At 43.9% G+C, this 72,089-nt stretch overlaps 1 protein-coding gene across 1 annotated transcript; it reads left to right on the top strand.

The window, feature by feature from the left end:
- The first annotated feature begins 28,905 nt into the window (after positions 1-28,905).
- LOC150026276 (uncharacterized) lies at positions 28,906-49,289 on the top strand. The gene is made up of 3 exons (XM_090303363.1): positions 28,906-29,960; positions 47,858-48,252; positions 48,808-49,289. Exons 1-3 carry the CDS (start codon positions 28,906-28,908, stop codon positions 49,287-49,289), a joined length of 1,932 nt encoding a protein of 643 aa, XP_090159489.1.
- The last annotated feature ends 22,800 nt before the right edge of the window (positions 49,290-72,089 follow it).

The following is a 72,089-nucleotide window of genomic DNA, read 5'->3' as shown; positions in this document are numbered from 1 at the left end:
AAAGATGTCAAATTTAAATTTAGTTAACTATTTTTAATTATTTCTTTATACATTTAAGATACAAAATACAATAATAATTTTATTAAATATTAATATTATTTTGCAACAAAAAAATATCATCATTTATCCTATTTTTACTTTTAATTAAAGAAGTGTTGAAATGGAACTATATGCTCCTTCTGTAATTATATTATTTTTATTTTAACTAACCTAATGTAAAAACAAGTAATTCTAACAAATCAAATTATGATATATTTAAAATTGATCTATAGTAAAATTGGAGCCTTCAAAATATTTTCCTTGTTTTTTATCACATTTATTGAATATCTGGATTTATTAAGAAACTCAAAACAAGTTGTGGAAAAGGGTGTCTCAAATACCATACCTAACTCCAATGAAAATATGAGAAAATTAGAATTTCCAAAATTCTCAGCATCACTCAGTCATAAGGTTGACCATATGATCACCAACGAAAAGGAGGAATATGGTGATATGAAACGAAATAAGTAGAAAATAAAAATGTAAGTGTGGTTGATAAAGAGAAAATGAGAGATGACAAAAATAAAATGTGAACCTCATCAGTTATTTTTACTCTAGTCTTTTTTTTTTATTTATTTATAGTAAGAACTTATGATTTTGGTGTTTTGTGGAATAATTTACAAATTGTAATTAATATTGATTTGTGTTTAATCTTAAATTTATATAAGAGATATATGTGAGGTAAGGAATGAAGGGGTGGGGCTGAGAATAGAAATTATTGGATAGGTGTGTTGAAATCAGTTTGGGTTTTAAGTTTGGGCTTGGCTGTTGGGCCTTTGGGTTTAAAAGAGGCAACTGCTTCCTGCACCCGATCAATTGTGACCGGCACCCGACAAACTTTTTAAAATCCCATTATGCCCTTGTCTTGCGCAGAACAACAATAACACTACGGAAAAAATTATCCGCAAGTCAAATGTCTCTTGCGGATAAAAATATCCGGAGGCCATTCTTCCACAACTGCAGATAAAAATATCCAGAGACCATTCTTCCACAATTGCGGATAAAAAAATCCGGAAGTCAAGTGCTCACTACGGATAAAAATATCCGGAAGCCATTCTTCCACAACTGCGGATAAAAAAATCCGGAAGTCAAGTGCTCAATTGTGGATAAAAATATCCGGAAATCATTCTTCCACAACTGCGGATAAAAAAATCTGGAAGTCAAGTGCTCAACTGCGGATAAAAATATCCAGAACCCAGTCCTGAACTGCGGATAAAAATATCCAAAATGTAATAGTAAATTACGGATAAAAACGTGCGGAACTCAATAATGAATTACGGATAAAAATATCCGGTAGGCATGACAGAGTACCTTTCTCTGACGATGGTTTCTTCTCCGACTTCAAAAACTGATGGTGGCGGCTGCTGCTCTGCCTGCGATGATGAAGCTCACTGATGGTGAAAGAAACCAAGGGAGACGACGGTGGATGACGGTGACTGAGGGTGGCTGCAGCTGCTGCTTCAAGCACAAATGAACAAGAAGAAGAATAGGGTTGAGTGCATAAGATTGGGTGCCTATCACATTTTAAGATTCATTAAGGGTAAATTGGACTTTTCCTATGATTCATTAAGGGTAGATTGGACTTTTCCTATGTGTGATTGGGTGCTAGTTAAAAATGATATGGTGCAGGGAGAATCTGCCTTTAAAAGATTAGATACTTTTGCTTCTTTTACCCCTTCACTTTCCAACCTGAACCCTCTCAGATTGGGCAAATGACATATATGCTCTCAACGGTTTAAAAATAAAACAATTTTTCTCTCCCTCCTTCCCCTATCTTTATCATTGATGTACTGTGTTGTGTCGTTGGAAGTTGTGCTTCCCATTCTCCCTCACTTGTGCTTTGCTTTCTCTCCTCTGTTTTGTTTCACCTTCCATTATGTTTCGAACAATTTTCGTTGTGCATTTTTGTTAAAGTGCTATAGGTGCGAAAAAAAATTTGCTTTCTAAAAAGGGTGGTTTGAAAGAATATCGGATTTTAAATTCTGGAATAGGAGGAGGTGTCAATGATATGATTACTTTTGGATTAATCATTTTGGAATATATTTCCAGAACAATGCTATTGTTGCATATTAGTTTGAATGAATGTTATTATATTTTTTAAACACGTTAACTTATTTTATAGTGCATTGATTTTGTTTAACATGATGTGTTGTAGGCATGAATCTAAGAGAATTTTCCAACCATACGCTTGAGATATGTGTGTCTTGATTATACTAAGATGAACCCTGATGTATGCAGTATGTTGTTGGGAGATTGCCCACACTTGTAATTGTCCGATTGCAGTTGGATAATATTGTGTTAATCGTGGTCTGATTTATTCCGTACGACAAACATTATGTTGCAATGTTATCATCTTGTTAATGAAATCATAACAAAAACATAAGTGATATGATCCAACTTTACAAGAAGTTAACCACGAATCCAAAGGACCATTCAAGCTAGGTTAAACATCTCAATGGGAGACATAAGACCTCACCATCCATCAGAAGATCCTCAGAAGATGAACAACCGGACATGGGCCATAGTACAATTTCTTTCCTTCTAGTTTTTTTAAGACAAGTTTAATTTGTAATCCATTGGGCTCACATTGACCCAATTAGAAGAAGAATAAGCTAGCTTAAGCCTCTAGAAACTCTAGTTTTAGAATATCACCTATGTTCTCACCTTTGACCTAGATTCTAAAAGACTCCCCCATGTGCTTACATTTGACCTAGTTTCTAGAAGCTTGTAGTCATTTACACCCCTACCATTCCTCTCTTCCTCTCGAAGGCACTCATATCTACAAATAGGGTGTCTCCCCTCTTGTAAATCAAATTGAAATTGAAGTAAAGAAACTCTGTTAGAGTGATTCCTTGTGTGATTTTCAAATTCTCTTTGAGTCTTATCTTGAGCAAAGAATGCTTCAAGTGGAGAGTCCCCCTCATTCATCTTGGAGCTCCCACCCTCAAATGGTGTGATTAACTCCCACTCTCCCCATATCCATAAGGTTCCTTCATCTTAATCTTTCCTTTATTCTTCCTTCCATTTTCGCATATGCCATTCCATTATTTGGTTATGTTTTTTTAAAAAAATTCCCTATGTTATCTTGTCTTTAATTCCTTGCTCATCATCATTATCATCATCATCATATTACTTATGTTTTTCCATTTACTCTTTTGAAGAAAATTTTTACACATACTTAACCACTTGGTTAAGTTTGTGTCTAGTGGCTATCTTCACTAAGTTTCACCAATTATTGTTAATCACAATCTTAATCCAAGTAAAAATACTAAAAACATGTGCAAAACTAAAATTAACTCACATCAATAAGACTCCAATGTGAAGCCTCAACCCTACAAAGGAAAACAAATATTAATGGAGTAGGATTTCCAATGAAACACGACAAAATATGTGGTCCATATGTACATACCTGTTACTTGTTATGTTACCTAAGCGCATCACCCTATCCGTCTAAGTCCTAACAATTTTTTCTTTGTGTGAAATTAACCAAACACCATAGACATATTAAAAAAATACAGGCCATGAAAAAAAAAACAACTTCAAATGTCTGAACATAATGTTGAAATCCTTCTACATGATCACAATCCACCACAAAATCCCCAAAGCTTCCATGACTTGATCCTTACCTCTCTTGGATGCACTAAAACTTTACACTTTTATTTCACATTTGTTATCAATGTGAAGACTATATCACATATTACAAGCTTAAGGAAACACAACATGTATTGTATTCATGAGAGCAATATCTCTACACCAATGAAGATACTTGTCTCACTGAAGTAACATCCACTAGTGCAGAAAGGCAAAACGAATGCACCTATTTTACATTTATAAGGGCGACTATATAGCCGCATTTGATCAGCACGCATTCTTAAATCGGAGATTTACAAGTGCGGCTATTTAGCCGCATTCGTAAATGCGATTTATAAATGCGGCTATGGTAAACAACCACATTCTTATTTAATTATTTAAGAAAAACCCTAAACCCTAAGGCAACAATAGCGGTGGCAGCAGCAACAACGGAGCAAATACAACATAGCAATAACCCAAACAGTAGACAATGAAGCAGTGGTGACCTTCGTCAATACAAGAAAACAAATAGATAAGAGAAACGAAAAAATATAGAAAAACCAATGGTGAAGAAGAAAGAGAACTTGAAACGAACTTACAATGACACAAAGAAGACAATGAAGGCTCGTAGAAAATGAGAGGAAGCACGAGAGCAGAAACAAAAGAGAAAATGAAGTGTCAGAGAACCCTTCGTCAATGCAAGAAAACAAACAAATAAGTGAAATGAAAAAATTTGTATACACCATTGGTGAAGAAGAAAGAGAGTGAATCGAAACGAACTTACAATGGTACGAGAACACAATGAAACTCGCAGAAGAAGAGAGGAACACCAGAGCAGAAACAAAGAGAAAACGCGAAGCGCCAAAAAGAAAGAAAGTATGAAAGCGTAAGCGGCGCGCTTCAAAATTAGGGTAAAAAATGATTTAAGAATGCGGCTAGTAGTAATAGCCACATTCTTAAATCATGTGCTTTGATTTACGAATGCGGCTATTATAAATAGCCGCATAATAGCCACATTCGTAAATCGTGCGCTTTGATTTAAGAATGCGGCTATTTAAATAGCCGCATTCATAAATCATGTGTTTTGATTTAAGAATGCGGCTATTACAAATAGCCGCATTCGTAAATGAAATTAATTTAAAAAATGCCACCGCGTTTTGAATGACAACGGCTAACCCTAAAACCGCATTAAATAAATAGTCGTTGTTTATACATTTTGTGCTAGTAATCATTAATTGTTGCATTTAAGTTCTATGAACTCAGTCCGATCTATGATACACATACCTTGCATTAGAAACTTTTATGGTGGTTACAGTGTTATCATTACGCTCTTTTACTATTAGCATAATATATCTAAGATTTATTGAACTCTGTCATATCTGTTCCTGCCGGTTGACCAGAACGTGCTTCGTGCGTAGTTGCGACTCGCGTACCAAGGACACCTTCGTCTTGGTTCCAGATCTTCACACTACACCGTCGTGAGTACCTGAAACAGAGAGAACAAAGGGCGCCCTCGCGGCCGTTTGCACTTCGACGATCAAGTCAGCAAGCAGAAAACACCAAACACCTCCGTATCGGAGCACCGTAACTGAATGCTCTGAAGGCGCGTAACTGAATTGTAACTAACTTGATGGAGATCAAGCTCAAGTGGACATGGAGGCCAATCATCAAGAGCAAGAAGAGGTTGAGGCTCAAATGGAGGACGCTCATGGAGTTAATAGCCCACCTCAAAGGCTTACAAGGAGCATGTTCAAGGCTTTAGGGGCTAATGGACGTTTGTTTTCCCTCTTTATAATTTCTTTGTGTTAGAGGGTGCTTAGAGGGAAACATGAGAAACCTCTTTTGTAAAAGCATCTTTAGGTCTTTAGTTTAGGAAAATAGTAGGAAGCTTGGGGGGGGGGGTGCGTTTAGTAGAGAGGTGTGGACGTAAATAGGAGTGGTGCGAAACTAGAAATGAAGTCACACCTTCCTCATGCTATAGTTGGCTCCACTTTCATGTCATTTGGGGGGAATTAGCATTTGTTTTAGCTTTACATTTCAGCACCTCTTAGCCTATAAATTAAGGTGCTTCCTTTGTATTTTTCAGATTTGAATTTTGAATTAGAGAAACTCTACTCAATTTGAGAGAGAATTGGAGAGCTTTGTGCCTTCCTCACTTAGTCTTATCTTGAGAGTTCTTGGTTACCTCAAGTGGCGGCATAGCACACTCATCTTGGAGTCTCCATCCTCTAAGTGGTGTGTTCATCCAACCAATCCTTCCATCTTCATGAGCTTTCTCTTCTCCTTCCTTCCTGCTCCTTTTATGTTCATGTCTTAGCTTGTGTTCTATGCTTTTTCAGTTTCGGTATTCTAGTTCCTTTGTGTTTTGCTTCGGTTCCTTTTACTTTTGCTATTCATCTTTGCTTCTTCTTCATTTCTAGTTGTTGTTTTGATTCAATTGACAATACATGGATCTTCCATGTGAGTTTGGGTTTTGGTACTAGTCTTGGTGAGTTCTTGAACATAGAACCTTGATCCAATTCTATCAAAAAGTGCCTATCTCATATCCAACTCAAGTTGATTCCTAAGAATGTCAAGAATCATTCATATTGTGCTATTGGAGTCATATCATGTGGTATCATGAGTTTAGGTGTGTTCTTGTTTAATTTTTGAGTTGTGTTGCACTTTATTTCAAGAGCTCTTTAATTCTTGCAATTTACCTTTCTGTTTTTAGGTTTATTTTGAGTTTTATTGCTGTTTTCTTATTTGTGCCTATCATATGTTTGAGTATTTTCCTTTTTGAATCCATACAAGTTTTGTCCTAGTCATGTTTTTCCATAATTGTCATCACTTTTTGTAGTACTTTTATTGAATTTTTTGTTTCTTGCTTTGGTGTCATAATTTTCTGAGTTTGATATTTGATCCTTTGTGCATTTTCTGTTTTATAATTGAGTTCATACTTGTATTTTAGACCTATACAAGTTCCTATACATCATTTTCCATTATGTCTTTGCTAGTTCTTAATTCTGTTTTCATTCCTGTTAGGATTCCTCTGTTTTTTCTGAAAACGTGCTTACTGTTTTTCCTTATTGCAATTGATTTACTCACTGGAAAATTCTGAAATTCTGGATTTGTGTTCTTCAAAGTGTTAGAAAAGAGTAGAAAAAAGAAGTACTCAAAAATTCAAAGTAAAAAAAATGATAAATAAAATACAAAAAGTGTACAATTCTGCCGAAAAAAATACGGTAATCTGGCAGCGATTTTGAAAAATTTATCTCAATTAATTGGCTTACTGTTTTTGAGTAATTCCAGTGCCATTTTTGAGATAAGATCTTGAAGTTTGTGGTTAAAATTTCATAATCCCGTTCGCTTTATATCGTTCCAGTTAAATCAGTGAACATCAAGCACAATTTGCGTAAAAAAATATTTTCCAGTAGCTTGTTTTTTTGTTTTCTTCATCTACTCTAGTGCTTTTCTTTAAGTATTCTTTTGTGTGCCTACTTTTTCATTGAGTTCCTTATTTTCTTGCTTGTCTTTTATTCATTATTCTTTGAGTTTGTCATACATCTAGTATTCCTTTTGTTATAGCCTTTTATTGCTTATACCTTTTCTTGTTTGTCTTTATTGCTTCATTGGTTTTGTTGTGATTGGCTTTGAGATTGGTGTGCCTTGCTTTGACATCTTTCATTTGAGGATTCCTAAGGCCTCAAGATCATCTTGGTGCAGGGACATTATTTCTTTGAGAGTGACTTTTTCAGGCCAATTTCACTTCGGCATTTTGGTTGCCAAATTAATTTTTGCTAACTTTGTTTCTTGACTTGTTTGCTGTTTTTGTGTTTGCTGTTTTCATTTGCAAATGGATGGCTATTCAAGTGGTGAATCTTACAAGCAGCACTCTCCTTCCAAAGCTTCAGTCCTTGGTGAATTGCATGAAGCTCAACGCACCATTCGGCGTTTGGAAGAAAAATTGCACAAGATGGAGGTGCAACAAGCTAGGCCATCTCACTCTATCCATGATGGGCATCATTCACATAGACCTTCATCAAGAGGTTCTTCAAATGACTTAGGCCGTGCAGAGGACCATAGGAGAAGGCGAACTCCACCCCAATTCCATGGACATATAGATATCACAACCAAGGGGAGAGACATCACCGTGGAGATGGATACTACCAAGATGCAAATGCTAGGCTACCTTCGGTCAAGCTTCCTTGTTTCAATGGCTCTAGTGATCCTAATGTGTATTTAGATTGGGAGGCTAAGTGTGAACAAATATTTGAGATCCATGAGATCCAAGATGAGCACAAGCTTAAGCTAGCCACCTTAGAGTTTAGTGATTATGCCATGAAATGGTGGCATGGTGTTGTAAAGGACATTATCTATCACAAGGGTCCTCCCGTGGACTCTTGGAACTCTTTAAAGGATCAAATGCGCCTTAGGTTTGTGCCACCACACTTTAGGAAAGACCTCATGTTGAGACTCCAACAGTTTCAACAAGGCACGCTAAGTGTGGATGAATATTACAAAGAATTAGAAACGCTTTTGCTTAAAGTTGAATTAGAAGATAGTGAGGAAGCTATGATTGCTAGGTTTGTGAGTGGTCTAAGGAAGGATATTCAAGATGTTGTTGAGTTACAAGAGTATTCATCATTGGGTTCTTTAGTTCATCTTGCAATGAAGGTGGAAGCCCAACTTGCTAAGAAAAATTCTTTCAAAAATACTCCCAATGATGGTTACTACAATACTTCTTGGAGGAACAAAAAGTCTTTTTCAAAATTTCCTTCTAAAGATTCTTCTTTCAAACCCAAGGAACCTAAGCCATCTACTTCTAGGCCTAAATCCCCAATTAAATCGTCTAGTAAGAAATGCTTTAAGTGTATGGGTTATGGTCACATTGCGGCTAATTGTCCTTCTAAAAGGAATATGTTTGTGCATAATGGCATTGTCATGAGTGAGCATGATTCGGATTCACCTAGGCATTCTTCACCTTCTAGGGCGTCTAGTGAGAATGAGAGTGAGAGTCCACTTGAAGGAGATTTGTTAGTTGTGAGAAGACTTCTTGGACAAGTTTCACAACCTTTTGATGAAAGTCAAAGGGAAAATATTTTCCATACAAGATGTCTTATTCAAAACAACATTTGTTCTTCAAAATTGGCCTACACCGAAAACTTTGAATGAAGTCCGAAGTTTCCATGGACTTGCTTCTTTCTATAGAAGATTTGTACCAAACTTTGGTACCATTGCTGCACCTCTCAATGATATAGTGAAAAAGGATGTGGTTTTTCAATGGGGAGAAGCACAACAAAAAGCTTTTGAGATTTTAAAAGAAAAATTGACTAATGCTCCCATCTTAGCCCTTCCTAATTTCACTAAAACATTTGAGATTGAGTGTGATGCTTCAAGTATAGGCATTGGGGCTGTCCTCCTTCAAGAGGGCCACCCCATAGCTTATTTTAGTGAGAAATTGAAGGGAAGTCATCTCAATTATTCCACTTATGATAAAGAATTGTATGCACTTGTTAGGGCTTTGTTTACTTGGCAACACTATCTTTTTCCTAAAGAGTTTGTGATACATAGTGATCATGAATCTCTTAAGTATTTGAAAAGCCAAAACAAGCTTAACAAGAGGCATGCTAAGTGGGTGGTATTCATTGAGCAATTTCCTTATGTGATCAAACATAAGCAAGGCAAAGTAAAGATTGTGGCGGATGCACTTTCTAGAAGATATGCTTTGCTAAATCTTTTGAGTTCTCAATATCTTGGCTTTGATCACATTAAGGAACTTTATCATGATGTCCTTGATTTTTCTCTCATCTATCAAGAGTGTCTTAAGGGAGGACAGAAAGATATTTTTATACATGATGGCTTTCTTTTTAAAGGAAAACGTCTTTGTGTGCCTCAAAGCTCTATTAGATTATCTCTTGTTAGAGAAGCCCATGAGGGGGGTTTAATGGGTCACTTTGGGGTTGCTAAAACTTTGGATGTGTTTCATGAACATTTCTTTTGGCCTCATATGCATAAACATTTTCATAGTTTGTGTGATAAATGCATAGCTTGTCGCAAAGCTAAATCTAAGATGCATCCCCATGGTTTATATACTTCTCTTCCTATCCCTTCAATGCCTTGGGTTGATATATCCATGGATTTCATTTTAGGATTACCCAAGACATCAAAGGGAAAGGACTCCATTTCTGTGGTAGTGGATCGTTTTTCAAAGATGGCTCACTTTATTCCTTGCCACAAAGTGGATGATGCATGTCATATTGCAAACCTCTTCTTTCAAGAAGTGGTTCGCTTGCATGGGATCCCTAGATCTATTGTGTCCGATAGAGATCCCAAGTTCTTAAGTCACTTTTGGAAGACCTTGTGGGGCAAGCTTGGAACTAAACTTTTATTTTCTACCACTTACCACCCACAAACTGATGGTCAAACCGAGGTGGTGAATAGAACTTTTGGACAACTATTGAGATGTTTCATTTCGAGGAATCCTAGAGTGTGGGAGAATTTACTACCCCATGTTGAGTTTGCTTATAATCGTGTAGTAAATTCTACCACCTCTCATTCTCCTTTTGAGGTTGTCTATGGGTTTAATCCCTTAACACCTCTTGATCTTCTTCCTATTCCCATTCTTGATGATGTCTTGTGCAAAGATGGGGATGAAAAGGCTTCTTTTGTGAAAACTTTGCATAAAGACATCAAGAAGAGAATTGAGAATAAGGTTGGCAAGTATGCTGAACTTGCCAATAAAAGGAGAAAAACATTGTTGTTTGAGGAGGGTGATTGGGTTTGGCTTCATTTGAGGAAGGATCGTTTTCCTACTCAAAGGAAGTCCAAACTAATGCCTCGTGGGGATGGACCTTTCCAAGTCCTAGAGAGGATTAAGGACAATGCTTATGAGTTAGATATGCCTGATACATTCTTAGGTAGTCATACTTTTAATATCAGTGATCTAACTCCTTTTTCTGTAGGTCTCCAGAATTCGTGGTCGAATTCTCTCCAACTCGGGGAGTATGATGGAGATCAAGCTCAAGTGGACATGGAGGCCAATCATCAAGAGCAAGAAGAGGTTGAGGCTCAAATGGAGGACGCTCATGGAGTTAATAGCCCACCTCAAAGGCTTACAAGGAGCATGTTCAAGGCTTTAGGGGCTAATGGACGTTTGTTTTCTCTTTTTATAATTTCTTTGTGTTAGAGGGTGCTTAGAGGGAAACATGAGAAACCTCTTTTGTAAAAGCATCTTTAGGTCTTTAGTTTTGGAAAATAGTAGGAAGCTTGGGGGGGTGTGCGTTTAGTAGAGAGGTGTGGACGTAAGTAGGAGTGGTGCCAAACTAGAAAGGAAGTCACACCTTCCTCATGCTATAGTTGGCGCCACTTTCATGTCATTTGGGGGGAAATTAGCATTTGTTTTAGCTTTACATTTCAGCACCTTTTAGCATATAAATTAAGGTGCTTCCTTTGTATTTTTCAGATTTGAATTTTGAATTAGAGAAACTCTACTCAATTTGAGAGAGAATTGGAGAGCTTTGTGCCTTCCTCACTTAGTCTTATCTTGAGAGTTCTTGGTTACCTCAAGTGGCGGCATAGCACACTCATCTTGGAGTCTCCATCCTCTAAGTGGTGTGTTCATCCAACCAATCCTTCCATCTTCATGAGCTTTTTCTTCTCCTTCCTTCCTTCTCCTTTTATGTTCATGTCTTAGCTTGTGTTCTTTGCTTTTTTCAGTTTCGGTATTCTAGTTCCTTTGTGTTTTGCTTCGGTTCCTTTTACTTTTGCTGTTCATCTTTGCTTCTTCTTCTTTTCTAGTTGTTGTTTTGATTCAATTGACAATACATGGATCTTCCATGTGAGTTTGGGTTTTGGTACTAGTCTTGGTGAGTTCTTGAACATAGAACCTTGATCCAATTATATCAAAAAGTGCCTATCTCATATCCAACTCAAGTTGATTCCTAAGAATGTCAAGAATCATTCATATTGTGCTATTGGAATCATATCATAACTTCTCTCCCTCCCTCCAATCACTCATGCGTACAGTGTGTAAGCGAGCAAAATGATTAGAGTGTAAAATGTGTAAAACGTACCTCACTAAGCTTTCAGAGAAGCTTATATACCTTGGGTTTCAGTGCTTACTACCACGTGGCCTTTCTGACTTAATCGCAATTCCACGTGGAAGGCCTTACGACGCGGTAACTCAACTTAGGAAAATCCCAGCGTGTAAGTCTTCCTTCCTCGAAGTGCATCTGGCGCAAGGGGTGACTACCTGGGTGCCAACTCATGCGCCCCAGCCTCTAGTCACTCGCCCTGGGAGTGTATCAGCCTTCCTCTCGTACCATGCACATGGATTACCCCTGGGCGTGGCCCTCTCCCGGGTCGTATCTACCCCAAGGATTCTCCAGAGGTGGCGTGGGTACTTCACGAGTCAGGTTACTCCCTACCGGTATTGGGGATATGGCCTTGAAGCCACCTTTCTCTTTTCTCTATTACTGTTCTGAGGTACCAAGGCCCGAGGCCTCCTCGTCCGTACCGTGGCCTCTTGCTGGGACGCCCCCTCTACGGTCTTCCCTACCTGTGGGTATCGGAGGGTGTCACCATCCGAGCCGAAACATACTCTCAGAATAAAGGGTCGTGCCTTTAAGGTGGGAGACGCTTTAGCCTGTCGACGCCCAAACCTGGCGACGCCCAAAGCGGTCAACCCACTGACTTTCCTCCTTGGGGCCCCCTTGGTGGGTCCCACCACATGTTTGACTTTGACCTTGGTCAACGCTCAGGGACGGGTCGGTACGATATCAACAAGCATAGACTTCTTATTAAGTGTTAACCTACCAGTATATGGAAAACCTACAACCGTATCTGTCAAATCATGATTATGAGAGACACAAGGTAATTTCACAATCCATCATTGATCACCTTTTACAAATTTCTCTTGCAATCTAAAAGGACAATCACATTTCATACTTCCATTATCAGTAAGTTATAAGTCCTTTTTGTATCGTTTGTATTTACCTACTCTCTTACAACCTATTAATATGTATGTTTTCCTTCCTTATTGTCCATTCGATGTATCTGACCTTAATATAACAATAACAAAGTCAAACTCATATGCAACCTTTCCTGCCAACTTAAAGAGGTCATCCCGAGTAGCAAATACCTATAAAAACTTATGAAAAAATTATATTTCATTCACCAAATATGCTTTACTAATACACAATATATAAATACTAATGTGGCAGTAACCTTTATCTCATTTGTTGTAAGCATATTAATATATTCATGTGCCCTACATTCAATAGCCAATGCATTACAAGATATAGAGTAATCCATATCAACTTTATCTAGACCCCTACATATGTTAACCTCATATGATATCCCTATGCAAAACCCTTGATCCATAATATTTATGCATAAAAACCAGTTTCTGTTATAAAAGAAATCAGAACTTAAAACATTATGGAAAGTGAATTATTGAATAGAAAATTTATTTTTTGGAAAGCGAAATTTGGAACAGTGACTATGAATTCTGGAAATATAATTATAGAACTGTAATTTTCTATTAGGGAATATGGTTTCCATAATGAAAACTACACTTCCAGAATTACATTTTCAGAATTAATATTCATTGTTCCAGATTTATTTTGTGTAGAAAACATATTTTTTATTTTGGATTTCACTTTCTAGAACACATATGACCTAGATCAACAATTTCATAAATTTACAAAACTTCTAATTCTAAAACGCTTCTATATAAGTTATGGAAACCGCTTTCCATAATGTACTTCATACTTTTCTAGAAAAATGGTTTCGATATACAATGTCAAACACCCCAAACTATTATTTCAAATTGTGTTATCTAAACGTCTTCCCTCAATTATGGAAACTTTTGTTTGGAAGGAATTGTGTATTCCACAAACTCGTTCTAGAATAATTGTTCTGGAAGTCTTTTTCTAGACTCCAATATAAAAGTACTGTTTTCACCATTTCAGCCAACATTACTAAAAAAGCAAGCATTCCGTAAGTGAAACCACCCTTATTTCTATACAATAACACCAACTCCTTCACACGTTGTCAAAGTTATCCCCATCCTCCAGCACCGACCTTTATCCAACACCACCAACCAAGTCTTCCATAGAGCTCGTGGCTTTCAAATAAAACTCCCAAATGGAAAAATTTCGTATTTTAGAAATTATGGTGTAAAATTAGAAATTAAGGGGTGCAAGAAGCAAAAAGTAATATTAGAAGAAGGTAAGTTTTGAAAGTGGTTATTTGTTTTTGCACTTCCATAATTTCTTCCTACACCTTCCTAAGTATACAAAATGTCAAAATAATTCCTTCCGTCAAGAAGATTTTGGATTGAGTGATATGGAAAGATTTCAAGTTGTATAATCTAGAAGTTAAAAATTTTGATCTTCTGTTTCAGATTGTATAACCCAGAAATATTTATTTTTTATGTTGTTCAACGTGCAATCCGAAAGTTGATATTTGGGTTGTATTCCAAATTGCACAATCTAAAATTATTTATTTTTAATATTATTCAAGATTCTAGATTGTGATATCTAAAATACATGTCTAGATTATTCAATCGTGAATGCATTTCTAGATTGCACAATCTAGAAATACACTATAGATTACATAATCTAGTTAATTTTTTCACTTTTGGATTAACCAATTCAGAAACTTTTTTTTATAAAAGCTCTCGTCCCAAACTTGTTTTATAACCCATAAGAGAAATAATTAGGTTTATGATTTTTCACAAATGCAACTCTTGTTGTCGCATTTCATTTCTCTTCAATGAATCTTGATTAGACAAATAACTATAGCTACCCTTCTCCTTGAACAATTTAGAGAAGTATGGCTTGCAATATCGACAACCATTAAGAGCATCACATGTTGAAGGGTTCAAGAAACACCCTTCATGTGCACACCTAAAACATGATTTATGGTGAAAGAGATAAATAAAATATTTTTATAGGATTGGGATTTCTTGGGGTAACTGCCAACTTCCTTAAAAAGCTACTCAAAGTACACCTTATAGCATAAAACTCCATCGCAGGAGGAGTAATTGAATATATGCAATAAAAAACATCACAATATATTAACTTAATAAGGCTTCACATTTCAAACATCATGCTTCATTTGTGTTTATTACAATTTTCATCTCTTTAATTCGTAAATAAAGTATTTTCGATGAAAAAGAATATGTTTGTGATAAACAAAAATAAAAAAAAAGAAATGAATGTAGCTTGAGAAAGCTGCATTTGAAGTATCTTTTGCGATAAAAGTGTTTCTATCCAAACCCTTTCCTATCTTGGTCATGATTTCAAAGGCTTTGGAGTGTAAAATAAGTTATGGGTCCAAATTTCTTTTCACTTTTAGATTATAAAACAAATTCAAGAGATTATAATCTGAATGTATTTCCAAATTGCACAATCAGGAAATGCATTTTGGATCGTATAATTTGGAAATACATTCTAGGTTGCACAATCTAGAAATGCATTATGAATTACACAATTCAAAATGTTGAATAATATTAAAAATAAAATAATTTTGGATTGTGAAATTCAAAGCACATCACCCTTGGATTGCACAATCTAAAAGGTTGAATAAAATTGAAAATAAATAATTTTAGATGGTACAATTTGTAAGACAACATTCAAATTATATATTCCGAAAACATTCTAGATCACTCAATCTGAAAATTTTCGTATGGAGGGATACTTTTTACACTTTGCATAGTCTATGAAGGTGTAGGAAGAAATTATAGAGATGAAAAAAAGAGTCTTGGAAAGTAAGGGGTGAGATATAGTATTTGGAGGTATTGCATCTAGAATGTAATTTTGGAACTTTGAAGGTAGGTTGTGTTGAACCAAGTGGTGTTCAAGCTTTGAAGAATCCAAACCCTTTGAAGGATATTGAAGCCTTGGCTGTGCTTGGTGTTGCTGTGCTGGTTTAGTATAGTTCTGGGGTAGTTTGAGTTTTGTAATCCACCCCTTGATCGAATCTAAAGCATAAAGCATCTCAATCTTTGTAAAGATAAAATGTTTTCAAACTAAGTTAAAACAACCGATTGTTTTGTCGAAACAACCGATTGTTTATACTTAGGTGTTTTGAAAAAGATTGAAAACTGTTTTTCAAATGGATGAACTGTTAAGAACCAAAAACAACCGATTGATTCGAGGAAACAACCGATTGTTTGTTTTGGGACCATAACAGAAAAACTGTTTTATCTTTGACTGAGCTTTAAATGATTTTAACTGCTTACGCTCCAGTCATTAAATGCTTTGACCAATCTTTTAATGCCATTTAAGAGTTTGTTAAGATTTGATAACAAACTACATCTTTGAATAAATTCAGAAAAACAATTTTGAGAATTAATCTTTTGACAAGTTTTTGCTAAGAGTTTTTGAGTTTTTCAAAGAGCTGAGATTGCTGAAAGTTTGTGATTGATCAAAGTTTGTGGAATAGGATTCTGCTTGTATTGATTTCAGATTATCTTCTGTAACAAGTGTAATCCTTGTACTCTGTGAAAACAAGTTTCGTTTCTGTGTTTGCTGAGATTGGTTGTGTGTTCTTGAGGGGATTAAGATCAGCAATCTTGGTGTTGGTGTGTTGGCCAAGGAGAGTGTGTTTCTTGAGGTGTTCAAGGTCATTCTCTTGGTTGTTGTGTAAGTGATCAAGTTGTGATTGCTTAGTGGATTTCCTCAGAGTTCTGAGAAGATTGGATGTAGCTCTGGATTTGGAGTGAACCAGTATAAACATCTGTGTGAATTTTCTCTATCTCTATCTCTTTAAATTCAGTTTTAATTGTTGTTTGCTGGTATAAAGAACCGATTGTTTCTGTGAAACAACCGATTGTTTTTCTGGTTGTGCTGATTTTGTTTGCTGTTTTTGGTAAACTGAATTTCTTATCAATAGTTTCCTGAGATAAATTCATTCTTGTTTTAGAAGTTTACGAAAATCCTCTTTAAACAATTCACCGCCCCTCTAGCTTAAAGCCATCTATTCTAACAATTGGCATCAAGAGCTTGGTTCTTGAAAATTATTCAAGTTGATCTTAAAAATCTTTTTTAATGGCTGATAGACTACCTTTTGGGGAAGGTGCTTCAATTAACAGATCACCTCTATTTTGTGGTTTGAACTACCAGTTTTGGAAGTAAGAATGAAAATATTTATGGAATCTCTTGACAAAGGAATTTGGGATGCAATTGAAAATGGTCCTTTTGTCCCAAAGTTTGAAAAGGATGGATCTGTCATTGAGAAACCATGGTCTTAATGGACTAATGCAGAAAGCAAAAAGGCCAAATTCGATTGCATTGCCAAAAATATTATAACATCTGCTTTAAATTCTGATGAGTTTTTCAGGGTCTCGCAATGCAAATCATCAAAAGAAATGTGGGACACCTTGGAAGTCACTTGTACCGGTCATGTCATCAGGTGTGATGATGTGGACAGTGAGTGACTATGTGGAGCGTGCTTAGAGGGATACGTGGTCGAGAGAAAGACGAGTAGTCAAGAAGTTAACATAGTCGCCATTCGTTGAAGCGGCGTTCTTTAGTGTACATAGTCAGTTGTCGCCAGAGTTTCATATCATCGTCGTCTTTGAGAATAGAAGATCAAGTGGTCAGGAATCGCCGTTGTACCGCCCTGGTAGTCGGAAGTGATGACGTGGCATCAAGCTATTGTATAGGCGTGTTGATGGGACGCCTGGCTGGCAGAAGGGAAGGAAGTCGGGGGGCTCGTGTAGTCGCCAGTTATTAAGTTGGCGTGCTCCGATCTCCAGCACACCAGAACCGACGGTCACCGGGTTAAAGATGAAGTCGCCAGATGTAAACCCAGGCGACCAAGTGATTAGAGATCGCCGAAACAAGGACATCGCCAGAGATGAAGGTAGATAGACATTTCCCAGCTGGCCAGAGGATGAGGTCGGGGGACAGCTTGCTTGAGCATACACGGTGAAACAGGTGGTGCAGATCATGAAGGCGGCCGGCGAGACCACAAGGAAGGTGTATACGAAGGCACCCTAACTCGCCAATCCCAGTAGAGATCGCGCTCCAAGACAACTATGCACTGAGTAGTATCATGCATAAGTAACTTAGCCAAAGGAGAGTCAGAAGTAGCGCCCAAGTCAAGGAGGCTCCAGATGATGGCACGTGTACAGCTGGATGCGAGCCACGTGTCCAGGTGTGTAACTGCCAGGAGAGAGAAAGTGTCCAGGTATATAAGAGTTTCCCAACAAACTTCTGAGGTACGCACGTTCAGATTGTCTTCTTTACGCTTGCGAGTTCTTGAGGATACTGAGAGAGAACTGGTTCACGGTTCCTTAAGAGTTCTTGAGTGTTACTCTTAGTATTTGGTGGTTCAGTCACTGACTTGGGCGTTGGAGTGCGATCGGCCGCAGCGGCGCCGCTCTGTTCTTTTGCAGGTTCTTGAGGTGGATCGCGGTGAAGGATGGAGATTGACGCGGCGCACACGTCGATCCAAGTTTGACGAGGCAAAACTCCATCGTTCTGGTCAACAGGTAGGATCATCAGGCGCCCACCGTGGGACCGTGTAAAACCTGTTCCCATCCACAGCGTGAGGTTTTTGCAGTTTTCTGTGTGGTTGTGTGCTGGTGCAACCATTGTTCGCTGTTCATCTAGGTTTTGTTCGGTGATTTTGCGTTTTCCACCGTTCGTTTGGATTTTTGTTCGGTGAGGTGGAGTTTTCTGCTAATTGCACGAGTTTTGTTCGGTGAGATCTGAGTTCTTTGGCTCGTTTGGATTTTCGTGGAAGAAGTGCTGGTTTTTGGCGGAGTTGCAGGTTTCTGTGGAGGTTCGTTGTGTTCTTGAGGTTTCTTGCGAAGTTTCGCGAAGTTCTGACCGATTGATCGCTGAATCGATCGTCGCTGAAGGAAGTGTTGTTCATTACTCTCTGTGATTCGTCAAGTTTCATGAGAAAAATGAGAAGCAACCGTTCAAGTCCAGTTGCGCCCGTTGCTGCTGAAGGCGCCATGACCATGGCGCAGATGGTGGAGATTATGCGTTCGTTGCAGGCGAATGTGGAAGCCTCGCGCATAGAACAGGCGATAATGCATGAGGACCTGGTCGCCTCTCGGGCCAGGAATGATAAGCTTAGCAAAGTGACTGAAGAGCTGCGTCAAGCTCTTCAGGAGCAGCGAGGGCGTCCTATCGCTGAAGAGGTCGCGCCGTCAACGCCGCCTCGTGTTTTTCCTATGCCTTTCGCTCAGGCGATTACTGACACACCTATCCCTGCGAGTGTGGTACCTGTGAAGGCTGTTTTTACCGGCGTGGAGGATCCTGAGGCTCATCTCACCACGTTCCATACGCAGATGATGCTGTCAGGAGGATCAGACGCCGTGTACTGCAAGATGTTTGTAAGCACACTCCAGGGAACGACGTTGGAATGGTTTGTGAGCCTGCCTACAGGTCACACAACCAACTTCCAACAGTTTTCAAAGATTTTCGTCGAGCAGTACATCGTGAACAAGGCACCGCCCAGGGTGTCTTATGATTTGTTCGATATCAGGCAGTATCAGGGAGAGTCCCTCAGAGACTACCTGAATCGTTTTGGGGCGCAGATGGTCCGATCGCCGGCCAAAGATGAAGAAATGCTGGTCTACGCATTTAAGAAGGGCGTGCTGCCGGGACCATTCTGTGAAGCATTGATCAGGGCTCACCCTGCCACGTTTGCTGAGGTCAGGCGACTTGCGGTGGCCCACATCGCCGACGAGAGTGAAGTCGCCGAGAAGAGGGGAAGCGTGGCTCCCGCCAGGCCACGTGCCCAGACCAGGATCCAGCCACAGAGGGTGCTGGAGACAGCGACGGCCAGGAGGGATCAGAGGACTCGCCATCCTTACGATCCAAGGAAGAACAAGGGCAGGGGCCAAGGGCGCTCGCAACCAGCACGCCGGGAGTACAATCGCCCGCCTAAGCACAAGTTTGTCATGGGATTGGCGGACCTGATCGCCATTCCCAATATATCAGCTAGGTTGAAAGCGCCCGAGAAGGTGGGCGACAAGGTGCTGGGACCAAAGCCAGACGCCTGGTGTGAGTTTCACCAGGGCTTTGGCCACACCGTGGATTCGTGCTTGGCTTTAGGATACCAGCTCGACGATCTGGTTAAGAGCGGGTTCCTAAATGACTATTTGCTGGATAGAAGGACGGGGGGCGCGTCGAGCTCCCAACCAGCAGGTGGAGAGGCTCAGCAGCACGAGATGCCTACACACGGGGAAATCCACACCATTGCAGGGGGTTTCTCAGGTGGTGGATGCACCGCATCACAAAGGAAGAAGTACGCGAGGTCTGTGATGACGGTGGATATGTTTGAAGACCACTCGCCGGATGTGGACATTACGTTCACCAAGCAAGACCTTCGAGACGTTGTGCCTCATGACAACGATCCCATAGTCATCTCGTTGATCACAGCAGGAAGGAAGGTCCACAGGGTTCTGGTGGACCAAGGAAGCTCGGCAGACGTGATGTTCTGGCCGACTTTCACGCAGTTGGAGCTACCCCTTGACCAGCTGAGGCCCTATGGAGGGTGTTTGTATGGTTTCGCTGGTGACCAGGTGGAGGTCAGGGGGTACATTGAGTTGAGAACTACGTTTACAGACGAGGCGGGTTCGAGAACAGAGAAAATCAAATACCTTGTCATGAACGCTCCTTCAGCATACAACATTCTGTTGGGAAGGTCCACGCTCAACAGAATAGGCGCTATACCGTCGACCCGGCACATGAAGGTGAAGTTGCCGTCTATGGAAGGGGTGGTGATCACCATCAAATCCGACCAGAAAGAAGCAAAGAAGTGTTATGAGAATATCCTGAAAAATAAGAGGTCGGTGAGTTACGTGACAACCACCCCGCCTCCTGGTGTGAAGCCCAGATCGAAGGTAATAGAAGAGACCGCCGGAAGAGACGTGGTGATGGTGGATGCTGAGCTGGGGGAGGGGAACGCCGGTCTGGAGGAAGAAGAGGCGAGGAATCGTCCTGAGGAAGCGAGGGAGCTGGGAATCGCCAGGGCGGTGATCGCCAGAGAGACCAGGCCAAAACCTGTCGAGCAGTGGCTCGAGAGAGAGATCGGAGGAAAGATCTTCAAGCTGGGAAGATCTCTGGAGGTCGAGCTCCAGGACCAGATCGCCAAGGTGATAGAGCGGCATCTGGATGCGTTTGCATGGTCCGCTTCGGACATGCCCGGGATCGATCCCGATTTCTTGTGCCATCATTTGGCGATGGACAACCAGGTGAGACCAGTGCGGCAGAGGAGAATAAAGTTCAACGAGGAGAGGAGGCAGGCAATCAGGGACGAAACACAGAAACTCCTCGCTGCAGGCCACATCAGGGAAGTCCAGTACCCTGAGTGGCTGGCCAATGTCGTGCTGGTGAAGAAGAGCAACGGAAAATGGCGCATTGCGTCGACTTCACCAATTTGAACAAGGCTTGCCCAAAGGATTCGTACCCTTTGCCAAGCATAGACGCCCTGGTGGACAGTGCTGCAGGGTGTAAGTTGCTGAGCTTTCTGGATGCCTTCTCGGGGTACAACCAGATAAAGATGCATCCCATGGATGAAGAGAAGACTGCCTTCATGACCGAGAGATCGTGCTACTGCTACAAGGTGATGCCTTTTGGGCTGAAGAATGCGGGGGCCACGTACCAGAGGTTGATGGATCGAGTACTTGCACCGATGCTGGGAAGGAATGTGCAAGCGTACGTGGATGACATGGTCGTGACCTCGCCAGAGAAAAGCAAGCACGTTGCGGACTTGGAGGAGTTGTTCACTACGATCGCCAAGTTTAGGTTGAAGCTGAATCCTGAGAAGTGCATCTTTGGCGTGGAGGCTGGGAAGTTCTTGGGTTTCCTCTTAACTGAGAGAGGAATAGAAGCCAACCCTGATAAGTGTGCCGCCATCTTGGCGATGAGGAGCCCGGCCACTGTGAAGGAAGTACAACAGCTTACAGGTCGGATGGCCGCCCTGTCTCGCTTCGTGTCGGCTAGCGGAGAGAAGGGCCACCCATATTTTCTGTGCTTAAGGCGGAATAACAAGTTTGCCTGGACGAAGGAGTGTGAGGAAGCCTTCGTCAAGCTTAAGGAATATCTGGCGAGCCCGCCGGTTTTGTGCAAACCGCTGGTGGGAACCCCTCTCAGGTTGTATTTTGCTGTAACTGAGAGGGCGGTGAGTGCGGTGCTCGCCCAGGATCAAGATCAGGCTCAAAAGCCTATTTATTTTGTTAGTAAGGTATTGCAGGGCCCCGAAACGAGATATCAGGCCCTGGAAAAGGCTGCACTGGCAGTAGTCTTTTCGGCGAGGAGGTTACGCCACTATTTCCATAGCTTCACGATACTGGTGATGACCGACTTGCCCATCCAGAAGGTCTTGAAGAAGCCTGACGTTGCTGGGAGGATGGTGAAGTGGGCAGTGGAGCTGTCGGAGTTTGATATTAAATATGAGCCCCGAGGTCCGATCAAGGGGCAGATCTTCGCAGACTTCGTGGTCGAGCTCTCGTCTGAAGCGACACGAGTTGAAGGGGATGATTTCCGTTGGGTGCTTTCAGTGGACGGATCGTCGAACCAGCAGGGCAGCGGTGCTGGAGTCATCTTGGAGGGGCCCAACGGCGTGCTGATTGAACAATCTTTGAGGTTTGCCTTCAAAGCCAGCAATAATCAAGCAGAGTACGAGGCGCTGATCGCCGGTATTTTGCTGGCCAAAGAGATGGGAGCTAGGGTGCTGATGGCAAAGAGTGACTCGCTGCTAGTCACAGGGCAAGTAACAGGCGAGTTCCAGGCTAAAGATCCACAAATGGCGGCTTACCTGGAGTATGTACAGGAATTGAAGAGTTCCTTTGCCTCCTTTGAAGTGGTGCATGTGCCCAGAGAGCAGAATGCCCGAGCTGACTTGCTAGCTAAGCTCGCCAGTTCAGGCAAGGGGGGTAGGCAGAGGACGGTGATTCAAGAAACTCTGAAGACGCCGAGAGCATTTGTAGCAGATCACCTGGTTCTTCAGATAAGCAAGTCGACGGAGAAAGCGGCGAGGAGTCACAGATCCCTGACTCAAGAGACCTTGAGGTCGCCAAGAATAAGAGCATGTCGGGGTGAACATGACGCAGGTCTGCACGACCCATGAGCCAGACACCTGGGTGACACAGTATAAGCGGTGCCTGGCAGATGGCCTTCTCCCGCTGGATCCGACGGAAGCTAGGAAGATAAAGAAGAATTCTAGCAAGTTCACAATGATCGATGGCGAGCTGTACAGGTTTGGGTTCACTCACCCACTCCTGGAATGTGTGCATGGTGAGAAATGTACGAGAATTATGGCATAGCTCCATGAAGGGATATGCGGAAGCCACGTCGGGGGTCGAGCTCTGGCCGCAAGGACTCTCCGTGCAGGTTACTACTGGCCAACGATGAGAGAAGATTGTAAGAAGTATGCACAGTGCTGCAAACAATGCCAGCAGCACGCCGATTGGCACAAGGCGCCTCCCGATGAGTTGAAGTCGATCTACAGCCCTTGGCCGTTTCACACATGGGGAATCGACATCCTGGGACCATTCCCGCTGGCGATCAGGCAGATGAAGTACTTGGTGGTGGCGATTGAATATTTCACCAAGTGGATCGAAGCAGAACCAGTGGCCCAGATCACTGCACACAAGATTGAAGGTTTCGTGTGGAAGAACATTGTGTGCCGGTTTGGTGTGCCCAAGCGCCTGGTGTCGGACAATGGGACTCAGTTTGCAAGCCATCTGTTGAAGAAGCTGTGCGAAGGGGTGGGAATTCAACAAGTGTTTGCATCCGTCGAGCACCCTCAGACGAATGGCCAAGTAGAGTCAGCCAATCGGGTGCTGCTGAGAGGGTTGAAGAGAAGGCTAGAGAAAGCCAAAGGAAGTTGGGCTGAGGAGGTACCCCGTATAGTTTGGGCGTACCACACCACCGAGCAGTCAGGAACCCATGAGACCCCGTTCAGCTTGGTCTATGGGTGCGACGCAATGATTCCAGTGGAGATCCAGGAGAGCTCGCCGAGATTCCAGAACTTCGTGGAGGAAGACTCGAATGAGGAGAGAAGGTTGAACCTGGATCTACTGGATGAGGTCAGGGAAGAAGCGAGATTAAAAGCTGAGGCGGTGAAGAGAAGGATTGAACGAAGATATAACTCGAAGGTGATGCCGAGACAGTTCAGAGAAGGCGACCTGGTGATGAGGAAAGCCCACCAGTACGAGATGGAGAATAAGCTGTCGCCTAAGTGGACGGGACCGTTCAGAATAACCGAGGCGCTCGGGAACGGCGCCTACCGCTTAGAAACATTGGAAGGAGGGGCGATTCCTCGCACTTGGAACGCCACGCACCTCAAGTTATATTACAGTTAAGAACTTTGTAAGTAAAGACAAACACGAAGTTATATTACAATGTTTCTGTTAAAACAGTTTGGAGGGGGCACTCTTTTCCCTAAGGAGGGTTTTTAATGAGGCCACCCAATAAAGAAGAGTTTTCGAAGCTTAAAGTTGTTTTAGATTGCATGCTTGTTGTTTTCCGAAAGTTTTGAAGAAAGACCTTGTCACTTATATGTGATTTAAGGCAAGTTAAAGATATATTGCATGCTTTCTAAAATTTTCTAAGTCCCCATCGTCTTTCGGCGATTGGCGGCATCAGTTAAAGTTAAAGTCCTCATCGTCTTTCGGCGATCGGAGGCACCAGTTAAAAGACCTCAACGCCCTCGCGCGTCCTGAGGCGAGATAAAGACCTCCTCGCCGTCGAGCGAGTGCAGGCGAGGAAGAGTGAAAAGTCCTCAGTGTTTCTGGGGAGGAGAAGATGTAACCCCTGGGGCAATGTAGAGGCACCAGTGAAAAGTCCTCAGTGTTTCTGGGGGGAAGAAGATGTAACCCCTGGGGCAATGTAGAGGCACCAGCAAAAAGTCCTCAGTGTTTCTGGGGGAGAGGAGATGTAACCCCTGGGGCAATGTAGAGGAACGAGTTAAAGACCTTCTCGCCGATGAGCGAGTTCAGGCGAGTTAAAGACCTTCTCGCCGATGAGCGAGTTCAGGCGAGTTAAAGACCTTCTCGCCTATGAGCGAGTTCAGGCGAGTTTAAGACCTTCTCGCCGATGAGCGAGTTCTGGCAAGATAAAATCCTTCTCGTCTCGAATGAGTTCAGGTATGGTGTAAAGGGCGGAAGAAGTTTGGAGGGTGGCTAAGGTAGGTTCGAAGAGAACGCCTAGCCACCCGGTCTCTTGTTCTGAAGCTCAAGGAGGTAGAGAAGGATCCGAAAGGCGCCTCTACCCCCAGATAAAGGAACAATGGCCAAGTTGTGAAGCTAGGAAGAAGCTGATATCGCCAAGAGTCTTTGGCGACCAGGAAAAGTTCAAGCAATGGCGAGAAAGTCAAGACCCGTTTTGATAAGGCAGATCAGATGAGCGGTGTCTTAAGCCATTAGTTGGTTTGAAGAGCGATTTTACGCTAAGGTTCGTTACCTTGAGGTTACAAGTTGTTAGAGTGATTGTTGTTCAGAAGTCGGTGGTTCAAAGCAGTTAAGTATACAATGGCGCTTACAAAGTTGCTAAGTTAATTTCTTTGAAGCCAATTATACGAGGAAAGATAAAGTAGACAGAGAAGTTATAAGAAGAAGTACGAAGACTTTATCATAAAGTAAACACCAGTTCAGAATACATGTACAGAAAAGGGGAAAGTCTATTACAATTATATGTAAGGAGAAAGCATAAGAGTCGTGGATGGAGGGAAGCAATCAATCTTCAGAAGGGACAGCCTTCCCGTCCACCACCTCGTTGTTGAGAGACACCATGGTAAGATCCAGGTCGAGGTATAGGCAGGCGAACTGTTCCCGGGCGGCCTCGAATCCAGCAGCGAGAATCTGGGCAGAGCTCAGCTCAAGTTCTTCGATCTGTTTCTTTAGCCCCTCATTCTGCTGCTTCAGCTCTTCAGCTTGTTTCTTGAGTTCTTCAATGGTTTCCCGAGCTTGAAGAAGGTCTTCAGCAACCTTCTTGGATTCTGCCTGTACCTGGGCCAGTTCGGCGGCGACCTTCCCGTTTTCTTCGTTGGCTTCGGCGAGCTTGGCCACGGTGTCGTCTCTCTCCTTCTCCACCTTTCCCAAGAAGACCTCCCGATCGGCTGACCTTTTCTCGAGGTTCTTCACCTTGGCGGCGTCTGCTTTGATCAAGGCCTCCAGGTCAGCCACTTTGACGCAATAAGGTACTAGCTTGCTCTCCAGCTCAATCTTCTCTTGAGCCAAGAGCTGCACCTTATGGCGTAGATCGGTTGCCTCCTTGCACGCCACCCGGAGCTCGGTGCTCATGGCATCTTCTACTCGGGAGTGTTCGATCTCGGCGAGTGTTAGATTGCAGGATAACCTCTCCGCCTCAATCCTTATGGTGTTATTCTCAGCTCGGAGTGTGAAGAGGTCATCCTGGAGCTTCCTGGTGGAGCTCTCCACAGCTTTAGATATAATGGAGGGGAAATCCTCCGCCATCATCTTCAGTTTCGCTGAGAAGGGCTCCCACACCCTTTTGACCTCAAGAGAGAGGTTTGCTTATGGAGGCACAGAGGGGGCTTGTTGTTGGTTCTCGCCGCCACCTTCTTGAGCTGGTTGTTCAATGAGTGCTTCTTGGCGTGGTGGCGACGTCGGGAATTCGGTGATGAGGATTGGAGAGTTGTGAGCACCCTCATCCCCGACTGGTGCAGCGTTTGCGGTTGAGGTGTTTGAAGGAGGACCCCCTCCAGCTGATACGTAGGGCGTGGAGGCGCTCGGGGGGTTCTCCATGAAGTTGGCTTCGGCGGCCTCAACCATAGGAGGTGCAGACGCCAGTCGAACCGCTTGGACTGGCGAGGTGGGAGCTGGTGGAGGAAGCAATGTTGGAGGCGGAGCGGGTGTGGAAGGTGGTGTTGATGTTGGAGGAGGAGGTGGAGCAGATGGTGAAGAAGGCGCCACCCTCTTCCTCTTGGTGATGAGGCCATCTTCAGTCGCCTCATCGTCTTCCTCGCCATCCTCTTGAACCACTTGAGGGGTTTTCCTCTTTGGTTTCCTAAGGATAAGCTTTTTGCGCTGGTTGGCGGGCTGGGCCTCGGAAGGAGCTGGGCCTTTGGGTGGCGATCTGTCCTGTGCAGCGACGATCTCCACCACTGAGTTTGGCACGGTCTGGGAACCCGACACCAACCCATGGGCTCGGGCGAGCGCCCTCAGTTCAGCAAGTTTTCCCTGGCCCAACATGCGATCTGCATGATGCAAAGATACATGGGTTAGCTCAGAGAGAAAGATAAACGCATAAGTCAGTATGCAGCAAAGCAGATAAATGGTGCAGAAAATAAAACCAAAGTGTTGTGCACAACACACAAGACGCCCAGAAACAATCAGCAGAGGTAATGTCAAGGTAATGACTTAGACGCTGAGATGAGTTCTAACCTATGCGGACTTCGAGTTGGTCTTCAAAGAACTCGAAGGAGATGAGTGTAGTGGTGAGGAAGGTGATATTGGCGTCTGCCACGCTTTTCCAGAAGAAGCACAGATCCTTGTCCAAAGCACCCATGCTGTCGGGACTCCTTGGCCTCCTGAAGCTTCCTTTGGACTCTTTATTCCCCTTGTTTACCCAATACAAGGGGAAGCCGTCGAGCAGTGAGGCGTCCTTTGTTGAAGATGGTTGCTGCCCCTTCAAGATTGTGTTTGATGAAGACTTGTATGTAGTGTTTGATGAAGACATTTATGTACTTTCCATGTATTTGTGCTTTGCTTTAAGTATGTCTTAGTTAGTGCTTAGAGGTTGTCTAAGAGTAGCTTTTTGCTGAGTAACTCACCTCATAACCACTGACCATGTGTTAAGAACAAGCATAAGTTTTCTAAAACTGTTTTTCACATGTTTTACACAAAAACACGTTTTACTGCATAAAAATAAATCTGTTCTTTTCTAAATAAACAGATTCATTTTCTTCACTGATGCCTTGGCTAAAGTCTTGTAAAAATTTGATTTTGTGCATCAGGTATTTTGACTAAGTCTTCTTCTTTTCAAAACGACTGAGTTTCAAATAGTTAAACCTTCTCTGTTTTCGTTTTGAAAAAATAAATCTGTTCATCTGTAAATGAATAGATTCTTTTTCTCTCTGGTGCCATGACAAGCTTAAACGTTTTCAGTTTTATCTCTGCACCAGAATGGTTGACTAAGTCTCCTCACTTAACAGATTCTCTAACTGCTTTTTGAAAATAAATCTGTTCATTTTATTTTCAATCTGTTCATTTTATAACAGCTTTAACTGTTTTTCAAAAATCTGTTATAAGCTGGCTTTCTATAAAATGCAAACTTGTTTTTCTGAGTTAAACAACGATTCAAACAGTTTATACATTTGCAAAAACAAGTTTTGACAGTAGAGAGTTAAGTGTTTTCAAGGATTAGCATTTGTTCTTCAAAGATTTCGAAAATCACAAAGTGCTTGTTCTTGGTTTGGCTCCAAAAGCTTGGTGTGAGGTGCAGCTACTGTTCTAGCAATCTTGCCTACTGGTTTAAGGTTGATCTTTGTTACCTCAATCAGGTGTAGTCGTTTCACTTCTTATTACTTGTAATAGTTTGGTTGATTCCTCTTCTTGATAGGTGTTCTTGGAGAGTGGATGTGTGTGTGTGAGTGCTGAAATAGGTTTTTTCAGCAAGAGTACCTAAGTTCTTGTAGGTTTCAAGAACAGTGGGAAGTGTACTTGATTGTACTGTGTGTTAGTGAATTCCACCTGTTGTTGGTGAAGACTGGATGTAGCTCAGGTTGAGTGAACCAGTATAATTGCTTGTGTTCATTCTCTCTCTCTCTCTGCAATTTCGTTTCTGCATAATTGATAAAACAGCAAAGAAATAAATCTGTTCAATTGAAAATAAATCTGTTCTTTCTGGGCACTGTGCATACTGTTCTTGATTTCTGAAAAACTGTTTGGTTTCAATAAGAACACTGATATTCTGTTAAAGGCTAATAAAACAGGTTGTGTGTAATAGATTGTCTCACTAATTGTCTAGCCCTTAACTGAACCTAAATCACACGAATTGGAATTAAGGTTTTGCTGTTTTTTTGTGTTACACTGTTTTTCATTCTGATATCTGTGTGTGTGCATCTGGAAAATCTATCTGCATAATCTTGTGATTAACCTTGCTGTATTAAAAGCCTTTCAAACAAAAACAGTGCTGAAATAAATCTGTTCATTTTAACATAAATCGATTTATTTTCTGTAAAACTGGGTTAAACACTGTTTCTGCGAAGAAGTTTTAAAAGGTCAATTCACCCCCCCTCTTGAACTTTGGCACTATTAAACCCAACAATTGGTATCAAGAGCTGGGACTTGTAGTTTAATCAAGTTTGTTTGTAAAAATGTCTGAGTTTAATGTGCTTTTTGCTGAGGGTTCTGCTGTAAATAGACCACCTATGTTTAATGGATTGAATTATGCATTTTGGAAAGTCAGAATGAGAATTTTTATGGAATCCATTGATGCATTAATTTGGGAAGCTGTGGTCAATGGACCTTATGTGCCAATGCAGATTGTCAAAGATGAACAAGTTGAAAAGCCAAGATCAGAGTGGAGTGGTACTGAAAGGAGAAAAGCTCAACATGATCTGGTGGCCAAGAATATCATAACTTCTGCATTGACAATGGACGAGTTCTTCAGAATATCTCAATGTAAGTCAGCAAAGGAGATGTGGGAAGTCTTAGAAGTGACTCATGAAGGGACTGAGGATGTAAAAAGGTCAAGGAAACATGCACTCATCCAAGAGTATGAGCTGTTCAGAATGCAACCAGGAGAGAACATTGCTGATGTGCAAAAAAGATTCACCCACATTGTGAATCACCTCACTGGCTTGGGAAAAGAATTTGATAAGGAGGAGCTCAACATAAAGATATTGAAGTGCCTCGACAGAAGCTGGCAACCAAAAGTGACAGCTATCTCTGAAAGCCGTGATCTGTCAAAATTGGGAACTACTGCGCTGTTTGGAAAGCTGATGGAGCATGAGTTAGAGCTTAAAAGACTTAAAGAACAGGAAACAACAGAGAGAAAACCCAAAGGCTTGGCACTGAAGGCAACTGAATTAGATGAGATCAAGGAAGAAAAGGAAGATGCTGAAGATGATGATACAATCAACCTTCTTACAAAAAGATTTAGCAAATTTCTGAGGAAGAAAAGCAAAAATAGGAACCAGCAGAAAAGAAGGTATCCTAAACCTAATGATTTAAATTCCTCTAAATATACTTGCTTTGGATGTGGCAAAACAGGGCATATCAAAACAGATTGTCCAGACAATCAAACTAAGGACAAATCTGCCAGCAAGAAATTTGAAAGGAACAAAGGAAGAAGAGCCTACATCTCATGGGAGGAAAATGAAGTTTCCTCAACTAGCAGTTCCTCAACAGAAGATGAGGAGAACAATCTGTGTTTTATGATGAAGGATGAGGAGTCAAGCTCTGAATCAGTAAGTAACTTTTCTGCTGATTCTGATAACTATGATGATTTGCTTGCTGCCTTCAAGGAAACACATGAGGAAGCCAATAGGCTAGCTGTAATATGCAATAAGCTGCAAAAGGTAAATAATGTGCTTGCACCTAAAGTAAAAACTCTTGAGGAAGAATTGCATAAGGCCAAAACAGATTTGGTAAGCCTTGAACTGACTTGCTTGCATGCCTCTATTAAAAATTGTGAAAACTGCAAAAGATTGGAAAAACAAGTGGAATATTTGTTGAAAACCCTTTCCAATTTCACCAAGGGAAGAGAAAACCTTGAGTCTCTCCTTGGATCACAGAATGCTGTTTTCAATAAGAATGGACTTGGTTATACCCCTGGAAATACAACCAATGTCAAAAAGCTTTCAAGTTTTTTTGTTCCAGCAAAATCAGTTTTTTCAGCTTTTAACAGTGGCAAAAAGGCATCTCATGTAACCTGTTTTTACTGCATGAAATCTGGTCATACATCTAGGTCTTGCATTGCTAGAAGACATCTTGTGCCTAAGAACTTAGCTAAGTGGCTACCAAAGAGAAGGTGTTAATCTGTGCTGGACCCTATACTGAAAAGGGTACCATTTGTATATTTTTTATTCTGTTTTGCAGATTGGAAGCAAGAGAAACCAGTGGTACTTGGACAGTGACTGTTCCAAGCATATGACTGGAGATCTTACAAAGTTCACCAGCTTAAAGCTCAAAGCAGAAGGACATGTGACCTATGGTGATAATAACCGAGGGAGGATTTTAGGCAGAGGAACTGTTGGAACAGGGAGCTCAACAACCATTGAGAATGTGCTGTATGTAGAAGGACTTAAGCATAGTCTTCTCAGCATAAGTCAGCTTTGTGACAAAGGATACAAAGTGAATTTTGAGTCAAATGGCTGCACAATCTCAAGTAATTCATCTAGTAAGGTACTGTTTACTGGTAAGAGAGTGAATAACATTTATCTGTTGGATATTATGGAAACTAACTCTTCAAATGAGTGTTTGCTGTCCAGAAGTGATGAGTCTTGGTTGTGGCACAGGAGGTTAGCTCACATACACACAAATCACTTGAATAAATTGAAATCTAAAGATTTAGTTTCTGGTTTGCCTAACATTAAATTTCAGGACAACAGGCTTTGTGATGCTTGTGTGAAAGGTAAACAAATCAAATCCTCTTTCAAGTTAAAGGATATTGTCTCTACAAAAAATCCATTGGATGTGTTACATATGGACTTATTTGGTCCATCTAGAGTTGCTAGCTTGGCTGGAAATTTGTATGCTTTAGTTGTTGTGGATGATTACTCTAGATTTACATGGACTCTATTTCTTGCACATAAACATGATGCTTATTCTGCCTTTAAGAGATTAGCAAAAATTCTGGAAAATGAAAATGTTGCTGCATTAAATCAATTCGAAGTGATCATGGGGGAGAGTTTCAAAATGCTAAGTTTGAGAGGTTCTGTGAGAAGCATGGGATAGCTCATACCTTTTCAGCCCCTAGGACACCCCAACAAAATGGTGTAGTTGAAAGGAAAAATAGATCACTAGAGGAACTTGCTAGAACTATGTTAAATGAATTTAAGCTTCCTAAGTACTTTTGGGCTGATGCTGTTTATACTGCAGGTTATGTCTTAAATAGGACCTTAATAAGACCAATTCTTAAGAAAACCCCATATGAATTGTATAAGGGCAGAAAACCTAGTGTGAGTCACCTTAGAGTATTTGGGTGTAAATGTTTTGTATTGAATAATGGCAAAGAAAATCTTGGTAAGTTTGATGCTAAATCTGATGAAGGTGTGCACATTGGTTATGCTTTGAATGGTCATGCATATAGAGTCTTCAATAAAAGGCTGCTTATAGTAGAAGAATCAATGCATGTTGTGTTTGATGAAACTGATCATAGTATATCTAAAGCTGCTGATGAACCTGACAGTAATGAATTTAAATCTGTTTTAAATCAAAATGAATCGATTCATTTTGATACTGCTGATAGACATACTGTACAAGAATCTACTGCAGCTGTAGGTTTGCCAAAAGAATGGAAAACCCCAAGAGACTTAACCCTTGATAATGTCATTGGGAACATTGAGAAAGGAGTGTCAACTAGAAAATCCTTGAACAATTTCTGTGAAGCAATGGCCTTTGTATCTCAAGTTGAACCCAAGAATTTGAAAGAAGCTCTTAAGGACAGCAACTGGATTTTAGCTATGCAAGAGGAACTGAATCAGTTTGCTCTTAATGAGGTCTGGACTCTTGTTCCTAGAATACCTGAGATGAATGTTATTGGAACAAAATGGGTATTTAGAAACAAAATGGATTAGCATGGAGTGATCACCAGAAACAAGGCTAAGCTTGTAGCTAAAGGGTACAATCAAGAAGAAGGAATAGACTATGATGAGACATATGCACCAGTGGCTCGGTTAGAAGCTGTTAGACTGCTGCTTGCCTTCTCCTGCATCAAAGGGTTCAAGCTATTTCAAATGGACGTGAAGAGTGCCTTTCTAAATGGCTATATAAATGAAGAGGTATTTGTCTCACAACCACCAGGTTTTGAAGACCATCAACATCCAGAATATGTGTTCAAACTCCAAAAGGCCCTCTATGGACTCAAGCAAGCTCCTAGGCAATGGTATGAGAGGCTAAGTGATTTTCTCACCTCTCAAGGCTATGACAGAGGCACATCAGATAAAACCTTGTTCATTAAGAAGAAAGGAGATGACTCAATTCTAGTCCAAGTATATGTGGATGACATCATTTTTGGATCAAACAATGGAGAATTGTGTGAAGCTTTCGTGAAGGTCATGAAGAGTGAGTTTGAAATGTCAATGATGGGTGAGTTGAACTATTTTCTAGGTTTGCAGGTCAAACAACTCAAGGATGGCATTTTCTTGAGTCAAGCTAAGTATTGCAAGGATTTGCTGAAGAAATTTGAAATGGACAAGTGTAAACCAATCAGCACACCCTTCTCAACAAGCTGTCATTTGGATCATGATGATGCTGGAATTTCTGTTGATGAAACCAAATACAGAGGACTCATAGGATCACTGCTGTATCTTACTGCCAGCAGGCCAGATATAATGTTTGCAGTGTGCATGTGTGCAAGGTTTCAATCTGCTCCTAAAGAATCACACTACAATGCTGTCAAAAGGATTTTGAAGTATCTGCAAGGAACTAAAGAAGTTGGCTTGTGGTATCCAGGTAATATTTCATTAAGCTTAACTGGTTATTCTGATTCAGATTTTGCAGGTTGCAAAATTGACAGGAAGAGCACAAGTGGAACCTGTCATTTGCTTGGATCAAGCTTGATCTCATGGCAATGCAAAAAGCAGGCTTGTGTAGCTCTTTCCACTGCTGAAGCAGAATACATTGCAGCAGGGAGTTGCTGTGCTCAAACTATATGGCTAAGACAACAATTGAATGATTTTGGTATCTCACTTAACCATATACCTCTGCTGTGTGATAATACAAGTGCAATCAACTTAACCAAAAATCCTGTCATGCATTCAAGAACCAAACACATTGAAATAAGGCATCATTTTCTAAGAGAACACATATCTAATGGAACATGTGATATTAAGTTCATTGGTACTGATTTACAACTTGCTGATTTGTTCAAAAAACCATTAGCCAAAGATAGGTTTAATTTTCTGCTTAATGAATTGGGTATTTTAAATGTCAATTGTACCTAGCAGTGAAAAATTAAATCTGTTTATTCGCAATTAAATGTGTTTATTTTCTGCACTGATACGCATTGATGACTAGGAAAGAGAAATTCTGATCTTTGACTGCTTTACTGACTTAGTGGGCATTAACCTCTGTACCTTTGACGGTTTTGGTCATGGTTATGTAACCGATTTGATGGTTTGGGTGCTCAATAAGAATTTGAGTGTATGCATCGTGACCCTAAATATTTGGTGCATATTTTTAAAGATTCTCTGCACAAATTCAGAGCATAATATCTTCATGCATATCCACTCATAACTGCCATATCAATCCATTTATTCTGCTATAAATCTGTGTGAATACTTGCTACCCACATTGGCCATTCTCTTTCTATTCTCACCATTTGAAATCAAGAAAAGAATTCAGGTTACCATGGCTTCGTCTTCAAGACAAAAACAGAAAGGCAAGGGAAAGCAAACCACTTCTCAAGGTGTGCTAGAAGGATGGTTCGCTGGAAATGAAGAAGGCATCAATGCCTACATTCATGAAACAAGCAGGAAGCAGATCAACATACCCAAGGTGCTGGATTTCAACTGGCTGAAATCTGAAAAACTGGTAGAAACAAGGGCTGTGTTGAAACACCAGAAACTGAAAAAGATGCTGGAATTAACGGGTAATGTCTATCCTGACTTGGTTAAGGTGTTTTATACTAACCTCACATTGGATGGGAAGAATGTTGTCTCTTATGTGAAAGGGACAAAGATGAAGATCACAAGTGAGGTGTGGAATTCTGTGGCTGGAATAAAATATGCTGGACTGAAAGTAGGGAAAGGAAATACCAGTGGAATTTCAGAATTCAACAAGCTGCAATATTACAAAAGTTGCATGAGGAATCCTACAGAGAGCATAAACAGATTCCATGCAGGGCATTTGAACCTCACTCCACGTCTAGTTGCATACATCATAGCTTGGCAACTGATTCCTAGAGGGACAAACCATGCTGTCTTACATGAAGAGGATCTCATTCTCCTATATTGCATCATGAACCAGATTAAGGTAAACTGGGTGTTCATTGTCAACGAACACATGCTCAAGTCAAAAAGGTTGGCTGATTACAGATTTCCCTATGCTATTCTTGTTTCCAAATTAATTGATTACTTTGGTATTGATGTTACAAATGAGAGAAATGACCCTATCAAAGCTGTAAGTGAGATTGACACTTCAACTCTCACCAAAATGGGTTTCCACAAGATCGAAAACAAGTGGGTGGTCCTCAAGGAGAAGGACACTCCAGCAGAACATGAAGATGAGGATGAAGCTATTCCTATGGATGATGACTCTCCTGCTGCCCAATCTGAACATGAGGAAGTTGCTGCAAATGCCATAGTTGCCTATCAAAGTCCAGAATACCGTGGAGAACCAATGTCTATGTTTGAGAGGCAAGTGCTGTACCGTCTTGATGTCATGTCTGCAGAACAAAGGGCACACTTTGAGACTACTCATGCAAGGTTCCAACACCTTGATGATCAGATTGAAGGGGTTCAGGCACAGCTTGCAGAGCTTTACTACTAGAATCAGTAGTTTTCTGTTTTTAATGCTTTCTTTATTAATTTTCAAGTTTTTGTATTGCTGAACAATTTGGTTTTCTGTTTCTGAACTATTATGATTGTGGCTTCTGCTTTATATCACTTTATTCCCTATGCTTATATGCTGTTTGATGAATCCAAAGGGGGAGAAAAATAGCTCACCATGCTAGGTGAAGCTAGCTGAAACAGGGAGTTAATTCTGCACCTTAAAACCATGTATTATGCTATGCAATACTGCTGTTTTTTCTGGTTTAAAATCTGGTGCAGTGCAGGTGCAATTCTGGTTTAAAATCTAGAGCAGTGCAGGTACTTAAAGCAACAATGCTATGAGGTTAGCTATGGGGATTTGTCTCCATCAAACAGGGGGAGATTGTTGAAGATGGTTGCTGCCCCTTCAAGATTGTGTTTGATGAAGACTTGTATGTAGTGTTTGATGAAGACATTTATGTACTTTCCATGTATTTGTGCTTTGCTTTAAGTATGTCTTAGTTAGTGCTTAGAGGTTGTCTAAGAGTAGCTTTTTGCTGAGTAACTCACCTCATAACCACTGACCATGTGTTAAGAACAAGCATAAGTTTTCTAAAACTGTTTTTCACATGTTTTACACAAAAACACGTTTTACTGCATAAAAATAAATCTGTTCTTTTCTAAATAAACAGATTCATTTTCTTCACTGATGCCTTGGCTAAAGTCTTGTAAAAATTAGATTTTGTGCATCAGGTATTTTGACTAAGTCTTCTTCTTTTCAAAACGACTGAGTTTCAAATAGTTAAACCTTCTCTGTTTTCGTTTTGAAAAAATAAATCTGTTCATCTGTAAATGAATAGATTCTTTTTCTCTCTGGTGCCATGACAAGCTTAAACGTTTTCAGTTTTATCTCTGCACCAGAATGGTTGACTAAGTCTCCTCACTTAACAGATTCTCTAACTGCTTTTTGAAAATAAATCTGTTCATTTTATTTTCAATCTGTTCATTTTATAACAGCTTTAACTGTTTTTCAAAAATCTGTTATAAGCTGGCTTTCTATAAAATGCAAACTTGTTTTTCTGAGTTAAACAACGATTCAAACAGTTTATACATTTGCAAAAACAAGTTTTGACAGTAGAGAGTTAAGTGTTTTCAAGGATTAGCATTTGTTCTTCAAAGATTTCGAAAATCACAAAGTGCTTGTTCTTGGTTTGGCTCCAAAAGCTTGGTGTGAGGTGCAGCTACTGTTCTAGCAATCTTGCCTACTGGTTTAAGGCTGATCTTTGTTACCTCAATCAGGTGTAGTCGTTTCACTTCTTATTACTTGTAATAGTTTGGTTGATTCCTCTTCTTGATAGGTGTTCTTGGAGAGTGGATGTGTGTGTGTGGGTGCTGAAATAGGTTTTTTCAGCAAGAGTACCTAAGTTCTTGTAGGTTTCAAGAACAGTGGGAAGTGTACTTGATTGTACTGTGTGTTAGTGAATTCCACCTGTTGTTGGTGAAGACTGGATGTAGCTCAGGTTGAGTGAACCAGTATAATTGCTTGTGTTCATTCTCTCTCTCTCTCTGCAATTTCGTTTCTGCATAATTGATAAAACAACAAAGAAATAAATCTGTTCAATTGAAAAGAAATCTGTTCTTTCTGGGCACTGTGCATACTGTTCTTGATTTCTGAAAAACTGTTTGGTTTCAATAAGAACACTGATATTCTGTTAAAGGCTAATAAAACAGGTTGTGTGTAATAGATTGTCTCACTAATTGTCTAGCCCTTAACTGAACCTAAATCACACGAATTGGAATTAAGGTTTGCTGTTTTTTTGTGTTACACTGTTTTTCATTCTGATATCTGTGTGTGTGCATCTGGAAAATCTATCTGCATAATCTTGTGATTAACCTTGCTGTATTAAAAGCCTTTCAAACAAAAACAGTGCTGAAATAAATCTGTTCATTTTAACATAAATCGATTTATTTTCTGTAAAACTGGGTTAAACACTGTTTCTGCGAAGAAGTTTTAAAAGGTCAATTCACCCCCCTCTTGAACTTTGGCGCTATTAAACCCAACATCCTTGTCGTTTGGGCGCACCTGGACAAACTTGCCCTTCCAGTCTTTGTAAGATTGCTGGAAGATAGAGAGGATCGACCTCCCAGCAATCCCGTTCAAACTCACCCACAGGCGATCTCCTGGGTGTTTGGCTTCGAAGAGGAAGAGAAAGACGTCCACTGACGTTGGCAGCCCCAGGTGGTCGCACATAATCTGGAACGCCCGCACGAACGCCCAGCTGTTGGGATGGAGCTGGGCGGCGGCGATGTCGAGCTCGGTAAGTAGCTCTCTTTCGAAACGAGTGAAGGGAAACCTAAGTTTCACCTTCTTGAACAGAGTGGTGTATATGAAGCAGAACAACCCGCCGTTGTTCCCTTTGTCGTCGGCGCACACTGGCATGTCGGGGGGGCAAGGTAGCACCATCATCTTGTTGTCATGCTCCTTGTGGAACGACAGGTGAGGCTCGTCCCCTTTCTTCAATCGAAGAACTACCCCAGCAGAGTTTACAGAGGAGGTTTCCTTCAACAAGGTCGAGGTGGCCCAGGGGTATAATTTTTTGAAGTCTGGGGAAGGAACGGAGGCTCCTCCGGCGACAGGTGGAGTAGCCTGAGCCAGGTTAGAGCGGGAGGGTGCAGGCCTCTCAGCCTGGGAAGAAGAAGCACCAGGTGCTCGCGATTGGTTGTGTGCTTGAGATGAAGGGTTTCGTGACGAGGGAGGAGGATTTGGGGTGATCTTTGAGCGAGCCATCGCGGAAGCTGCAAGGGAAAAAGAAAAGAAAGGTGATCAGGGTTCGCAGAGGCTGACTCGATCGTGAAGGAAGGGTGAAAAACGAACGAACGAAGGTTCGTTGTAACGAAGACGAAACCGCCCACAGCGTATGCATCAGACAATTAATGGATGATGCGAATCGGTTAAAATGCAGGAAAAATCAGCATAAGAAGTAAAGGAAGTACCTTTTTATGATCGGAAGAACGATGAAGGAAGTTGATGATTCAGGGGGTTGAAGAACGTCGTGAGCTTTTGCAGAAGAAGCTTGAAGCGTTTGAGAATACGAAGAAAGTGATGGAACAGTGGAGTGAAATGGGTTTAAGGGTTTTTCGAATGGGTTTGGGAAGCGCAAACGACAATTGAAGGTAACCGTTGATGAAGCCACGTGTCGAGCGATGGGAGGAGTGTTTGGTGGAGCGTCAGGAAAGCAGAAAGTACAACCGCTTGGAATTCTGCGCCAGCGCCACGTAGATCGGTATTGACGTGACTCCTTTAGTGTTTTCGCTGGACAAGTCTTCGCTTAAGACTGGGGGGCTTGTGTACCGCCCTGGTAGTCGGAAGTGATGACGTGGCATCAAGCTATTGTATAGGCGTGTTGATGGGACGCCTGGCTGGCAGAAGGGAAGGAAGTCGGGGGGCTCGTGTAGTTGCCAGTTATTAAGTTAGCGTGCTCCGATCTCCAGCACACCAGAACCGACGGTCACCGGGTTAAAGATGAAGTCGCCAGATGTAAACCCAGGCGACCAAGTGATTAGAGATCGCCGAAACAAGGACATCGCCGGAGATGAAGGCAGATAGACATTTCCCAGCTGGCCAGAGGATGAGGTCGGGGGACAGCTTGCTTGAGCATACACGGTGAAACAGGTGGTGCAGATCATGAAGGCGGCCGGCGAGACCACAGGGAAGGTGTATACGAAGGCACCCTAACTCGCCAATCCCAGTAGAGATCGCGCTCCAAGACAACTATGCACTGAGTAGTATCATGCATAAGTAACTTAGCCAAAGGAGAGTCAGAAGTAGCGCCCAAGTCAAGGAGGCTTCAGATGATGGCACGTGTACAGCTGGATGCGAGCCACGTGTCCAGGTGTGTAACTGCCAGGAGAGAGAAAGTGTCCAGGTATATAAGAGTTTCCTAACGAACTTCTGAGGTACGCACGTTCAGATTGTCTTCTTTACGCTTGCGAGTTCTTGAGGATACTGAGAGAGAACTGGTTCACGGTTCCTTAAGAGTTCTTGAGTGTTACTCTTAGTATTTGGTGGTTCAGTCACTGACTTGGGCGTTGGAGTGCGATCGGCCGCAGCGGCGCCGCTCTGTTCTTTTGCAGGTTCTTGAGGTGGATCGCGGTGAAGGACGGAGATTGACGCGGCGCACACGTCGATCCAAGTTTGACGAGGCAAAACTCCATCATTCTGGTCAACAGGCAGGATCAGCCGTAAGAAGCAAATCGCCGGATGTTTCAGTAAACTTAGTTAAGGCTGTTAGGAGGTTCGGGCGTGTAAACATCAGCACGGAACATAGAGGTTAAGATACAAGGTGATCATGTCCTAGCATGAGAAGTGAGTTAGAGGAAGCAGCTTGCTCATCGGTGATGGGGTTTCCCAGAATGGACATTCATTGATAGCGAGGTTTCCTTAGCTAGAACATGCATGGCGTGTCAATGAAGAAGGTGGCACTTGCGACAGGCGATACCACAGAGATGGTGTACTTTGTTGCATCCCGGTACTTGCCTTGTCAGGTGTGCACTCCAGAGTGTGTTACATGCTAGGTTACTCCTTGTATGGGTAACTTAGTCGCGTAACGAGATACATAGAAATGACCCTTGAGTTACTTTAGCCCCAGATGATGACACGTGTAGAGTTGGATACGAGCCACGTGTCCAAAAGTGTAACTGTCTGGAGAGAGAAAATGCCTAGGTATAAAAGTTGAACTTAACAGAATTTCAAAGGGAGGTATTCATTACAATTCATTTCTTAGATAGGGCACTTGAGCACGGTTCCACAGGATCCAGTTTCTCTGAGTTTTTGGTGTTCCTGCTGTTGACTTGAGCGTCGGAGTGCCACCGGTCGCAGTGGCGCCATTCTGTAATTTCAGGTTCTCAGAGAGGAAATCTGGAGCGAGGACTTGAAGTGCACGTGGCGTTGAAGCTGGTGAGTGTAGGTCGTGACGAGGCAACATTCTTGCGTTTAGTCAACCGGCTGGATCATCACTCATGAAGGAACAAATGAGGTGAAAAGAGCTAGAAAGCATGCTCTTATCCAAGAGTATGAGATGTTCAGAATGCTTAAAGGAGAAACAATTGCTGAGGTGCAGAAAAGATTCACGCACATCATCAATCACCTTATGAGCCTTGACAAGACCTTTGATAAAGAAGAGCTGAACATCAAAATCTTGAAATGTCTTGATAGAGCATGGCAACCAAAGGTAACTGCTATTTCCGAATCTAAAGATCTAACATCATTAAGTGTTGCTTCTTTGTTTGGAAAGCTTAGGGAACATGAGTTAGAGATTAATAAACTCAATGTTCAAGAGAGTGAAGATAAGCACACAAGGAGCATAGCCTTAAAAGCATCCAAGCACAAAGTAAAGCAAGATTCCAGTGATGATAGTGATGAGGAAAACCTTAGCTTGCTGTCAAGAAAGTTCAGCAAATTCCTAAAGAGAAACCGCAACAAAGACAACAACAAAGATAGGTATGGAAACATGAAATCCAATGATTTTAATTCAAATAACTATACTTGTTTTGGTTGTGGTGAGCAAGGTCATATAAAGGCAGATTGTCCAAACAAAAGCAAGGAGAAAAAGCCCAGTTATAAGGAAAAGAAAGGCAAGACAAAAAGGGCCTACATAGCTTGGGATGAAAATGAGATATCATCATCAAGTGAAGATGAGAAAGAAAACATCTGCTTGGTTGCTGAAAATGATAATGAATCTTGCAGCTCAAGTGAGGTTAGTTCATGTGCTTCCTTAAATGAACAAAATTACAGTGAATTACTTGAAGCTTTTCAAGAAACACATGATGAAGCTAATAGATTGGTTCTTTCAAACAACCGATTGAAAGATCTTAACAGTTGGCTTGAAAAGAGAGTTAAATCACTTGAAGAAGATCTGGAAAAAGCAAAAAGTGATTTTGAAAAATTGGAAAACCATTTCAAAAACTCTTCTTGCAAGTGTGATACTCTTATTTGTGAAAATTGTGAAAACCTTGAAAAGAAAGTGCACTATCTTGTAAGTATTGTGGACAAGCTTTCAAAGGGGAAATCTAACTTTGAGAATGTCTTGGCATCTCAAAGCTGTGTTTTTGGAAAGGCTGGTTTAGGCTTTAATCCACAAAACAAGCAAGATATGTTTTCAAAAAGTTTTTCAAGAAAATCAGAAAAACAACCGGTTGTTACATGCTTTTACTGCATGAAGAAAGGCCACTCTGTTAGGTTCTACAAAATAAGGAAATATTTTGTTCCAAGAGGTTTTATGAAATGGATTCCTAAGGGATGTGATGTTTCTAACTGCAAAGAAAAGGCAAAAGGACCCAAATTTGTAAGGGGACCAAATCTTGTTGCTTGAAATCTTTTATGCAGGAAAACTAAAGAAAAAGGAGGGACTGAGTCATTTGATCAAGTTCTTGAAGAAAAAGATAGTCATTGAAGTTGAATCAATGCTATGCAAAAGACCTCAACAGTGAAAAAAGGCTTCTTGATCATAAAGCACATGGCTCATTGAAGAATTAACATAAGGATAAGACTTTCCTTTATTTGTTCTTAATTTCTGTTTTAAAGTTCTTTCTTATGGTTAAAACATCTTTTTATTATGCTTATGCCATCTGCTTTGAACTCTTTCTGCTCATGGTTAAAATTCAAAAACAATTTTAACTACTGTAGAAAAACAACCGATTGTTTCTTCGAAACAACCGATTGTTTTGGGTCTGACAGCACTATGAAGAAATTGTCTTAATTGTTATTTTGAATTTCTATCCGTTGCAGATCAATTCAGAGAGAGAATCTTGGTCAAAGAATCTGTGTTGAAAGCTGATCACGTTCAGAAAGGAGTTACAACTGTCAAAAAGGAAAATATTCCAAAAAAATCTTGGGAATTCAAAATCCTTAATGACTAGTCAAAGATCACATGTGAAGACCATGTGATTTTCAGCTTTTTCTGACGTTTTCTATGCAGAGCAGAGTCAAGTCTTCTCTTTCTGAAAAATCAGGTACCCACTAAATGAAATTGAATGCTAATTGATTCTTTTTCTACAATAAAATCTGGTGCAGCTGATCTCTTCCACAAGAACAACCAATTGCAACATCTCTTGCAAAAATCTGTGAAGAGAGCTCTTCTCTGTTTTCTTCTCTGCCATCATGGAATCAAATCCTCCCACCTCAAAGAGAGTCAAGACCAGGGCTGTAAGGTCTGGAGGAAGGCTAGAAGGCTGGTTTTCTGGAGACAATGATCTTATTGAGAGATATAGGTATGAAACAAGTATCAAAAAGATAAACAACCCCAAGGTTGTATGCTTTGCTTGGCTGAAAAGTCAAAAGCTTGATAATGTGAGAAGGCTGCTCAAGGATCAATCTCTCAGAAAGTTCCTGGAGATGAAGGGAAATATATATCCAAATTTAGTGAAGGTGTTCTACACAAACCTAAAGTTTGAGGGAAACAATCTAGTTTCTCATGTGAAAGGTGTAGAAATGGAGATAACTCATGAAGTATGGACTGCTGTTGTTGGTCTCAAGTTCTCTGGTCTGAGAATCAACAAAGGAAACCTTGGAGTAGTGGAGGATTTTAACTGATCCTGCCGGCAACTCGAACGTGGAGGAATCGCTTTGTAGCACTCTCTATCCCGTCTACGCGACTGCGTTTTCTGCAGAATCACCCTCAGAACCTTCTCTTGGATCTCCAAACGTGACCTGCAAAACACACAGACGGCGCCTCTAGCGGCCGTTTGCACTCCGACGATCAAGTTAGTCCACAGAACCACCAAAGATGAGAAAACTAGTAGTGTGTGTGAAAAACTCTTGCTCTCTATTTTTCGTATCCCCCCCCCAATCTCTCCCTGATTCTCTTTTTATGTCTCTCTCTCTGCTCCTGGGCATAACAGAATTCTGTTATGCTTTTCTGGCATGTGTCAGAACCCTGTTATGCTTTTCTGAGACAATGTACCTTCAGAATCAATAGAGCGTGGGTGTCTGTGCGTGTCTGCGCGTCTCTGCGCTTGGCTGCGCTTGTCTGTACCTTTAGTGGTACGGAGTGCACTTTTGTCTGGACCGCACCCCTCTCAGATGATGACACGTGGAGGCCTGCAACTCACATCTAACCACACACGTGTCATTTACTGGAAGGGTTCTAGCGCTTCTCTTTGTGTGCCTGAGTTACGCCCTTGCAGAGTAACTTAGGATATTTCTCCCATCTGGGTAAACCGCATACTCTTATGACAACGCCAGGTGTGGCTGGTCTAGGCACACTCACCAAACGTCGCTCTCTGCGTATACAGCTTACCCTTCACGGTGTCACGCACGTAATGGGTTGAGGGAATCACCAATCACTGACTGGTTTACTAGTTCCCTCAGGCCACTCTCGCGCATGATTCCCTGAGATGTGCTCATGCGAGGTTCGTGCGTAACGCTCTCGTTGGGAACCTCAGTCCCAGTTTAACTGCGTGTAACACGGGACCCCGATGACCATGCACCCGATGACTGATCAGTGCTCTATTGCTTCTCGTGTTCTGCCCCCAGGCGTTAGTCTGGGAACTGGTCTGTTGGTGGCCACTTGGTTACTGACCACCGATCACCGTACTGGGTGATCTGTCCCCTGACCTCTCTGCCGCCTGATCTGTCGATGGTCACTTGGTTACTGACCCCCGATCACCGCTCTTGGCGATCGTCTCCTTGATCTCTCTGTCACTTGGTCCACGTGTCACCCTGCGAGTGGTCCACGTGGTCCTCTGCTGCTGATGTCATCGACTACCGATGACCGATCGGATCATTAACAAAATCCAATACTACAAGAGTTGCTTGAAGAATCAACATGCTCAAGTAAGAACATGCTCGGTTGGAGGACTAAAGCTTGATGAGAGATTGCTTGCTCTCATTGTGACTTGGATTCTAACTCCAAGGGGGAGTAATCATTCTGTTCTCACTGAAGAAGATCTGTTTTATATCTTCTGCATCATGAAGAAGATCAAGATCAATTGGATTCACATCATCAAAGAGCACATGCAAAAAGCTATGAGGTTAAGTGATTATCATTATCCATATGTTGTTTTGATATCTAAATTTCTACTCTATTTTGAAGTAAATCTTGAAGATGAAACATCTGAGTTGGTCAAGTCAACTCAAGAGTTAAACAATGGATCACTCAGCAAAATGGGTTTTACCAAAGTAGGTGGAAAATGGATAAGCAAGGATGGTGATCTTGGTGCCTCATCTAGTGGTGCTGCTGATCTTGAACAAGATGAACCTGCTGATATGGATGTTCAACATGAAGAAGATCCACCTGAAGATTATCAAGATGCTGGACCTAGTGCTGGTGCTGGAAATCAAGAAGAAAGGATGCAAACCATGTCTCCTTTTGAAAGACTCATGGTGAATAGGCTTGATAGCTTTGCTGAAAATCAAAGAAGCCTTCATGATCTCTGTGTTAGTAATTTCCAGAGGATTGACACCAGGTTTGACAACATGGATGCGCGATTCATGACTCTAGATGAATAGATTGAAGCTTTCCAGAACCAAATCTTTGATCTTCAGTTTGCTGATGAAGAAGAATGAAGGAAAAACAACCGATTGGTATATCGAAACAATCGATTGTTTTTGGTGGTTATGTCTGGTTTTAAAATTTGTTTTTCTTTCTGCTGTTGCTGCTTTAATTCTGATGTAATCAAAACAATATTTTGTTTTATCTCTTCTTTTGTCTATTTTGTGAAGACAAATAGGGGGAGATATATGTTGTGTTTAAATTTCTGTTTTTAGTTGTTGAAACAGTTTTTGGGATGTAATATTTTCTGATATTTAGCTCTGAAGTTTATTAATGTTTATCTGTGCTAACCAAATATCAGAAGTTCTATGCTTTGTTCAAAACTGTATCTTGCAGGAACTGCTTCAGATTCAATCAGGTACAACACAAGCATCCGGGATTTGTCATCATCAAATAGGGGGAGATTGTTGAACCAAGTGGTGTTCTAGCTTTGAAGAATCCAAACCCTTTGCAGGATGTTGAAGCCTTGGCTGTGCTTGGTGTTGCTGTGCTGGTTTAGTATATGTTCCCGCCGGTTGACCGGGATCGTCTTTGCGTGTGGCTTGTCCTCGCGAGCTAGGGCACCTTCGTTTCGCTCCGTCAAACACACCTGAAAAGGGGAGTGAACAAAGGGGCGCCCTCGCGGCCGTTTGCACTCCGACGATCAAGTCAGCTAGCGAGAAACATCAAAGGTGACACACCCTTTGGAGGTGGTAAAAAATAACTGCACTAAATCACTAAAACTAGGTAACTAGAGTTGTGTTGCCCAGTTGCCTTGTGCTCACTGGGAGTGCGCCGCGAAGACAACTAGGGTTTTGCTCTGTGTATCTATGCTCTGTGTAACTGTGTGAATTAGGTTAAAACTCTCTCCCTTTTCAAATGCCCCAAGGTCCCTTTTTATACATCTCTCATGTTTAAAACGCGTTAAAGCGCATTGAAAGTGTATAAAAATGTCCCTTGGAATATACGAATCTTAACTTACTTATCGCGTACCTTGGCAAATTTTCCCTGAAACCTTTAGTGAGCACGTGGGTATTGCCACGTGCCCCTTTGGCTTGATCGTTATTCTGTGCAGAGGGCCCCACAGCGCCGCCACCCAACTTAGGGTTTTTCCATCGTGTGAGCCCTCTTCTCTGCGAAGTGCTTCTGTCACGTGGGTTGACTTTTTGGGCGCCAACTCATGCGCCCCAATTACTAGTCACTTCCCCTGGGGGGTGTATCTACCTTTCTCTCGTATCATACACGTGGTTCTCCCCTGGTCATGGCCCTCTCATGGGTTGTATCTATCCCAGGGTCTCCCAGCAGTGGTGTGGATACTTCACGAGTCAGGTTTACCCCCTACTGAGACTAGAACTTATGGCCTTGGAGCCACCTTTCTTTGTTACTGTTCTGAATCGTTGAGGCCCGATGCCTTTCTTGGGCGATGTTCCTTCCTTAGGCGATGTCTTACTTTGGGCGATGTCTCGTGCGGTCAACCTGTTGACTTTCTTTCCTTGGGTCCCTTGAGGGGTCCCACCATGTGCTGACGTTGACCTTGGGTCCATGCCTTGACGCCTTCCCTCTGTATTGGGTGAAGGAGGCAAGAGCCCTGAAGTCCAAGTCTCTTAAGGGGCTGCCTCCGAACGATCGCGAGGCTTGCCGGATCTTGGCTAGTGCGGGGGGCTTTGATGTTGCCGCCTTGATAAGCCTGGAGTACAACGCCGAGGCTCTGGAAAAATATATAAGTATGAGAGATTCCCTTTATAGCCTCCCACTCCTCGCCTTTGCTGGACTCTTGCATGATTTATCTTGTCTCTTTGCGTAGTGTCTTAGTTTGTGCCCGTCTTTTACCATGTTTGGCGCAGGTTCGAAGATGGACAAGCAACGAAGGTCGCTGCTGGCTCAGGCGTTGAGGCCCGAAGATGGGGCTTCAGCATCATCCTGCTCACACTCCAGAGGCCCCTGAAGTGTGGCCTAATCTTTATGTTTCACATGGACATGGGATGTGTATACGATTGTCCTTTGCTCAATTTGCAGCTATCATGAACTTTGTTTGTAATTATAACTCTTGATTCATGCTTAAACGCTACCCGCTTTATCTTTGCATACTTGCGTCTGCTTCTTCTTTCTTTGCTATGCCGCGTGCGTTACCTTCAATACTCCCCTTCATCGTGTTCGACTTTAACTCTTTAGGTAGCACGTGCTCTTCTCCCCTACTCTCCATTCTTACCTTCTGAGTTGCAGTGCATACCCTTCTCCCGATCTTTTCACTTAGAGCTTCGCTTGGCCTTCGTATCTGTGAGGGATGCTCACACGCTTGAACTTCCTCGCCTGAACCCTAACAGCTCCAATCTGAGTTTACTGGGAAAACCGGCGATGTGCTTTCCGCGGCGATGTCAGACCACCTGACCTTTCGTTTCGGCGATGACACCAACATGGCGACAACCGATTACGTATGCTGTAGAATGCCACCTTTACAAACGGCGATTATGCACACTTCTTGACTATCCGCCTCTCTCTCGTCCACGTCATCATACCCGATGACCTGATCGGTGCATAAGTCGTGTTTTGTCTAGCGGAAACACTAAGAAGTTGAAACTTCGGCGACCTACGTGGCTTTGCGCGCTAATGCCCACGATATTTACTGATTTGACACTTCACCAACCCCCTCCCGTTAACTGACACGTGGACTTATTAACAACCATCATTCCCTGCCGTTTGCGCTTCTTGTAACGTTCGAAACTCTTAAAATTCTCGCGCCACTTCACTGTTCCATTATCTTCTTCTTCATTCTCAAACTTTCAAAGCACCTTAGCAAACGCCTCATCTCTCTCAATCAACCTTTCCCTCGAAGCGCCTTCGATCATCAAAAGGTAACGTTTTTACTTCTCCCACTAATACTTGCTGTATTTTAATCGGTTTGCATCATCCATTAACTGTCTGGAGCATACGTTGTGGGCTGTTTGTTCTCTGTTTTGCTTTTTCTGCGTTTAGGTTTTTCTTTTCTTTTCTGCGAGTGGCCCTTGTTCATGCTGTTTTTCTTTTTCGCTTTTCAATCGAGTCATTTTGTTTATCAACCCTCCACTTTTCCCTTTTTCATCTTCTTTTCATCTTCTTTGCAGTTCTCCTGATGGCTCGTACAGGAATCACACCAAACCCCCTGCCTCTTCTCGAAACCCACCTCCAAAACCACGCAAAAACCCTTCATCAGGAAACCCCTCCTCATCTCGTAACCCTCCTAGGGATCCCAGCGTCCCTTCAAGCCAGGCTCAGAGACCTGCACCCTCTCGATCCAACCAACCGCGACCAACCCCTCCACAAACCAGTGCCACCGTATGCCCCATCCTTGACTACAAACTACTGTACCCCTGGGCTCCTCCAGCCTTGCTGAGTGAGACCTCCTCGATTAACACTGAGGCAGATGTTCTCCGTTTGAGAGACAAGACCCACCTTTCCTTTAGTAAGGAACACGACGACAAGGTGGTCATTCGCCCTTGTCTTCCTAGGGAACCTGTCTGTACTGAAAATGAAGGGAACAACGGCCACCCCTTCTGCTTCATCTACACAACTGCATTCAAGAAGGTTAAGCTCAGGTTCCCTTTCACTCGCTTTGAGAGGGAGCTTCTAACTGAGCTTGACATTGCCCCCGCCCAGCTGCACCCCAATGGTTGGACGTTCGTCAGGGCATACCAAATTATCTGCGCACACCTAGGCCACCCAGCCTCTGTAGACGTATTCCTGTTTAGGAGTCCAGAAAAAATGGGGGAGCTCGACAAAGACTTGTGTAGCTTCTGGAAAGAAGTGGCCTCCTCCAACATCATTTTGGCCACCTCCTCGATTATCAAGTTTGAATTTGCTGAAAGTCAACTGGACTTTCACATAGGTCTGCCCTCCCTTCTTCTCCGAATTTCTCTTTTTGTGTTAAGTCCCCCTTACTCTTCATCCGATTTGCTTGCTTTGCACTCATTCCTGACTGTTCGATCCATGTGTTAGTGTTCCCATTACTTGCTTTCCTTTGCATTATTAATTGCCTGAACTGGATTGATTTGCAAACATTGATCTCTTTGTGCAGATACAATGTTAGGGAAAGATCACATGGCCAGGCTACGCTCCATAGTCAAACGTCACAAACTCGCGGCGGGCTCTCAAACCGTCCCCAATTCAATTGCAGGAGCTGCTGCCGCCCTGGGCAAGTCCCCCCAAGTGAACTCACCTTCCCTTGCCACCCTTCCTGCCCCTGAGAGGAAAAAACTACCACCAAAAAGGGCCAAGAGGAAGACTCCCACAGTGGTATCGGACGAAGAAGAGGACGAGAGCACTGAGGATGGGCTTGTTTGCAAAAGGAACAGAGCGACCACAACTGAGCCACCAACAATCGAAAGCACAGGCCCAAACTACGCAGAGAATCCCCCCATCGCCTCCACACCCTTGGAGAGCGCTGGGGATGCTCTCCCATCAAACACCTCAACTGCTGGGGGCGCTCAAGAGCAAATTGTGGACGCTCAATCATCTCCCCAACCTGCAGTGGAGCCAAACGTGATGGCATTTTCATGAAGTTCTTCTTGAATCAAAGTAGAGTATGGGGCGGAAGCAATGTATGAGAGTGAGCAAGATCCTCCTAAGAGTGGTGTTGATCTTGTAGGTGCATGATAGGTATGGGTATTGAGTGGTTCGGCCAGCTCAAGGGAAAAGATGAAGGAATTGAAGTTTAGAGCCTAGGATTCTAGGGAGAAGCAAAGTTGAGCACAAATGGGCAGCATAACTTTACTCACCATAAACTTGCAAAATACATGAGATAGCCTCCCTATTTATAGGCTATTCGGGACGTAAATCCTAAGCTAAAACATAATGAAATGTAAACCAAATGAAATGCAAAGCTAGACCATGTGCCATGACCGGTCACACCTAGCCAAGTTCTAGAAGGTTTCTTTCAAATGTGCTTTCTACACTACCCTATCTACTAAGTACCCCTATTGGGCCTTGATGCAACATATACAAGGCTTTCTCTCTTCCATCCGTGGCTTCATCCACTTGTGCTTGTACATGCTTAGCCATTGATCTTGTGAGAGGACCTAGACGGTCTAGTGCCACACCTAGACGCTCCATGGGTAGACGCTTCCCTTCTTCACGGTCTAGACGCTCATTCCTTGGAGCTAGACGCTCTCCTTGGTCTAGACGCTCTTCATGGTGTGGGCTTTGGCTCCCATGGCTAGATGTGCTTGGCCCTCCTCCATCATCCCCTCCCCCTTGGAAAGGATTTGTCCTCAAATCCAGCTCGTCATCGTCATTGGTACCTACAAATGGAGAAAGATCAATTACATTAAAAGTGTCATGTACTCCATATTCAAGAGGTAGGTCCAATTTATATGCATTGTTGTTGACTCGCTTGAGAACTTGGAAAGGTCCATCTTCTCGGGGACTTAGTTTGGACTTCCTTTGAGTTGGAAATCTATCTTTGCGAAGGTGAAGCCAAACTAAGTCTCCTTCCTCAAAAATTATTTCTCTCTTCCCTTTATTGTTGTATTTTGTGTACTTTTCATTTTGTTGTTGTATTTGGAGTTTAATCTTCTCATGCATTTTCTTTACAAAATCAGCTTTGATTACGCCTTCCTTATGCACAAAATCTTGTGGATTAGGAAGAGGTATCAAATCCATGGGTGTGAGAGGATTAAAGCCATATACTACTTCAAAAGGAGAAGCATTAGTAGTCTTGTGAACTACTCTATTGTAAGCAAACTCAATATGGGGAAGGTACTCATCCCAAGATTTGTGGCTGCCCTTCATGATAGCCCTAAGCATAGTTCCAAGAGATCTATTGACTACTTCGGTTTGTCCATCCGTTTGAGGATGACAAGAAGTTGAAAATTGTAGTCTTGTTCCAAGTTTACCCCAAAGAGTTTTCCAAAACTGGCTGATAAACTTGGGATCTCTATCGGACACTATACTTCTAGGGAGACCATGGAGTCTCACCACTTCTCTAAAGAAGAGTTTAGAAATATTTTGAGCATCATCTACTTTGTGGCATGGAATAAAATGGGACATTTTGCTAAAACGGTCCACTACCACAAAGATAGAGTCATGGCCTCTTGCAGTCCTAGGAAGTCCTAAAATGAAATCCATGTTAATGTCTTCCCAAGGAGCATTTGCAATCGGCAAAGGGGTATAGAGTCCATGCGGCATTGTTCTAGACTTTGCTTTTAAACATGAGATGCATCTAGAACAATGTCGTTGGACATCTTTCCTCATGTGTGGCCAACAAAATTTTGCTTTTAACTGATCTAGAGTTTTATCAACTCCAAAGTGGCCCATGAGTCCCCCTTCATGTGATTCTTTGACAAGGAGTTTCCTATGTGTTCCTTGGGGAATGCAAAGTTTTCCCTCTTTAAAAAGATATCCCTCGGACACATAATAACCTCCTTGCGCTCTATGTAGACATTGGGCATAGATGGATGAGAGTTCTTGATCATCTTGGTAAAGCTCTCTTATGTGGTCAAATCCAAGAATTTGGGCACCCAATTTTGAAAGGAGTGTATGCCGTCTTGAAAGAGCATCGGCCACTATATTGGTGCTCCCTTTCTTGTATTTGATTACATAAGGAAATTGTTCAAGAAATTCCATCCATTTAGCATGTCTCTTGTTGAGCTTGTGTTGGCCCTTTAAATATTTTAAAGACTCGTGATCACTATGTATGACAAATTCTTTAGACACAAGGTAGTGTTCCCAAGTCTTTAGGGCTCGCACAAGAGCATAGAGCTCTTTGTCATAGGTGGGGTAGTTGAGGGTGGCACCATGGAGTTTTTCACTAAAATAAGCAATGGGGTGTCCACCTTGCAACAAAACCGCACCTATGCCTACCCTCGATGCATCACATTCTATCTCAAAGGTTTTGGAAAAATTTGGAAGAGATAGGATGGGTGCATTGGTGAGTTGAGCTTTTAGCCTTTGAAAGGCTTGCTCATGCTTTTCATTCCAACAAAATGCAACATCTTTTTTAACAAGTTCATTCAAAGGAGATGCTAGGCTAGAAAAATTAGGCACAAACCTTCTATAGAAGCTAGCTAACCCATGAAAACTTCTTACATCACTTACATTTTGTGGAGTTGGCCACTCTCAGATGGCTTTGATTTTCTCGGGATCTACATGCACCCCCTTATTGTTTACTATGAAGCCTAAAAAGACTACACTATCTACACAAAAGGTACACTTATCCCTATTTGCAAAAAGACTATTTTTCCTAAGAACTAGAAGAACTTCCCTAAGGTGACTTAGATGGTCTTCTAGGGTTTTACTATATACTAAAATATCATCAAAGTAAACTACTACATATTTACCTATACAATCCCTCAAGGTGTGATTCATAAGCCTCATGAATGTACTTGGGGCATTAGTAAGCCCAAAGGGCATCACCAACCACTCGTATAATCCAAATTTGGTCTTAAAAGCGGTTTTTCACTCATCACCCTCCTTGATGGAGATCAAGCCCAAGAGAACATGGAGGCCACTCATCAAGCTCAAGAAGAGGTGGAGGCACAAACGGAGGACGCCCATGGAGGTCGAAGTCCACCTCAAAGGATTACAAGAAGCATGTTCAAAGCCTTGGGAGCAAGAGGACATTTATTTTCTCTTTTTGTAGTGTCTTTAGTTGAAGGTGCTTAGAGGGAAACCTTAGAAACCTCTTTTGTTATAGCATCTTTTAGGTTTTAAATAGGACCTTTAGGGGGGTGTATTAGTAGATAGGTGTAGGAGTAGAATAGGGGGTGCCAAAGTGAAGGAAGGGATCACACCTTCCTTGCTTAGGCAAATTAGCGCCGGTTCTAGTGGCTTTTGGAGGGAATTTTTGAATTGTTTAGCTTTCATTTTTCAGCACCTTAGGCTATAAATAGAGGTGCCTTCCTTGTAAATTTCAGATTTGAATTTTATCTAAAGAAACTATACTCAAAATTGGAGTGAGCATTTGGAGAGCTTTGAGCTTCTTCTCTAGTCTTATCTTGAAGGACCATGGTTTCCTCAAGTGGCGGCTTCCACACTCATCTAGGAGCATCCATTCTTCTAGTGGCGTGATCATCCAACCATTCCTCCATCTTCATGAGCATTCTCTTCTCCTTCCTTTCTTCTTCTTCAATTTGTTCTTGTTGCCTTGAGTTTTGAGTTGTTTTTGTTTCGGTTCCTTTAATTTTCCAGCACCTTTATTCTGTTTAGTTTTTAAATTCTGTTCGGTTCTTTTGTTTTTAAGTTCAATTCTGTTCGGTTTATTCTTTTCCTTCTCCTTTGTTGATTCAATTTGACAATATTTGGTTCATCCAAATGAGTTTGGGATTTGGTACTTGTTTTGGTGAGTTCTTGATCTTAGAACCATGATCCAACTTCTAAGAAAGTGCCTCTACATTTTCCAGCTCAAGGTGATTCCTCAAAGTGTCAAGAATCTTGTTCTATGTGGCTATTGGAATCACATCACTCCTTGATTCGAATTTGGTGATATCCACTTTTAAGGTCAATTTTGGAGAATAGAGTTGACCCATGCAATTCATCAAGGATATCATCAAGCCTTGGAATTGGATGCCTATACTTGATGGTGATGTTGTTGATTGCTCGACAATCACAACACATGCGCCATTTTCCATCTTTTTTTGGCACCAACAAGACAGGTACAACACAAGGGCTTAGGCTCTTTTGAACCCAACCCTTCTCCAACAAGTCTTGAACTTGTGATTCTATCTCCTTAGTTTCCTCGGGGTTGGTTCTATAAGCAGGCCTATTTGGTAGGCTTGCCCCCGGGATAAAGTCAATTTGATGTTCTATTCCCCTTAGAGGAGGAAGCCCAATGGGTCCTTCTTGTGAGAACAGATCTTCAAATTCACTCAAAAGATTTTCGATTTGAGGAGGTAAATTCATAAGTTCACTACTTGTGGCAGTGCATGTAAGTGCTCCTTTACACAAGATAAGGCTTGGTTGTTCAACAAGAAGCAAGTTTTCAAAGACGTTTTCAAGAGGCTTTGCTTGTTGACCAACCTTGTGGGAAGGAACACTCTTCTCCCACGCCTTCCTATCCCTAAGGATTTTCTCTTTTTCTAGCGCTCTTTTTTTTTTGTTTTCCTCATCCCTCTTTTGCTTCATTTGTATTTGGTCTTTTACCACTTGAGAATGTGGTAAAGGACGAAGTACAAACTTTTTATACTTATGGGTGAAGGAAATTTCGTTAGTGAGACCATCATGCAAGGTTTTCTTATCAAATTGCCATGGTCTCCCTAATAAAATATGACAAGCTTCCATAGGCACTACATCACATAAAACTTTGTCTTTGTAGTTCCCTGTGGAAAACTTGATTTCCACTTGCTTGTCTACATGTAGTTCCCCATTTTCATTAAGCCATTGAAGTTTGTAAGGTTTTGGGTGGGGAACCACTTGTAGCTTAAGCTTTTCAACCATCCTAGCACTACAACAATTACAACTAGAACCACTATCCACAATGAGAGAGCATATGTTTTCTAAAACATTGCATCTTGTATGAAATATGTTCTCTCTTTGTGTCTCAATGGATGTGCTAGGGTGATTGTTGAGGGTTCTCCTAATCATAAGCAATTCTCCCTCTAGTGGAGCTACCCTCTCATCCTCTCCCCCTTCCTCTCTCTCACTAGGCTCATCCTTGCCACTAGTGTACTCATCTACACCTTTAAGAAACAAAGTCCTTTGGTTTGGACATTGTGCTTGCACATGCCCCCTACCATAGCACTTAAAACACTTAACATCTCTAGCTCGGATGGGTGGGGTTGAGGTTTCTTTGGTGAAGGGCTTGGTAGGCTCTTTTGGTTTTTCCTTGGATGTACTACCCTCCCTTCTAAACTCTTTCTTGGGATAAAAGCTAGAATAGGGGCTCACCTTTTGACTTGAGGTTTTGCGCAAGTTTTGTTGCTCAACTTTAATGCAAAGTTGAACCAAATCATTCAAGTCTTGATAAGGTAAGAGCTCTACTCTATCTCTTATCTCAAGTGATAGGCCACTAAGGAACCTAGCTATGGTGGTTTCCTCCTCTTCTCTAATGGATGCTCTCATCATGTAGAGCTCCATTTTTTGCCTATACTCTTCCACACTCATGTTATTTTGTTGGAGTCTTTGGAGCTTGTCCATCAACTCCCTATGGTAGTAGGAAGGTATATGTCGACGTCTTAGGGCTCCCCTAAGGTCATTCCAATATGTAATGGAAGGTTCCCTATGAAGACGTCTATCTCTTTCGAGAGAGGTCCACCAATACATGGCGTTCCCTTGGAAACTAAGGGTGGCTAAGGGTACTTTTCGTTCCTCACTTACCCTATGGCAAGCAAAGAGTTGCTCTACCTTCATCTCCCAATCTAGATATACTTCTACATTTTCCTTTCCATGGAAATGAGGTAGGTCTACTCTAGTTTCCCTTGGCACCTCTTGTTCCCTTTGCCTAGTTCTTCTAGGGGGTGGTTGGTAATAATCATTGATTCTACGGCTTCCCTCCCCTAGAGACTCAATACTTTGAGAATGGGATGCATGAGTTTTTTTTTTATTTTTGTGATTTCTCTTCTTGAGCTTTAGCCAACTCATTGATTTTGTTCTCATTCTCCAATTGTCTAAAAGATATCAATTGTACCGCTTGGGATACCTCTTTTAAAAGAGTTTTCAAAGATTTTACTTCACTTTCTATAGACTTTGGAGAGTGAGAAGAAGAAGACATGGCTAAAACTTTGTGTATATAGGTGTTTTACTTTGAGAAAGTTTACGAAAGTTAAAGAAGGTAGTTTTCCAGGTAAGGGAGGTGAGTCACAAAGGACTACTTAAGTACCAAGCCTTTTCCTTGCCAAAAACTATCCCCCAATATCTTCACACAAGACATTCTCTTAGTGAATCACTTAGAACACAAATAAGTTGAGAAATAAATGCAAGAAAACAATGTAAGCTAACTATGCAACAAAGCTAGTCGGTTTAGCACACAAATTAAACAAAATTAAACATGCAAAGCGTATCTATGAAAGCAAAAGAAAAGCAATTACAAACAAGTAACAATTACTAATCAAGAAATTGCTATACTATTCGGCCCTAGGTGAGGCTTCTTGGACACTTTGAGCCCTTAAAGACTGTACTGTCCCGTATCAGGGCGTTGACTAAGTCAAGGTCAAAGTCAACAACTGGAAAGTCAAAGTCAGCTCGAGGTGTCGCCCAGATGTAGAGACGCCAAGAGGAAGCGTCGCCAAGGCAGGACAAGACGTCGCTAAGGCAAGGCGTCGCCTAAGCGAAGGCGTCGCCTAGGCGAAGGCGTCGCCTAGGTGAAGGCGTCGCCTAGGTGAAGGCGTCGCCTAGGTGAAGGCGTCGCCCAGGTGAGGGCGTCGCCAGATTAAACAGTGTAAAAGCAAGGCAATCACGGTGTGGTTCCCCGATACCCATGCGTAGGAAAGACCATGGAGGGAGCGACGTCGTGGGAAAGCCTCAGGTCCCGATATCTCGGGAAAGTGATAAAGAGAAGGAAAAGGTGGCTCCAAGGCCATAGTAATAGTACCAGTGAAGGGCAGCCTGACTCGCGAAGTACCCCTGCCGCCCCAGAGACGCCTTCGGGACAGATACGACCCAAGAGGAAGGTCACGCCCAGGATAACCGGGTGCAGGGTGTGAGAGGAAGGCAGATACGCTCTCAGAGTAAGTGGCTAGATACTTGGGGGCATGAGTTGGCACCCAAAAAGCCACCCCTAGCGCAGTAGCACTCCCAAGCAGGAGGACCCACACGTAGAAACGTCCCCAGATGGGCAGAAACGCCCCCAGATGGGGTCAAGGCGTCGTGAGGCCCTCCACGTGTATGACAGCAATGCCGGAATAGAAACACCCTCTAGTCAGGTGCCAGGTAATTAAAGATATTCAATACAGTTTCCCTTTTTGGCATTCAGGTACTATTATGGCTCCCAAGCGTTTCAACGTCTTAAATGCGCTACGTTTCATAATTAAGCGCTTTAATGAGCGCGTTACGTTTGAGTTTAAAAGCGCTTTAAGGCGCTTTAAATGCTGGGGGCAGTTTAAATAGCGCTGAGAATGTCGGAAAAAGGGTTGGAACCTTTGGCAAATTTACGAGAGACTCTCTGGTGGCTTGCCCGTGATTGAGGATTACGTACAAGTGACTGGAGAATATTTTTGCCTGAAGGAGACAACACACACACATATACACAGTTCTTTTACCACCCTTCAGAGTGCCACACGCGGTGCTCAGATACGTGGGTGGACAGTTTTTTGGTGTTTCTTGCTGGCTGACTTGAGCGTCGGAGTGCAAACGGCCGCTAGGGCGCCTCTTTGTCCTCTTTTTTGCAGGAATTTGCAGGCAATTAGTGGGAAGGAAATCTTAGCTGACGATTGAGGCCACGCACGAAGACGTCCCGGTCAACCGGACGGAACATTTGGCGCCCACCGTGGGGTCGATATAAAACATCAGTCCCATCACAAGTTCGAGAAAATCTACCAGGTTACAGTAGTGCTGAAGGAGGTTGGAGTGACAATGGCCCCCACCAGACGAAGATCAGCGCGCGCAGCCCCGGCAGACCTATCCATGCAGCAGGTCCTGGAAATAATGAGGGGGCTGCAGCAGGACATGGCGGATTCGAAGATGGAGCAGGAGCGCATGCAGGCAGATCTTGACGCCTCGCATGAGCGCAACGAAGAGCTTCACCGTGTGAATGAGGAGTTGCGCCAGGGCCTGAGAAACGATAGGAGGCGGCCTGGGCATGACGAGATGGAGAACCATTCCCCACCAAGGGAGTTTTCCACTCCGTTCTCGCAGGAGATCCTAGACGCAGCAATCCCGAACACGTTCGCGGGACCCAAGGTAATCTTCACTGGGATGGAGGACCCAGAGACGCACCTCGCGGCATTCCACACGCAGATGGTCCTGATAGGCGGTTCTGATGCGACCAAGTGCAAGCTCTTCATGAGCACCCTGACCGGGATGGCTATGGACTGGTTCATTAGCCTCCCCGAGGGCCATATCACATCTTTCCGCCAGTTGTCGCGGTTATTCAGAGAACAGTATTTGGCCAACAAGGCCCCGCCGCCGGTCTCCTACGACCTGTTTGACGTGAAGCAGTATCAGGGGGAGACCCTGAAGGAGTATATCAATCGCTTCGGGGCCCAGGTCGTGAAGGTTGGTACAACAGAGGAGCCTATGATCGTGTACGCATTTGTGAAAGGCGTATGCCCAGGCCCCTTTGGAGAATCTATTATCCGCAATCGCCCTAGGACTTTCGCAGAATTACGGCGTAGGGCGGTGGAGCATATCGCTTCGGAAGGGGAGGTATGTGTGAAGCGCACCAGTACCGTGCCCTCACGCCCGAGGGGACCGGCGCGAGCTCAACCCGTCAGAGTCAATGAGACCACGACGGGAAGAAAGAAGCCAGAGGCGAGACGCCCCTACGAGGCCAGAAAGCCCCAGCCTCGGGGCCCCGCAGGAGGCGAACGCCCCACCAGAGAAAGAGCAAGACCGGCGAGGTACAACTTCGTAGTTGAGTTGAAGGATTTGATCGCCGTGCCCAACATAGCCGAGAGGCTGAGGCGACCGGCGAAGACCGACAAGGTGTTAGGGCCCCGTAAAGACTCTTGGTGCGAATTTGACGAGGCTTTCGGGCACCAAATTGATAATTGCCTGTCGTTGGGCTACCAGCTAGATGAGCTGGTGAGGACTGGGTTTTTGAAAGATTATGTCGCAGAGTCCACCACGACCGCCACCCTGCCGTCGCCGGCGGATGAGCCAGCACACGAGATGCCTGTGCTTGGCGAGGTCCACACCATTGCTGGAGGTTTTTCCGGCGGAGGACCCACCGCCTCCCAGCGGAAGAAATACGCGAGGGGGGTGAATTCAATCGAAGAGAGGCTCTCGGGGGAGCCCTGGGAGTCGGATATTGTGTTCACAAGAAGGGATCTCCGAGATGTGGTGCCCCATGACAACGATCCCGTTGTCATCTCGGTCGTCACGGCTGGAAGGAAGGTCCACCGAGTGCTTGTTGATCAAGGAAGCTCGGCAGACGTCATGTTTCTGTCGACTCTTAATAAGTTACGGCTGTCCCCCGATCTGCTGAGTCCCTATACGGGATGTTTGTATGGGTTCGGGGATAACCAGATAGAGGTCCAGGGGTACCTGGAGTTGAGGACTACGTTCACAGACGGAGAGGCCTCCCGAACAGAGAGCATTCGGTACCTCGTCGTGAATGCCAATTCTGCCTATAATATTTTGCTGGGCAGACCGGCGTTAAATCGTCTGAGTGCAATATCCTCCACCCGACACATGAAGATGAAGCTACCGGACCTCAGTGGCCGGGTGATAGTCATCAGATCAGACCAAGAGGAGGCAAGAAAATGCTACGAAAACAGCCTGAAGACGAAGAGAGGCGTTTTCATGGTGTACGAACGTCCGCCGAGCGCGGACGCAACGATGATCGAGGCGACGCCCGCTGGGCAGACCCTCGAAGAGGCCATAGTAGAAAGGGCGATGCCCGAAGCAGATGTGCCAATGGAGGAAGCACACGTGGAAGAGGCGGCGCCCGTAGAAGAAGCGGCGCCCGCCGATGATGATAATAGGGAGCAACCCGCGACCAACATCCTAGAAAGGGAGATTGGCGGCAAAGCTTTCAAGTTAGGAAGCTCGCTAAGTCCAGAAGAACGGGAAGGGGTGGCGGAAGTGATTTCGCGCCACCTGGATGCCTTCGCGTGGTCCGCCTCGGACATGCCGGGCATCGACCCCGATTTCCTGTGCCACCACCTCAGCATGGACGCCACGGTTCGCCCCGTGCGTCAGAGAAGGAGGAAATTCAATGAGGAGCGACAACAGGTGGTGAAAGACGAAACGCAGAAGCTGTTGAGCGCTGGCCACATTAGGGAGATTCAGTACCCTGAGTGGCTCGCCAACGTCGTTTTGGTGAAGAAGGCAAACGGAAAATGGAGAATGTGCGTTGACTTCACGGACCTGAATAAGGCGTGCCCAAAGGATTCCTATCCGCTGCCCAGCATCGACGCCCTAGTGGACAGCGCGTCTGGCAGCAAAGTGTTAAGCTTCCTGGACGCCTTCTCAGGTTATAACCAAATCAAGATGCACCCCAGGGACGAGAGCAAAACTGCGTTCAAGACTGAAACATGCAGTTATTGCTATAAGGTGATGCCCTTCGGGCTCAAAAATGCGGGCGCCACGTACCAGAGGTTAATGGACAAGGTCCTGGCGCCAATGCTCGGGAGGAATGTATACGCCTACGTAGACGACATGGTGGTGGCGTCGCAGAACAGAATGCAGCACATGACAGACTTGGAGGAATTGTTCAACACAATATCCAAATACCGCCTCAAGTTGAACCCCGAGAAGTGTGTTTTTGGGGTAAAGGCCGGTAAATTCTTGGGTTTTCTGCTCACCGAGAGGGGGATAGAGGCGAACCCCGACAAATGTGCGGCTATTATTGCCATGCGGAGTCCGACATCGGTAAAGGAGGTTCAACAGTTGACAGGGCGGATGGCGGCGCTCTCGAGGTTTGTTTCCGCCGGAGGAGAAAAGGGGCACCCGTACTTCCAGTGCCTCAAGAGAAACAGTCGCTTTGCATGGACTGAGGAATGCGAAGCGGCTTTCGTTAAACTGAAGGAGTACCTGGCGACGCCTCCGGTTCTCTGCAAACCGGTAACGGGCGTGCCTCTCCGTTTGTATTTTACTGTAACAGATAGGGCCATCAGTTCTGTGTTGGTACAAGAGCAGGACCAGAGTCAGAAGCCCATCTACTTTGTAAGCAAAGCCTTACAGGGATCCGAGACAAGGTACCAGGCGCTGGAGAAGGCGGCGTTGGCGGTAGTGTTCTCGGCTAGGAGGCTCCGTCATTACTTTCACAGTTTCACGGTGGTGGTAATGACCAACCTCCCCATACAGAAGGTGCTGCAGAAGCCCGATGTGGCAGGAAGAATGGTACGCTGGGCTGTGGAACTGTCGGAATTCGACATACAGTACGAGCCTAGAGGATCCATTAAAGGGCAGGTGTAAGCGGATTTTGTAGCAGAACTTTCGCCCGGAGGTGAGCAAGAAGTGGAAGCGGGTTCACAGTGGCTGCTCTCGGTTGATGGTTCCTCAAACCAGCAAGGGAGTGGCGCGGGAATAGTGCTGGAAGGACCCGACGGCATACTGATTGAGCAGGCCTTGCGTTTTGCCTTCAAGGCAAGTAACAACCAAGCAGAATACGAAGCCTTGATTGCAGGAATGCTCTTGGCCAAGGAAATGGGCGCACAGAACCTCCTGGTGAAGAGCGACTCCCAGTTGGTCACGGGGCAGGTGTCGGGTGGGTTCCAGGCGAAGGACCCACAGATGGCGGCGTATCTCAAATACGTCCAGTTGTTGAGAGGGGCGTTCAACGCTCTTGAGTTGATACACGTCCCGAGGGAGCAGAATGCCAGAGCTGACCTGCTCGCAAAGCTGGCCAGCTCAGGCAAGGGGGGTAGACAGAGGACAGTGATCCAGGAGACCCTCAAAGCTCCGCGTCGATTCGTGGAAGACAACAGGGTGGATGTCCTCCAGATTTATGCATCAAGGGGAAGGCCGAGGAGTCATTCCTCATTAACCCAAGATACGCAGAGGGCGCCCCGCATCAGTATATACGCGGGTGTGTCTGAGGAAGAGCAGATGCAGGTTTGTGTCCTGTCCACGGGAGACACCTGGATGACGCCCTATAAACGATACCTGGCGGATGGGGCCTTTCCAGTGGACCCTGAAGAGGGTAAGAAAATCAAAAGGAACGCCGTGAGATATACCTTGGTGGATGGGGTGTTGTTCAGGCACGGCTTCACTCACCCTATCCTAACATGCGTCAGTGGCGATGAATGCACCAGGATAATGGCGGAGCTACACGAAGGCATCTGCGGAAGCCATGTAGGAGGAAGATCCTTAGCCTCCAAGGTAATACGCGCAGGTTTCTTCTGGCCAACAGTGAAAGAGGATTGCGCACGGCACGCCCAGCGGTGTAGGCAATGCCAAAAGCACGCCGACTGGCACAAGGCGCCGCCTGAAGAGTTGCGGTCCATATACAGCCCGTGGCCTTTCCACACGTGGGGAATTGACATCCTGGGCCCTTTCCCACTAGCAATCAGGCAAATGAAATATCTGATCGTCGCCATAGAATACTTCACTAAGTGGATAGAGGCAGAGCCCGTGGCACAAATCACTGCGCATAAGGTACAGCATTTTGTGTGGAGAAACATCGTGTGTCGCTTTGGCGTACCCAGGCGCCTGATATCTGACAACGGGACCCAGTTCGCCAGTCAGCAGTTGAGAAATCTGTGCGCTGAAGTGGGAATCAAGCAAGTGTTCGCGTCGGTTGAACACCCCCAGACCAATGGACAAGTAGAGTCAGCAAACAGAGTTCTGCTGAGGGGGTTAAAAAGAAGGTTAGAGAAGGCAAAAGGGGCGTGGGCGGAAGAGGTGCCAAGGATTGTATGGGCATACCACACCACGCCCCAATCCTCTACTATGGAGACGCCTTTCAGTTTGGTGTACGGGTCGGACGCGATGATTCCAGTAGAAATACACGAAAGCTCACCGCGTTTTCAAAACTTTGTGGTGGAGGAATCTAATGAGGAGAGGCGGGTAAACCTGGATCTGCTAGAAGAGGCCAGGGAAGAAGCTAGAATAAAAGCTGAAGCGATGAAAAGAAGAGTGGAGCGGCAATATAGCTCTAAAGTAAAGCCACGACAGTTTCAGGTGGGCGACCTGGTGATGAGGAAAGCTCACCCTTACGAGCTGGAGAATAAGCTGTCTCCCAAGTGGACCGGGCCCTTCAGAGTTACTGAGGCCAAGGGCAACGGTTCGTACAACCTGGAGACTTTAGATGGAGGCCCTATCCCGCGCAGTTGGAATGCAGCCAACTTAAAATTTTATTTTAGTTGATCTATGTAAGCAACATGTAACAGTTTAGTTGAAGGGGACGCTCTTTTTCCCTTTCGAGGGTTTTTTAATGAGGTCACCCTAATAAATGGAAAAACCAGTTGAGAAAAAGAAGTGCTTTGGTTTTCAGCCATTATTTTCCTTGTTAAAAGTAATGTGATGCGCCGCCCAGGCCATGGCGTCGCCAGGGAAGAAGGCGTCGCCTGGGTCTTGGCGTCGCCCAGAAAGAAGGCGTCGCCCAAGTAAAAGCATGCATCGTTGGCAGAACGAGACGAAAGGAAGTTGCGCGGTATATGAGGCATATGAAAAGTAAAGTGGCGTTGTAAAGAATTATGATATTGAAAAATTGTTGTTACAAGCAATGTTCAGTACAAAATGCAAAAACACAAACAGGCCGCTTCTCAGCGCTCATCAGAGTCATCACTGGAGGAAGGTGAAGCCCCTTTCCCAGCCCACAGCGCTCGAGTAAGTCCTGTCCTCTTTTCTTGGCTTATTTTCGAACCTGCACAAGGGGAAAATATGTGTTAGAGACACCATGAAGAAAGACAGGCACAGTTAGAAAGTAACGAAGGCCGAAGTTTCCTAAGGCAGTGTTTCTTACTTATGTACTTCTCAAGAGTCCTAGCATTGAACTCCAAGCTGATCACCGTAGCGGAGTCAAAACCTCCCGCCTCAGCAAGAATCCGGCAAGCTATTTGATCACTTTGAGCCAGATTCTTGAGGGGTTTGGCTTTGAGGGCCTTTTCCTCTCTCACCCAGTACAGCGGAAACCCATCGAGGGCGTCGGGAACAAGATCAGTACAGCAGATCTTGAAGAACCGGCCTTTCCACCCCGTGAACGAGCTTTGGAAGGGCGTGAAGAGAACTCTTCCGGGAACATTGCTGAGAGTTACCCAGAGGTTGTGTCTCTGTCTCTTCACCTCAAAAAAGTGAAGAAAGAGGTCAACCGAGGGTGCACAACCCAGAAACCCAAAGAGGACATCGAAGGCTTTGACAAAGGCCCAGCTGTTGGGATATAACTGGGCTGGAGCCACGCTGATCTCCGTCAGCAGTTCCTTCTCGAACCGGGAGAAGGGTAAGCGCACCCCGATGGTCTTGAACACCACCTGGTAAAAGTAAAAGAAAGGGACCCCGTCGTTCGCTCGTCCGTCTCCACACACTGGCTCCCCCATAGTGCAAGGGAGCACAGCGATGTTGTCATCGTGCCTCCTCGCGAAGGCCCGATGGTCGTAAGAACACAACTCCCCTTTGTGTTCCCGTACGGCCCTAGTGGAGAGCAAACATGAACACTCATCAAGAAGTTCACTCGAGGCCCAAGGGTACAAGTCTTTGGGACGGACCCTGGAGGAAGCGTCGTGAGAAGACATTCTTTAACAAGATCAAGATGGCTGGAAATGCAAGAGTTGAGCGAGGGGAGCAGTTAGAACAGCCCTTCGACAGAGAAGAAAGGGTGCAAGAAGAAAGAACGCAAGTAGGTTATGAAGAGTGAGAAAATGGTGAAGATAGTTCCAGAGTTTGAAGAGTTAAATAAAGCGGTTAGAGCGCCAAACGACGCGAACGGATGCACCGTGCGATTGATACACGTGGCAGAAGGTGAAAGGATGACGCGGGCACCACTGGTTTAAATCAGAAAACGTCGTATCAGCAGAATATCCAGTGGTACGATGCGCCGTCGAAAATGAGCCAGGGGTACAGCAGGAGTCAGAAAATGAAATGACTAGATACCCCACCGACCATGTAAGCAGCGCCACGTGGATCAAGTCGAATGACAGAAGGTCCCATCAGCTGTACAAGGAGCGCCACGTGGATGGCACAGGCAAAGCCTTGGGCTCTTCGCTGTTATCAGGCGTTGACCAAGGCAAGAATTAAAGTCAATGTCGAAGTAAAGGTAACGCCCGAGGCGTTGCCAGGAAAGACGTAAAGGGCGACGACAGACGAGAAGTCGCGGGCGTCGCCAACCCAAATACCGACTGGCGTTACCTCCCCGATACCCACAGGTAGGAAAGACTGAGGAGGGAGAAGAAATCAGAGAAAGGCAAAGTTAGTTGCAGGCGTCGCCTCCCCGATACCCACAGGTAGGAAAGACTGTGGAGGGAGGCGAGACCGTCAAACGCCAGCGAGTCACTGGCAGGGTGTTCCCCAATACCTATGGGCAGGAAAGACCATGGAGGGAACAAAAACCCCACAGCACTCAGCGTTTTAGACACCCGGGGACGATACGGTGCTGCTTTGGCAGGCCTCTCCTTAGGCGTGGGCGCCGAGTGTTAAAAGATCAAAGAAAGAGCCTTTCGGTATCAGAGTCGTCCCGTGGACGATACGGCGCCACTTAGTGAGCCTCTCCATGGGCGTAAGGGTTGGCGAGCGACCTTACCCCATCATACCAAACCGCCCAACGAAGTGTGAGAAACGGGCAGAATACAGATAAAATAAGTAAAGCGTATGAAGGGAAAAGATGAGAACGAGATCGCATAGGCGGAGTCGTATGTGAAAAAGAAATAAGGACAACCATGCGAATGTCCCGAATCAGTAACAAGAGTGTGGATAGTTCAAAGAATTACAAGTTTTTGGCAGATGAAATTAAAAAGCGAAGGTAAAGAATGAAGAGTTAAGCTTGAAGAGGAAGGTGGCGGATGAGGGGCAGCAGTTTAGTCGTTCAAATCCATGGGCACGACCTTCCCGTCGACTACGTGGTGTGTGGGGTCGCAGTTTGAAAGGTTGACGCCGGGATTCTCGCAGGACGCCTGGGACAGGGCTTCTTGGAACCCCTCCTCGAAGGTGCCCGCCATCTCCTGGATAAGGGACTTTTTCTCCTTCTCCAGCTCTTCAATGGCGGCGTCTCCGGAGGCCACCTGTTTCTCCAGAGCCTCTTTCTCCACACGAAGCCGGCTAACCTCGACCTGCAGTTCGTCGTAGTCAACTCGGAGAAGGTCCATAGCTTTGGCCTGCGTGGCCATTTCCTCCTCTATCCGTTCCACCTTGGCAGTTTGTTCACAGCAGCGGTCCTTCAGGTCCTTTTGGGTTTCCGCGTCTGCTTTGACCAATTCCTGAAGACCCGCTACCTGTACTTGGAGAGCAACTTCACGAGCGTAGAAGTCAGCCTGGAGCTCCAAGGCCTCTGCCAATTTCCTCTCAGCTTCTGCCCTGGACTCTTGTGCTTGTTTCAGAGAGGAACAATAAGCCTCGTTCTGGCGTCCCAGGGTCTTCATCTCCTCCTCCAGGGTGGTTGCTTTCGTTTCCAAGGCCTGGAGGGTTTGGGTTTGCAAGACAGCGTTTCTGGCCTGGGAGCGCCATTCAAGAGCCACCGCCAAGAAGGCCCCCAAATAGAAAGGCATACCTTCCCTCCTGTCGGTACCTTCCGGCATAGTCCCGCCACTGAAACCCCTCATCAGATGCATGATTGGAGGGGGAATGGCAATGAAGTCGGGGGCGGCAGCGTCGGGAGCCGGGGAAGCAGTGGTTTCTGGCGGCGGCAGAGGCGGCGCAGATTCAGCACCTTCGCCCCTTTCCTCTTGGAGAATCATAGGAGGGAGTGAGGTTGCGCTTGGAGGGTTGTCCATAAAGGGATTCCCTCCCTGCGGCGGCGTCTCTACCAAAAGAGGAACCCGCGCGGATTTTCTCCTCCTGAAGGGTGCCACGCCTTTTGATTCCTTATCATCTGACAGAATCTCCAAAACCCTTTTTCCTTTGTCAAGGGGGGTTGGAGCCGATGACGAGGCCGCAGCTAGGGGCACAGCGGCGATAGGCGAAGGAGAGTTGGGAGTTGGAAGCACGTCGGAGCCAGGTGGAGACGTCGGAGATGGACTAGAAGCACCTTCAGCAGTGACTGGAGGCGGCGGTGTCGGAGCCGGCGGGAGAATCGGATTGGCAGCAGGGCTGGAGGAGGCGCCTGCCATGGCGGCACGAGCCTCCTTCAGTGCTTTCGCCAACATTATTCTTTTGGAAGTACCCATCACCGATCCTACATCAAGACAGGCCAAACAACAAGGATTAGCACTGGAGCGGTTATGTGGATTCACAATACAGAAAGAGATGCGAAATGCAAGTAACATTGTGCAGTGAAAAACGGTAATGCAGATAACTATAGCAACTAATGCATCATAAATCGCCAAGAACAGATACCGAAGTATGTAGAAAGCCCATGGGCATTGAATTCGTTCGCGATGAGCTTGGCGGTATCAAAGATTATCCCCAATCCCGCCAAGGCTTTGCATATATCCCGGTCAGGCGGGGCAAGTTCGTCCAGAGCCAAGGGCTTCATAGTTATGGGCTTGTCTGTCCAGTACAGGGGAAAGCCCTCTAGAATAGTAGGATCGCGCTTGGTCGCGCGTACCTTGAAAAATTTCCCCTTCCAGCCTTTGAACGAATTCTGGAAGAGCGTCAGGATGATGCGCCCGGCGATGCCAGAAAAGCTCATCCAGAGACTTTTCCCTTGTTTCTTTACCTCGAAGAAGTGAAGAAAAACGTCCACAGAGGAGGGAACTCCTAGGTAGCCGCAGAGTATTTGGAACCCCCTCACGAAAGCCCAACTGTTGGGATGGAGTTGGGCGGGAGCAGTGTTTATCTCTGTCAATAGCTCTTTTTCGAAGGGAGTTAGGGGCAGACGCAGGCCCACCCTTTTCAACACCATCTGGTAGAGGAAGAAGAAAGCGCATCCCCCAGTATCCCGTGAGTCCGCGCAAACGGGTATCCCAGGTCGCACTCGGCTTACCAAGACTTGGGAGTCATGACTCTTGTGGAAAGCATTAAAATTATAGAGGGCAGGGTCCCCCCTGTGGGCCTCCACGTCCTCAACGGAGTTCAGGAGAGAACATTCGTCCAGAAGTTCGTCGGGGGCCCAGTCATATTCGTCCTTATAATGAGACTTGGGGAGCGGGGGAGGCGCGGTGGTCTTGGTTTTTGCCATCAACACCAATGCTGAAGATCAAAAGAGAAAGAAAGGGTTCAGAGAAAAGGGGTTTGGAGAGAAGAAAAGGGGAAAATGGAAGAACCCTAGGAGCGCCCTACCCGCAAAAGAACGAAGGGAAACAAGAGGAATAACGAAGCATACAAGCAACATCCAGAGAAATGCGGTAATATGGACCGTCCCAGGCAGTTCATACAGTAAAGAGAATCATCAAGGAGGGAAAAACCGTACCTTTGGAGGCAGTAGGAGAGCGCAGGAAGGAGAGAATCGCGATTGCAGAGAAAGGGGTTTTGAAGGCGATGAACAGTGCGGAATTGCAGAGTGAATGAATGTAACAGTAGAGTGAGCGCGGGGTTTGGGGTAACTTAAACGTTACATTTCGTAACCCAAGAGGCGCAAATGGAGGGCCGCAGGATCGAGCCACGCGTCAGAAGGTCGATTGCCCAGGGGAAGCGCAAAGGTCTCAAAAGGAGGGCCACGCGATGGGCCACGTGGCGCGCGATAAAGGGTAGCCCAAAAGGTGTAATCATCCCCATTGCAGGGAATGTCCAATCGGTCATTAAGAATACCCCTGTGGTTCAGATAATGTCGCGTCAGTAATTCGAAAATTTGCTGAGTCAGCAGAGAATGACACGTCATCAAGAAAGCACGTGGATGGCGGGGGCAAGGCTTTAGTCTTTGCGCTGAAGACAAGTCTTCGGCTTAAGACTGGGGGGCTTGTGTACCGTCCCGTATCAGGGCGTTGACTAAGTCAAGGTCAAAGTCAACAACTGGAAAGTCAAAGTCAGCTCGAGGTGTCGCCCAGATGTAGAGACGCCAAGAGGAAGCGTCGCCAAGGCAGGACAAGACGTCGCTAAGGCAAGGCGTCGCCTAAGCGAAGGCGTCGCCTAGGTGAAGGTGTCGCCTAGGTGAAGGCGTTGCCTAGGTGAAGGCGTCGCCCAGGTGAGGGCGTCGCCAGATTAAACAGTGTAAAGCAAGGCAATCACGGTGTGGTTCCCCGATACCAATGCGTAGGAAAGACCATGGAGGGAGCGACGTCGTGGGAAAGCCTCAGGTCCCGATATCTCGGGAAAGTGATAAAGAGAAGGAAAAGGTGGCTCCAAGGCCATAGTAATAGTACCAGTGAAGGGCAGCCTGACTCGCGAAGTACCCCTGCCGCCCCAGAGACGCCTTCGGGACAGATACGACCCAAGAGGAAGGTCACGCCCAGGATAACCGGGTGCAGGGTGTGAGAGGAAGGTAGATACGCTCTCAGAGTAAGTGGCTAGATACTTGGGGGCATGAGTTGGCACCCAAAAAGCCACCCCTAGCGCAGTAGCACTCCCAAGCAGGAGGACCCACACATAGAAACGTCCCCAGATGGGCAGAAACGCCCCCAGATGGGGTCAAGGCGTCGTGAGGCCCTCCACGTGTATGACAGCAATGCCGGAATAGAAACACCCTCTAGTCAGGTGCCAGGTAATTAAAGATATTCAATACAGTTTCCCTTTTTGGCATTCAGGTACTATTATGGCTCCCAAGCGTTTCAACGTCTTAAATGCGCTACGTTTCATAATTAAGCGCTTTAATGAGCGCGTTACGTTTGAGTTTAAAAGCGCTTTAAGGCGCTTTAAATGCTGGGGGCAGTTTAAATAGCGCTGAGAATGTCGGAAAAAGGGTTGGAACCTTTGGCAAATTTACGAGAGACTCTCTGGTGGCTTGCCCGTGATTGAGGATTACGTACAAGTGACTGGAGAATATTTTTGCCTGAAGGAGACAACACACACACATATACACAGTTCTTTTACCACCCTTCAGAGTGCCACACGCGGTGCTCAGATACGTGGGTGGACAGTTTTTTGGTGTTTCTTGCTGGCTGACTTGAGCGTCGGAGTGCAAACGGCCGCTAGGGCGCCTCTTTGTCCTCTTTTTTGCAGGAATTTGCAGGCAATTAGTGGGAAGGAAATCTTAGCTGACGATTGAGGCCACGCACGAAGACGTCCCGGTCAACCGGACGGAACAAAGACACACTCACCGTCTAAAGCGTAATTAACAAGGTAATTAACAATAAACCAAGTTGCAAAGGAAATAAGAGAACTCCCTTTGTTGATCCTCTTTTGATTAGTGCACTTCCTTGTTGTCTTTGATTGTTGATCTTCCAAGTGTTTGTAGTGTTTATTTCAAGAATGTTTGTTTCGGCTTTGACCTTGTCTTCTCCTTAGAATGATGGCCTTTAATTCTCCAATTTCCAGCACCTAGTAAAGGCTAAACCTTAACCAAATCAAGTTCCCATTCACATAAGCACCAAAGAAGAATTAAATTCCAGCACCCAAATTAGAGGTCAAAGAACAAAAGCAAGAAACAAATTTAATTGAATAAAACAGTACCACCAAAAGGATTTAGATTGTGACAACTAGAAAGAGAGTCAAGAAAGTAAAGCAAACAAATAAAGGTACTCAATTAAAGGTTGGCACACAAAAGAATTCCTAAAGAAAAGCACTAGATTAGATGACCAAATAAAAAAACAGCACCACTGGAAAATGTTGTGGGCCAGAAAACGTGTTTGTTCCCCGATTTATGCTCATCTTTATTTTTGGAATTTGGCTCTGAAATTTGTTATGCAAGATATTCAGGATCTTATCTAAAATCTGGCTTTGGATTCACTCAAAACGGATGCACCATTTTTTTTTAATAAATTTTTCAAAATTGGTGTTCGGTTAGGCCAGCTGGAGCGCTTCAGATTTGCACTCTGATCTTAAAAGATTTATCATTTTTTTTCTGTTGCTTCTTTTGACCTAATTCTTTTTTTGTCCTTTCTATAACACTTTAAACTTGCATTTTCCAGAGAATCAAAATTTTCCTATGGGTGGAAATATTTTTCTGGGTTAAAACAGCCAAAACAGAGAAGGTGAAAACAGGGGAATCTGAAAACTGGAAACAAAAACATCAAGATACCAAAGTTTAGACACAATGGAAATTTGTGAAATAGAATTGTGTATGATCTAAACACAATATGAACTCAAACTAAAAATTAAAAAGGCACCAAAGGAGCAAAGAACAGCAGATTCAAGCAAAAAAAAGAGACCCAAAATCAAGAAACAATTAAGCCAAATAAAAGGACTACTATTAATTGTTGACAATATGGATGAACATGACTTGACAAAACATGTATAGATTCAGAAAATTAAAGACTCAAAGCATAATATGAACCAAAATAATGAAAGCAATAAAGACTCAAAGCCTAAAAGAAAATAGCAACACAAAGGTGTATGGAATCCTATCACAAATTGCACAATAACTTGTTCAAGATCAAATGAACAAGAGTGCTTCGGTTGGATCTTCCACAAAGCACACCAAGAACAAATTAAAATGTAAAAAAACAGCAAGACAAGTAAGGAAAGTAAATGACAATATGAAATAAAGAAGAAATAAAATTTAAAAGACAAGGAGCTACTCATCTTGAAGAACCAAAGCTCATGATACCAAATGATGGCATTTTCATGAAGTTCTTCTTGAATCAAAGTAGAGTATGGGGCGGAAGCAATGTATGAGAGTGAGCAAGATCCTCCTAAGAGTGGTGTTGATCTTGTAGGTGCATGATAGGTATGGGTATTGAGTGGTTCGGCCAGCTCAAAGGAAAAGATGAAGGAATTGAAGTTTAGAGCCTAGGATTCTAGGGAGAAGCAAAGTTGAGCACAAATGGGCAGCATAACTTTACTCACCATAAACTTGCAAAATACATGAGATAGCCTCCCTATTTATAGGCTATTTGGGACGTAAATCCTAAGCTAAAACATAATGAAATGTAAACCAAATGAAATGCAAAGCTAGACCATGTGCCATGACCGGTCACACCTAGCCAAGTTCTAGAAGGTTTCTTTCAAATGTGCTTTCTACACTACCCTATCTACTAAGTACCCCTATTGGGCCTTGATGCAACATATACAAGGCTTTCTCTCTTCCATCCGTGGCTTCATCCACTTGTGCTTGTACATGCTTAGCCATTGATCTTGTGAGAGGACCTAGACGGTCTAGTGCCACACCTAGACGCTCCATGGGTAGACGCTTCCCTTCTTCACGGTCTAGACGCTCATTCCTTGGAGCTAGACACTCTCCTTGGTCTAGACGCTCTTCATGGTGTGGGCTTTGGCTCCCATGGCTAGATGTGCTTGGCCCTCCTCCATCAAAACGTCTCACCACCACGCCCTGGTGCTCCCCTCGCCATCCAAACTTGTGAGGGTGGTGGTGAGATCCAACCCTCAACACCTCCTCCAACCCTAGCTCTCCCAACCCCTGTTGAGGAAGTCTTGAAGGCCCACGCCGCTCACCTTAGCGCCATAACTGCTGAGTGCGTGGAGAAACGTCTTCACAAGATGATGGGCGAGGCTCTAAGGGACTCCTTGAGCCAATACGAGTTCGACAACCGCTTTCAACGGGAGGAAGCTAGCACCGCGAGGGCCCAAGTCCAAAAACTTAAATGCGACATGACGATGGGAGGACTGGAGTTTTCACGGCTGGAGAAAACCCCGAGGGACGAGTTGCGGAGTGAATGTAAGAATAGCGCTGAGCTACGCAAA

Source organism: Phaseolus vulgaris, chromosome 6 (assembly GCF_051622355.1).
Source record: "Phaseolus vulgaris cultivar YP4 chromosome 6, ASM5162235v1, whole genome shotgun sequence".
NCBI lineage: Eukaryota > Viridiplantae > Streptophyta > Magnoliopsida > Fabales > Fabaceae > Phaseolus > Phaseolus vulgaris.
Note: the sequence above shows the minus strand (reverse complement) of the source record. Positions and strands in the feature narration are given on the sequence as shown.

Bases quoted from the DNA above. Each gene is read 5' to 3' on its own strand.
- LOC150026276 (XM_090303363.1), top strand. From the start codon at position 28,906: ATGTCTGAGTTTAATGTGCTTTTTGCTGAGGGTTCTGCTGTAAATAGA. The intron at 29,961-47,857 runs GTGTTTTATGAT...TCTTCTTTGCAG, and splicing joins GAAGATGAGGAGAACAATCT to TTCTCCTGATGGCTCGTACA. The intron at 48,253-48,807 runs GTACTGAAAATG...CTCTTTGTGCAG, and splicing joins TCTTCCTAGGGAACCTGTCT to ATACAATGTTAGGGAAAGAT.